At 40.6% G+C, this 72,089-nt stretch overlaps 1 protein-coding gene, 1 long non-coding RNA gene and 1 pseudogene across 2 annotated transcripts; 1 reads left to right on the top strand and 2 right to left on the bottom strand.

The window, feature by feature from the left end:
- Nucleotides 1-7,673: 7,673 nt before the first annotated feature.
- LOC101002165 lies at nt 7,674-8,929 on the bottom strand (annotated as a pseudogene).
- A 19,922-nt stretch (nt 8,930-28,851) lies between these two features.
- NBPF6 (NBPF member 6) lies at nt 28,852-48,982 on the bottom strand. The gene is given in 16 exon segments (XM_031651431.1): nt 28,852-29,091; nt 32,023-32,237; nt 34,307-34,531; nt 37,532-37,704; nt 38,440-38,491; nt 39,512-39,681; nt 40,497-40,548; nt 41,523-41,662; nt 42,531-42,582; nt 44,010-44,218; nt 45,070-45,142; nt 46,186-46,248; nt 46,251-46,399; nt 47,268-47,328; nt 47,331-47,366; nt 48,770-48,982. Coding segments are annotated over 16 exon segments (1,902 nt in total). The 5' UTR covers nt 48,948-48,982; the 3' UTR covers nt 28,852-29,037.
- Nucleotides 48,983-49,194: 212 nt separating this feature from the next.
- LOC110740578 lies at nt 49,195-52,947 on the top strand. The gene is made up of 3 exons (XR_002515399.2): nt 49,195-49,391; nt 50,124-50,190; nt 50,979-52,947. It is a non-coding gene; the product is annotated as an uncharacterized LOC110740578 (long non-coding RNA).
- The last annotated feature ends 19,142 nt before the right edge of the window (nt 52,948-72,089 follow it).

The raw sequence follows: 72,089 nt of genomic DNA, 5'->3' as shown, positions 1-72,089 counted from the left end.
ACAGTGTCAGACCCACTGTTTTCAGGATTAAAATCCTCAGAAGCCCAGTTGCTGGTCTACTCTCTACTACTATATCATTACCAGCAGGAGACTAGAGTCTCCTGAAGTAGACTACTGGAGACTAGAATATGCCAGGAAATGCTAATTAACCTGCCTGGGGCCCAAAAAATCAAACAGCACTAATTTTATCTATGCCAAACCGAGAAAATGGTTCATTCCTTTTTGATCTGGGTTTTAAGGAGAGTGCTGATCGTCAGAGAAACCAGGACATTCTACCCTGAAGCCCAAGAGAAGATACGACAGGCATTTCCCAGAGTTATAGATGGTGCAGGGGGCAACACAATCTGCCACAGTGAAGGGAAAAAGCTGTCTTGGTAAGCTTTGGTCTTCCATGGGACATGGAACCAGAGACGAGCAAGATCAGGGCCTGGATGACCAATCCTCATAAGAGCAGGACTTCCTCACATAAGGTACATAGGTCCCTGAGGAGAAGGGTCTAAACATCCTGAAACTGCAAGCAAAATTTTGAGTACATACATGTTTTTCTGGTGAACGGGTCCTTCATTCTCAAATCCTGAGCTTTTAGAGAAAAGGACTAAGCTAGTTGCAGCCTATGATACAAAAGCCAGCAGGTATACTAGATCCAGCCAGGTCTGAGCACTCTCAAAGACATCAGTGAAAAGTTGGAACATAGACTCACAAGAGACAACCCACCACTTGTTTTTGTGCCCGTCTTCCTAATTGTATTTCAAGTCTTTTCAAAACAAGGCCCTAGGAACTCTCAGATTCAATTATGTCCTTGGGCTTGGTCCACTGCTGCAGGAGTCTTAGGGGGCCTTGTGCAAATGTGACACAGCAGGACTCCTTTCATGACATGTGGTTATTTCAGAGGAGGCGGCAGCCAGTGTAGGAAACACTGGAATGTTTCCTTGGAGCTGGACTGTAATGAGAGGTGCCTGCCATGTACATAACTTGCTGTAGTTTCACTGACTCTTCTCTTCCAGTTTTTGAAGATAAAGCAGGAAATACTCTTCCCTCAAGATACAATTCCAGTTGTTATTTTTGATAACAATTCAAAAAAACAGAAACACATGCTTCCAATGCACCATGCATTCAGATATTCTGGGTCTAGTTCAGCTGGTGAATGAGCTGATTGATGCATTTACTCTGATAGCCAGGCGAGCCCATCTCCTGGAAGAACCTCACTCTATTCTTGGTAGCGTGATGGGCCACCAAGAGCTGGGAAGGGTGCAGGAACCATGAGATCTCCTGGAAATACTTCCTTGGGAAGGCAATATGAATGAAGTCTTCTAAGCAAATGACACCAAACTTCCTCAGGTGCTCCTAACTGTGTTGTCTGTTGGAGAGAGAGTCTTATTCTTGACCTTGGCTTATCCATGTTTGAAGATGAGTTTCAGATGGGCTTCAGATTTTGAAATCCCCAGGTCATATTAGATTCCAATATATACAACAGTTTTAGGCTCTGGAGGTGACTTTTACAAAGACACCACTAAAAATTTTCTTTAGGTGAACCATTTTCTTCTTGCAGTGGTTCTGTGCAGCAGTAAACTCATGCTATTAATTTTCAGGATGTGTACAACAAAGGCCAGGGAATGTTTATTTGGCAATTCCAAGGCATGAGGTTTCACTTCTAGTCGTCTGAGAGGCATCTTGTTGTGTTTCTGCCACCAGAAACCATGTAGGAATGCTTCCAGTTGCTTACACCTGAGGCCATTTCTTTTTTTTTTTTTTTTTCTAAAAGTGTATTCTTTGCCTGAGTGGCTTTGAGGATAATAATGCACTAAATAATATTTGCTTCTGTATCTTTTCAAACTTTCCAGTTGATCCTTATTTTCTTTATTCCTTTAAAGAAGTGATTGATACTTCAGAAATTTATCGATGCTCTCAAGTTAACAGGTATAAATATTTCTAAAAAAGAGGCAGAGAAGATTCTTGAAAGGTCAGCCCTTGTATATGTATGTATATATTAAACTTAATTTTTATTATTATTAATTTTATTATCTCTAAACCCTTTTTAGTGATAAAAGTGATGACTATGGAAATGTTAGAAAAATACGAATAAATGGCTTTTCATTTTTGAACATCTGTCTGCTAGCACTCTTCTAAGAATATTACATACATTATCTCATTTAATCCTCACAGGACTTTAGAGGCAAAGTCTAATATTTTTCACAGAAGAGGAAATTGTTGACAAGTGAGGTTAAGTAACTTGCCCAAGGTCACCATAATATAATCACCCAAATGTTAACCTGGTATCATTTTAGTGTATATATTTATTGCTTTTTATAAGATTATGTCCTTTATATTTATCAAGTTTGATCCTTTTTGCTGGGCATGTACTAGCGAATGAGGATGCAATGGTAGCCTGGCCCTTGTGCCTGTCCTTACAGAGCTGACAGTCCACTGTGTGTGTGCGTGCGTGTGTGTGTGTGTGTGCATGTGTGCTAACAGTGAACAGGCAGTTGCAATGTGGCAAGGATTGTGACAGAAATACATAGAAGAACAACAAAGAAAAGTATCTTATCGGGATAGTGCTGAATTTTATTAAACTATATAAATGTGTCATTTGATCTATTTACGTAATGAATTATAGTAATAGATTTTCTCATGTTAAACATTCCTGAAATAAAACTAACTTGTTAAGAACTATTTTATACAGAACAATAAAGAGAATAATATAACCAAAAACCATACCTACCACTGGGTTTGTAATATTTAACATTTTACATATTTGACTCAGATTTTTAAAAATAAAATATTATAGGCAGCAAACATTTTCAATGTATTATTCTCTAAACCCATTTCCTCCATTCCTGCCAGAAGTAGCTACTATTCTGAACTTATCATTCTCATATAGATTTTTATATTTGCGTACATTTTACTATAGATACACTCTTAAAATATAGGATATTGTTTCTTATGCCTTAAGCTTTTAAATGGTGACATACTGGATTTTTAATGACTATTTTCTAATCCTTCAATTTTTGGAGATTTATTTATGTCAATGCATATAGCTCTAGTTCAATCATTTTAACCACTGTATGGTTCCATTTAATAAATATAACTCAATTTACTTATGAATTCTGATGGTGGTTATTTAGGTTAAAAGTTTCTTTTTTTGCCAATATAATATAATATAATACTGCAATGGATATTCTTGTGTACATCTCCTTGTGTATTACTTGTGGTGGAATTGTTTGGTCATAGGCTTTACAGACATTTACCTTTCTTTTTTTTATTATACTTTAAGTTCTAGGGTACATGTGCACAACGTGCAGGTTTGTTACATATGTATACATGTGCCATGATGGTATGCTGCACCCATTAACTCATCATTTACATTAGGTATATCCCCTAATGCTATCCCTCCCCCCTCCCCCACCCCACGACAGGCCCCAGTGTGCGATGTTCCCCACCCTGTGTCCAAGTGTTCTCATTGTTCAGTTCCCACCTATGAGTGAGAACATGTGGTGTTTGGTTTTCTGTCCTTGTGATAGTTTGCTCAGAATGATGGCTTTCAGCTTCATCCATGTCCCTACAAAAGACATGAACTCATCCTTTTTATGACTGCATAGTATTCCATGGTGTATATGTGCCACATTTTCTTAATCCAGTCTGTCATTGATGGACATTTGCATTGGTTCCAAGTCTTTGCTATTGTGAATAGTGCCACAATAAACATACGTGTGCATGTGTCTTTATGGCAGCATGATTTATAATCCTTTGGGTATATACCCAGTAATGGGATGGCTGGGTCGAATGGTATTTCTAGTTCTAGATCCTTGAGGAATCGCCACACTGTCTTCCACAATGGTTGAACTAGTTTACACTCCCACCAACAGTGTAAAAGCATTCCTATTTCTCCACATCCTCTCCAGCACCTGTTGTTTCCTGCCTTTTTAATGATCACCATTCTAACTGGTGTGAGATGGTATCTCATTGTGGTTTTGATTTGCATTTCTCTGATGGCCAGTGATGATGAGCATTTTTTCATGTGTCTGTTGGCTGCATAAATGTACAGATATTTAACTTTAATTAAATATCCCAAATTGCTCTCCAAAGTAGTTGTACCACTTTATATTCCTACCAAAAATGTATTTCCATTCCAACACTTGGTACTGTAGTATTCTAATATTTTAATATTTTCCAAACCTATGGGTCAGAAATATTATCTCATTATTTTTAATGTAACTAAATGTAATTAATTATATTCTTATTACTAGTAAAACTAATTATCTCTTCATATATTTGCTGGCCATTTGGATATTCCTTTTCTGTGAATTACCTGTTCATTCCTTTTGTCAATTTTTCAGTGGGATTGGTTGTCTTTTTCTTAATAGCTTGTAGGTGTTCTTTCTAAATTCTGGATATTAATCCTACGTTAATATTATGCAATATGAATATCTTTTCCCAGTTTGTTGCTTATGTAAAAAATTTTTTTTCAGTGTTTTTTTTGTTGTGCAGACATTTTAAATTTCAATGTAGTTTTATTTGTCTCTTTTTCTTTTATGGTTGTGCTTTTGACATATTGAGAAATTCTTCCTTACCCTGGGGCATGAAGATATTCATCAATATCTTATTTAAATTTTTTGATATTTCATATTTAGTTCTTTAATTCACCTGTAATTGATGTTTGTGTGTGGTGTGAAATAAGGATTCAATTTCATTTTTTTCCTCTATAGTCAGTTGTCCTATCACCATGTATTGGTTAGTCCCATCCTTTTCCTACAGATTTGAAATGCTTACCTCTAGTCATATATTAAATTTTCATCTGTGTATGGATGTATTTCTGGTTTCCTTTTCCTGTTATATTAGTTGTTGTCTACTGTGTATCAATACCACATGTCTTAATTACTATCGCTGTATAATACCTCTTGATATCTGGACTTACATTCATCTCCAGTAGTGTCAATGCTATTTTTGACCCTTTCCTCTTCTATATGAATTTTAAAATCAGATTGTTTAGGTATATACATGTGCATACACATGCACACACACACACACACACACACACACATATATATGAGTTTTGGAATTTTGATGGCAATTTATTGAATTTATAGCTTAATATTGGCGAGAACTGACGTATTTATGATGTTCCATCCTCTATTTCTTGAACATTTTATGTGTCTTCATTTTTTAGATCTTTTCTTTTTTAAACAGAAAAGAACAGAAATAACATTATTGGAAAATATCCATTGGATCTGGCATTTGGGAGATTTCTGGGGATCTCAGTGAAAGGAGTTTGAGTAGGGTGGTAAAGGGTTAAGTCAGGTTGCATAGGGCTGTTGAGTGAGTGAGGGTAAGGATGTGAGGACTGTGGTTTAAGAGAAATGGTTAATGTGGGTATGTGGTTTAAGAGAAATTTAAATGATACGGAAAGACAAGTCTTTTTAAATTTTATTTTTATTATCATTTGGAGGATAGGAGAGATCTGAGAAGTAGCCATCAGAGAAGGACATGTTGGATCTGTTATAGAGACAGGAGATGACTGATAGGGAGAAAAGGGTTCCAACAGCTCAAGACAGAGAGTCCTTGAATAAGACTCAACATTTCAACCTCTGAGTGTAAAGCACAAGAGGTGGCGATGAAGAGTGGATTTATTTATTGTCTAACAAATATTTATTGAGTATCTGTGATACGCCTGTCATTTATCTAGGTGCTAAGGATGCAGTAGTGAAGGAAATAGGCCAAAATCTTCGCTCTCATAGAGCTCACCATAAACAAGAGGAGAAAAACAATTAACTAAATAAATAATTAAGCTATGTTAGATGATGAAAAGTGCTAAGGGGAAATAAAACAGAAGAGGGAGACTAGTGTGTGTGTGTGTGTGTGTGTGTGTGTGTTGGGGAAATGCAATTTAACTGTGGTGAGTAGGGAAGTCTTGAAAGTGACATTTGAGTAGAGATATGAAGGAAGTAAGAGAGGGAGCTATGATGATCTTTGGGGGAAGAGCTTTCCAGGCAAAGGAAATGGCAACAGCAAAGGGTGAAGTAGGCAGTGTCTCTGACAGGGTTAGGGCATTGAGAGGAGGCCAGTGTGTGCAGAATAGAGTGAATTAGGGAGAGCATGGTAGAAGATGAAATCTAGAGGTAATAGGAGGCCAGATCACATAAGGCTTGCAGGAAATTGTAAGAACTTTGGTTTTTACTCGGTTAAGTCATTGGGTGGTTTTAAACAGAGCTGTGACATGATCTAACTTAAGTTTTAACCATGTCATTCTGGCTGGTGTACTGAGAATAGTTTGTCGGGGCAAGGGTGAAACAGAGAGACCAATTAAGACAGTGCTGCAATAATAACAGACAAGATTTTAGGACGGCTTGCACCAGGATGGAGGAAGGTGAGAAGTGAGTGGATGCTGGATAGAGTTTGAAATTTTGACAAGATTTACTTCTGGATTATGTGTGGGGCATAAAAGAAAGTGAATAGTTAAGGATACTACCAAAGTTTTTGGTCTGAGCATCTAGGAGGCTGTAGCTGCCTTAATGTATTGAAATGAGTAAGACTGTGAGAGGAGCAGATTTAAGATGGAGTAGATCTCAGAGTCCTATTTTGTTCTCAAGTTTCAGATGCTAATCAGACCTCCAAGTAGAGATATCAAGTAGGTATCTTGAAATGAGTCTGGAGTTCAGATTTGGGAGTTACGGGCTTGTAGATGATGTTTGAAGCCATGAGAATGGCTGAGATGACCAGGGAGGGAGTACAGTATGCTGAGTCCTGGTATGCTCTAATGTTAATGTGGCAAGGGAAATGAGGAGAAACCAGGGAAGGAGAATAAGAGGAAAGAACCAGAGAGAAAGGAAGAAAACCAGGAGAATACTTTGTTCTGGAAGCCAAATAAAGAACACATTTGAGAGAGGAGACAGTTCTGTCTATCAAATGCTGATAGACTAAGTTGAGGACAGAGAATGGACCACTGGATTTAGTGCCATGGAGGCCACTGGTGGAGTAATGGTGGTGAGAGCCTGAGAGTGGGCTCAAGAGAGAATTACAAGAAGAAGGTGGACATGCAAGGGAAACAAGTCTTTAAGGGGTGTTGCTGCAAAGGCAAAGAGAGATAAAGGTGATAGTGGGGAAAGTGGGGTCAAGAGGTTTTTTGTTTTTGTTTCTTTAAAGATGAGATTGCTTGCACACTCATATTTCAGGGAGAAATAGGGAATGACATGGCCTAAAAGTGAGTATCAGGAATTCACTGGATGGCCTGAGGAGATGCATGAAGTTTAGCAATAGTTGCTGATGAAAGTGAGAAAGGGATTGACTGAGACAAGAACCTGGGAGGCAGAGGTTGCAGTGAGCCGAGATCACACCACTGCACTCCAGCCTGGGAAACAGAGCAAGACTCCGTCTCAGAAAAAAAAAAAAAAAAAAAAAAAGAAACAAACCCTTTTAATTTGTTTTAAATATTTTTAAGTTTTAAAAAGTGTTTAAAGTTCGTAATTCCTAGTAGGAAAGCATTATCTCCATGAATACCCTAATGGCAAACCACTGTAAAATGCTTTAGTTGCATTTGGGGTAGATGGGTAGGGATTATCTTCAAAGCACCCCAGCTGTCTTGATAAGGTCAGAGGTACACTGGTTTGCATTATTGCAGCATCCATTAGGTGATCTAGATTGCTTTTCCTTTAGCAAAGGCTTTATTTATCAGAAGGGCATTACGCTTGACCTCCAAATTTGGCTGACAATTTACAGATGAGATTCATAACCTTCAGGTTGCTCTGGCATTTTGATGTATTTTCTGGGTTCTGGGCCACATCCTGGAAGGCCACCATAATTTCTGAACACTGCATGGCTGTGAGAACCTCTGATCACTAAGAATTTTGAGTCCAGGCATTCCTGCCATTCCAGATATGTCCCCACCCATTCCAAGCATTTCTCTGAGAAAATTACCAGGCATTCTCCCAGAAAGCCACTTGGAAAAGAGCCTTACTGAGCTCCGGATCATCTTCTGGCTTCTTCCTCCCTCTGGGCTCTCTCATGCTTTTCTCAAGAGCCTTCTTAACCCTTTCTATTCTTTCTTTGATCTCTTGCTCTTCACGTTTTCACTCATACTTTCTCCAATGTTTTATAATTTTCTAGGCCCTAGGTTTGAACTTCTTTCAGCATTTTACTAGCATCTTCATCATAATCCAATTTCCAGGCAAGGGCAAGGGCATGGGCTGCTTCTTCCCAAAGACCCAGAAGTCTCTGTGTGTTTTCTCACCACTTGTAAGGCTGAAATGAATCAGGATTTATCTCAATAGCTCTGTCACGGTCTTGAATGGCAGCATTGGGCTTCTATAATTTGATGAAGACACTGGCTCTCTTGGCACACAGAATGGCCAAGTGAGGATTCAGCTTAATGGCATCTGTGAATGAGCCAATGGCTTTTTGCAGATCACCATCATTTACGGTTTCAGTGGCAACCACTTTCTTACCATTTGCTGATCCATCATCTCCTCTGTTTTCTCTGCATTTTTCATCTCCCATTTCTTGAGGGGCATCAGTATCTTGTTCAGTCACACCATCATTATCAATTTCTAGATCAGTTTTCTCACTTGACGGTTCATCTGTCTTTACGTTTTCTTTCTGTCTTCTTGCTCTCTGTTTTTCCTTCCTTGATATTTTCTTCTGATTTAGCTTTCTGAATATCAGGTGGTACTTTACCCCCCATGCTCTTCACCCATTCCCTCAGGAAGTGCATTTCCTTGGTGTGCAGAACACCCGGATCCTGCTTTCACAATTTCATGAAGGCCCCAGGCTTGCTCACTTGGTGGGGGTCCGTGGTCAAGAGGTGGAGGGCGAAGCTTGGGGACTGTGGCCCAATTCCAGGCACAGGAGCTGGCTCAGCATGACCATGCAGAAGGGCTTTCTTCAAATTCTTAACTGCATTCAGGGATTTGAGAAATTCTTCAATGAGAATTCCTAACATTCTTTTTTTTCCTTTTAAAAAATTTTTATTTTATTTTAAGTTCTGGGATACAGGTGCAGAACGTGCAGGTTTGTTACACAAGTATACATGTGTCATAGTGGTTTGCTGCACCTATCAACCTGTCATCTAGGTTTTAAGCCCTGCATGCATTAGGTATTTGTTCTAATGTTCTCCCTCCCCTTCTCCCACACCCCTTGAAAGGCCCCAGTGTGTGATATTCCCCTCCCTGTGTCCATGTGTTCTCATTGTTCAATTCCCACTTGTGAGTGAGAACACGCGGTCTTTGGTTTTCTCTTCCTATGTTAGTTTGCTGAGAATGATGGTTTCCAGCTTCCTCCATGTCCCTGCAAAGGACATGGACTCATTCTTTTTTATGGCTGCATAGCAGAGAATTCCTAAAATTTTTAAAATTGACTTGAGTCATGGACAGTGGCACTTGCCTGTGGATCCAGCTACTCAGAAGGTTGAGGTGGAAGCATAGCTTGAACTTGGAAGTTCAAGACTAGCCTGGGCAACATAGTAAGACCCTGTCTCAAAAAAAGTTGGCTTCAAAACTATTATTTCATATTAATGGGAATTATATTTCCATGGATATATGGACATCTTGATATTTTGGATACTGGATATTTTATAGCCATAGAAAATGTATATTGTCTTATAAGATCCATAACCAAAAAGGGTAATTGTCAACCATTCTTTGCTAGAGAACATACAAGAAGTTACAAAATGAGGTTATAAGACAGAAAGAAGGAGAAATGTTTAAGGAGAAATGTTTAAGAAGAAATACTAGAAAATTGGGATGCGGTACTACTGACTTACAAGTTCTGTAGTTCTTTGTAAACTTATTTAATAGTCTAATAGCTCTGGGTTATAGGAATTATTCTCACATAAACTGAAGTTCAGAGATGTTAAGTGGACTCTATATCATAAAAGTAACAACAGGAAGAACTCAACTATAACCTAACTTTTCTGACTTTAAGAATATGTCATTTCGATAATGTTTTTTGAAATATATGAATCATAATTTATATTTGAGCATATTCTTCTTAAATAATATACAGCATGGATATTGATGGGTCAATGACAGTGAATTGGGTTGAATGGAGGAAGTATTTTTTACTTAAACCTGCAAAAAAAGATGTTGAAGTTGCCCATTACCGGAATCATTTTACTGAAAGTGGTCTCTTTCTTACTATTGGTATATTTTATGCTATGCGTCATGGGCATTAAAATGTAATACATTATAAACTGTTAGATTTGCTAGTGAGATCTTGCTGATTAAACAAGTGATGCTATAGAATGTTGTTTCCTTAGAAATTTGTACAATGCCAAGAATTGGCATATAATATCTACTTCAACCAAAGTCTCAACTTGCAAAAAGCATCCATTTATTGAGAACAACTACATTCTTAAGAGTTGATTACTGCCAGGCACGGTGGCTCACGCCTGTAATCCCAGCACTTTGGGAAGCTGAGGCGGATGGATCACGAGGTCAGGAGATCGAGACCATCCTGGCTAAACCCCGTCTCTACTAAAAATACAAAAAATTAGCTGGGCGTAGTGGCGGGCACCTGTAGTTCCAGCTACTCAGAAGGCTGAGGCAAGAGAATGGCTTGAACCCGCGAGGCGGAGCTTGCAGTGAGCCGAAATCGCGCCACTGCACTGCAGCCTGGGCGACAGAGCAAGACTCTGTCTAAAAAAAAAAAAAAGTCAGTTACTCCTACTCAGCACACCATCACGCTGTATGATAGTTGCCTATTTACTTACCTGAAAGTAGGAATTGTGAATTGCAGATTTAGATAATGCTTTCCCAATATTTACTGGATGAATGTATAAACCATAACTGGAATTCTCTTGAAAGAATGGCAAGGCACATAGTCATATATATATAACATAGTCTGCATAGCATTTGTCTCCAAGTACTCTTAGAGATCTATGCTTCAAAATGTCTTAAAATTTGAGGCCGGGCATGGTGGCTCATGCCTGTAATCCTAGCATTTGGGAGGCTGAGGAGGGCAGATCACCTGAGGTCAGGAGTTCAAGACCAGCCTGACCAATATGGCGAAATGCCATCGCTACTAACCAAAATTAGCCTGGCTTGGTGGCACATGCCTGTAATCCCAGCTACTTGCGAGGCTGAGGCAGAATTGCTTTAACCTGGGAGACGGAGGTTGCACTGAGCCCAGATCACACCATTGCACTCCAGCCTGGGCAACAAGAGTGAAACTCTGTCTCAAAAAAAAAAAAAAAAAAAGTCTTAAAATTTAAAAGGTTTTAAAAAATTTCTTAAAAATATTGCTTGGTGATTCCCAGTTATAATCTACACTGTTCTTCTGTGTACTACAATATGCTTTTACAACTCTAAGGTAGGGATTATTATTCCTATGTTATAGATGAGGAAACCAAGGCAGAGAGAGGTTAAGTAACTGGCCTTTTCTTTTTTTAAATTTTTTTGAGACAGAGTTTCTCGCTCTGTTGCCCAGGCTGGAGTGTGGTGGCGTGATCTTGGCTTACTGCAACCTCCCAGATGCAAGCAATTCTCCTGCCTCAGCCTCCTGAGTAGCTGGGATTAGAGGCATGTACCACCATGCCCGGCTAAATTTTTTGTATTTTTAGTGGAGACAGGGTTTCACCATGTCTGACTGGTCTCGAACTCCTGACCTCAAGTGATCTGCTCGCCTCAGTCCCCCAAAATGCTGAGATTACAGGCATGAGCCACTGCACCCAAGTAACTGGCCTCTAAAGGTAAGGAGGCTAGTGTAACATTTAAGCTCATGAACTCTAGAATCATACTTCCGGAGTGTGCTTCTTAGTGCCCCTACTTAGTATCCCTGTGACCTTGGGGACATCATTTAACCTTTCTAAGTCTCGTTTTTTTGAACTATAGAGGTGATATTACCTACTCCATAGGGCTGGTGAGAGGATTCATGAGACAATCGTACTAAAATACTGAATACAGTGCCTTGTGAACAGGAAATAATTAATGCATGCTGGTCAGTGGTCAGGAGCAAGGACTCTGGAGCTAGCTTGCTTGAGTTCAGATCTTAGTTCCACCTTTACAAGCTGTGACCCCTCTTTACTTCAGTTTCCTAATGTTTGTAAAATGATCTATGGACAGTACCTACACCTTAAGTTGTTTTGAGGATTAAACTAGTTAATATAGGTAAAGCACTTACAACAGCAGCTGACACATGTTAAACACCGTAAGTATTAGTTATTATTATCAATTATTGGTAGGAAATAAAGAACCTTGAACTGAAACTTGTATTTCAAATCTGTGACATCTATTGTTTCTTTATGAAAACTATGTTTTTTTCTTTCATTTTTCTTTAACATTAGGACTTTCTTTTAATAGTCTATGTATTTAAGAAAAAGTTGCAATAAATACCAACCTGCCACCATCCTATTTTCTATAACTCCCCAAATCCCAAGATGCCCAAGTCAAGTATGTGAAAGCTAAGCCTAACTTAACTCCTTTTAACTGCCTTCTAAGGAAACTGAACTAAGTGAAAACAAGTTTTGCATGAAGCTCTATAGCTTTTCCTATATCTTTAGGAGATTGCTCTGAGAAAGAGAGATGATCAGTAGAATCACATTACTATTGACAAGTAGAAAAATCAAAGACATTCCACTATAGCCTTAGCTTGAATAGTGTGTTTTCTTAACTCTTACCACATTACTTACGACGCTCTTCAGTTACCAACATTATTTTAATTTAAAACATATGTAATCATTAGGCGAATATGTTATCTTTTTGGTACTTTTTCCTCTGTACTCTTAAAGATGATTAAAGGAAATTCAAGTCAATGAAAAAATACATTTGTTGTCTATGCCTACCATAGGATAAGTTTTCTGTTTGATAATGAAGATAAAAGGAAGATAAATACATGGGAAATAGCTATTTTGAAGATTCAATGACATATTGTCTGTGACAATCTAATAAAGAAATAGAAATTAAATTCAATAAACTGTTTTTTTAAGTGTAGTGCTAACAAAGGGTGCGTCATTTGTTCCGGGGCACCTTCACTGTTTGGCTTATAGTAATTTCATGAGAAACAAATAGGTTTGGCAGTATAGCTGTACAGCAAAGAAGTAGAAAACAGCCCGTTTTCAGGGTGGAATACAGAGTGCAGGCTCTGGATTCAGGCTGCTTTGGTTCAAATCCTGGCTCTGCCACTTACTGGGTGAATTGGGGTAAATTAGTTAATCTCTCTGGGCCTCAGTTTTCTTAACTCTAAAACTGGGATGATAATACTTCTCAGGGTTATTATGAAAATTAAAAATGACACATATAGCTTTAATATAGTACTGACTTTGCTCTGCAAATGTTAGTTTTTATATATGTAACAGATACTAACCTATTTTTTAGTCACATTATTGCTAATGACTATGCATAGCATAGGCACTGGACGCCCAAATGCCACCAAAGAGTCTGTGTTTTACAATTGATAATACCAGTAACTAACATTCACTTAGTCTCTTTTAGTGCGAAGCACTGTGATAAGTGCTTTATGTACTTTTAAGTCATTTAATCTTTAGAACTCAACAAAGTAGGTATTACTATTGTCTCCATTTTGCATTTGAGGAAATGGAGACCCAGAGAGATCATTCAATTAGGAATTCAGGAGGTCAGAATTTGAATTCTATCTGGCTCCTGAGCCCAGGTCCTTAATCATGACAAATGTTATCAAACTTCTGGGCCCTCAAAATATTCCTACTTTATGATATATGTGTAGCAGAGCTTACTATCTGCTTTGGGCATTACATAGAAAGACCTAATTTTTGTCACTTCCACCGTAGGTAAAGATGTAAAAGGAAACTGCTTTAAATGTGTGTTGTATATTTTATATCTGTTTCATTAAAAGTAAAGAGTCTGACTGAAGATATTAGGTTGGTGCAAAAGTAATTGTGGTTTCTACTATTACTTTCTTCTTTTTTGAGACGGAGCCTTGCTCTGTCACCCAGGATGGAGTACAGTGGCATGATCTTGGCTCACTGCAACCTCTATCTCCCAGGTTCAAGTGATTCTCCTTCCTCAGCCTCTGGAGTAGCTGGGATACAGGCGCATACCACTGCACTCAGCTAATTTTTGTAGTTTTAGTAGAGATGGGATTTCACCATGTTAGCTAGGCTGGTCTCAAACTCCTGACCTTAAGTGATCTGTCTGCCTTGGCCTCCAAAAGTGCTGGGAGTACAGGTGAGAGCCACCATGCCTGGCCTCTTTTCTTAATTTTTATTTTTATTTTAAGTTCCAGGGTGCATGTGCAGGATGTGCAGATTTGTTGCACAGATAAATGTGTGTGATGGTGATTTGCTATACCTGTCAACCCATCACCTAGGTATTAAGCCCAGCAAGCATTAGCTATTTTTCCTAATACTCTCCCTCCTCCCACCCACCTCCCGACAGGCCCCAGTGTGTGTTGTTCCCTTCCCTGTGTCCATGTGTTCTCATTGTTCAGCTCCCACTTATAAGTGATAACATGCAGTGTTTGGTTTTCTGTTCCTGTATTAGTTTGCTGAGGATAATGGCTTTCAGCTTCATCCATGTCCCTGCAAAGGACATGAACTCATTCCTTTTTATGACTGCATAGTATTCCATGGAATATATGTATCATATTTTCTTTATCCAGTCAATCATTGATGGGTATTTAGGTTGATTCCATGTCTTTGCTCTTGTGACATGTGTTTGCTGTAGTGCTGCAGTGAACATATGTATGCATGTATCTTTGTAATAGAAATATTTATATTCCTCTGCAATATAAATATTTATATTTATATTCCTCTATACCAAGTAATGGAATTTGAGTCAAATGGTATTTCTGGGTCTAGATCTTTGAGGAATCATCACACTGTCTTCTACAATGGGTGAACTAATTTATAGTCCTACTAACAGTATAAAAGTGTTCCTATTTCTCTGCAACCTCTCCAGCATCTGTTGTTTCTTGACTTTTTAATAATTGGCATTCTGATTGGCGTGAGTTGGTATCTCATTGCAGTTTTGACTTGCATTTCTCTAATGATCAGTGATGTCAAGCTTTGTTTTTTTTTAAATATGTTTGTTGACCACATGTATGTCTTCTTTTGAGCAGTATCTGTTCATGTCCTTTGCCCACTTTTTAATGGAGTCATTTGTTTTTTCTTGTCAATTTGTTTAAGTTCCTTGTAGATTCTGGATATTAGACCTTTGTCAGATGCATAGATTGCAATAATTTTTTCCCATTCTGTAGGTTGCCTGTTCACTGTGATGATAGTTTCTTTTGCTGTACAGCAAAGAAACTAGTTTAATTAGTTTAATTGGATCCCACTTGTCAATTTTTGCTTTTGTTGCAATTGCTTTTGGTGATTTCATCATGAAATCTTTTCCTGTGCCTATGTCCTGAATGGTATTGCCTATATTTTCTTCTAGGGTTTTTATAGTTTTGGGTTTTACATTTAAGTCTTTGATTGATCTTGAGTTAATTTTTGTATAAGAAGGGGCCCAGTTGCAATTTTTTGTGTATGGCTAGCCAGTTCTTCCAGCACCATTTATTAAATAGGGAATATTTTCACCATTGCTTGTTTTTGTTGGGTTTTTTGAAGATCAGATGGTTGTAGATGTGTGGTCTTATTTCTGAGTTCTCTATTCTGTTCCATTGGTCTATGTGTCTGTTTTTGTACCAGTACCTTGCTCTTTTCGTTACTGTAGCCTTGTAGTATAGTTTGAAGTCTGGTGGCATGATGACGCCTCCAGCTTTGTTCTTTTTGCTTAGGATTGTCTTGGCTATGTGAGCTCTTTTTTTTTTTTTTGGTTCCATATGAATTTTAAAATAGTTTATTTATTAATTTATAATTGACAGTACTTCAAGCTTATTTATGAGTTATTTTAAATCGTGCTAGTTAGTGAAGCCCAATATTCTTGGAGAGGATATTAATTTACTGTGGATCTGAGATATATAAAACATTATTTAGATCTTATAAGGAGATAAAATTTTTATTTGAGTTCATGTAATTATTATTATTACTTTTTTAAATAAGGAATTGATATGGGAGATAAATGGACTTTTTGTAATTTCATTGATGAAGGAAGAAAGTCTGGCCTGTTGTGGAAATATCTGTTGGCTGGAGGCATAGCTGGTACTTATGCTCAGACATGCACAATGCCATTAGATCATCTGAAAATTCTGCTGCAGGTATATTGCATAGTTCGTGTGTATGATTTTCAGTGATATGTATCGGGGGAACCAGTCCTCAGTATTTCAATGTAGGTTGTTTTCTATTTTCCCTAAGTGTCGGCCAGTCTGAGAAATAAAGAGAAAGAGTACAAAGAGAGAAATTTTACAGCTGGGCCGCGGAGGGTGACATCACATATCGGCGGTTTCTGTGATGCCCACCTGAGTCACAAAACCAGCAAGATTTTATTAAGGATTTCAAAAGGGGAGGGATATATGAATAGGGAGTCGGTCACAGGGATCACATGATTTCAGAGGGCAATAAAAGATCACATGGCAGAGGGTGAAATTAGAATTACTGATGAGGTTCCAGGTCCCACTGGGCATGCATTGTCTTGATAAACATCTTAACACGAAACAGGGTTTGAAAGCAGACAACCAGTCTGACTAGAATTTCCCAATCCTAGTAAGCCTGAGGGCACTGCAGGAGACCAGGGCGTATTTCATCCCTTATCTTCAACTGCATAAGACAGACACTCCCAGAGCGGCCATCCATAGACCTACCCCTGGGAATGCATTCCTTCCCCAGGGTTATTCCTTGCTGAGAACAGAAATCAGTGATATTTCTCCTACTTGCTTTCTGCAAGAAGAAAAATATGGCTCTATTCTGCCTGACCCTTCAGGCAGTCAGACCTTAAGGTTATCTTCCCTTGTTCCCTGAAGATTGCTGTTGTTCTGTTCTTTTTCAGGGTGCCCTGATTTCATATTGCTCAAACACACATGTTTTACAAACAATTTGTACAGTTAACACAGTCATCACAGGGTCCTGAGGTGGCATACATCCTCAGCTTATGAAAATGGTGGGATTAAGAGATTAAAGTAAAGACAGGCTTAGGAAATTATAAGAGTATTGATAAGGGAAGTGATAAATGGCCACAAAGTCTTCACAATTTATGTTCAGAGATTGCAGTAAAGATAGGCATAAGAAATTATAAAAGTACTAATTTTGGGAACTGATAAATGTCCATGAAATCTTCACCATTTATGTTCTTCTGCCGTGGCTTCAGCCAGTCCCTCTGTTCAGGGTCCCTGACTTCCTGCAACATTATGAATGTTTGATAATTTTTGAAAGAAGGATTTCAGAGGTGTTAATATTATTATCTGATGCTCTCATGTGCAAATGGCTTCATTACCAATAATCTACTAGACTAATTTCTTCAACAAGCTGCCAGGCACTGAACTCATCTTGACAGTACAAAAACCAAATATATATCATTCTCAACCATATGCATTTTGGAGTTTAGTGATGAAGACAGATCTTTAAAAAAAATAATTAAACATAGTCTAATAATGTAGCTCTAGTGTTCTAAGGAGGGACAAAATTAGAGAAGCCTCCTTTTTATGGGGAGGTATGTAGAGGTGGATCTAAACCATTCTGTGATTCTCTCTATGAGGTAGAAATTTTGACACCAAAAGACAGAGACTGGTCAAAAAGTTGTACTCACTCTGTGTTCCTTACCAAATGCAGGGTCATATAGATGGAATTCTTTAATTGTGTGAAAGGTTTTGGGTCCTAGAACTGTTCTGGTCTCTTTGAAGATAGGACAAGCAATGGAGAAACTCACTGTGCAACCAGGATAGGGGAGAAGGGTTTCCACCTTCTTCATTGCTCTACTCAAGGCAGAAATTATGGGCCTGTAACAGTCACTATCTCCTTTTACATTTTTTGGGCCATCAAGGAACACATTTCTTTCTAATTTTTATAGACACATACAAAGCAAGCAAGTATGCCTGGCTGCTGGGATTCTGGGTTCAAAGCAGAGAAAGAGGCAGAAGGCCTTCTATCCATCGTGCATATTTTTTTCACTGAATCCCTGTGTTTCCAGTCCTTACAGAATTATTGAATTCTGTATTCTTTATTCTTGAATCAAGAACTTCTTCATTTTCTCCAGAGAATAAAGCCTCCAGGGGTTTTTAAGGGCAAATCAACTTCTATGTGCATTCCCTTTTGTAGAATTTGTTGTAATTTTTATTCTGCTAAGTCAGTTATCACTTTTCCATTTGCTTTCCACCTCCTCCAAATCTGTTGAAATTGATAGTATTTTTTTTTATTTGTAGATTAGTTATAGGGTGACCATATAATTTTCATACAGACCAAGATCCTTTTGGAAGTGAAAGGGGACCGGGGTGGTGGCTCATGCCTGTAATCCCGGCACTTTGGGAGGTTAAGGTGGGTGGATCACCTGAGGTCAGGAGTTCGAGACCAGCCTAGCCAACATGGTGAAACCCTGTCTCTACTGGAAAAATACAAAAATCAGCCTGCTGTGGTGGTGGGCGCCTGTAATCCCAGGTACTCGGGAGGCTGAGGCAGGAGAAACGCTTAAACCCAGGAGGTGGAGGTTGCAGAGAGCCGAGATCTTGCCACTGCACTCCAGCCTGGGCGACAGAGCGAGATTCCGTCTAAAAACAAACAAACAAAAAAGTGAAAGGGAGTGCTTAATAATCACCAAGGGACAACACTTGGGCAAAGAAAGATATGTGTACCACCCTAGGTACTGCCTTCTTTATTACGTTATTGGTGTTTTTGTGTGGTTTTGGGAGGGAAAGAGAAAAATATGTGTGGTCAATGGCCATTTTTACTGAAAGTTAATTTCTTGCATGTCTAAAAATTATTTTATTTTGCTTTTTTCCTAGACTGGCAGTTTGGCTGAGTTTGAGCATCAAGTTCAAAAATGCTTTCCCTCAGAGCTGTTAAGGCATTAATTACCCTGTTAATTTTTAGCATCTAGTGTTATTTCTGAGAAGCCTGAACCACTCTGATTTTTCATATATGACCTGTTTTTCCTCTATGCAAGCTTTTAGTCATGCTTCTATCCTGGCTGTTATGAAATTTTACAATGTGAATTTAGGTAGGTTTTCTTTTCATTCACTATGCTTGACATTTAGTGGGCTCTTCCTAACTATAAATTTATTTTTTCTTAGCATTAGTGTATTCTATTATTTTTCTTAATTTTCTTCCTTTTCTTTTCTATCTCTAGAATTCTTATTACTTGGATGTCATACCTTCTGGGTTGACCTTGTGTGTTAGTCAGGGTTCTCTAGAGAAACAGAACAGATATATATATCATATATATGATATGATATATATATCTTTTATAGTTGTTTTGTTCAAGGCAACGCATCTGACTGAGGATAACATAGGGATCTACGAAGTCTTGAACACTGAAGACACTTTGTTGTTATTGCCAGTTAAATAGTTACTACCTCATCAGTTGTTTGTGTAGCCTGTGTTTCATCATAGCTAAAATTATTATTAGAATTTAGAAAATCATTCTTTTTGTATTCAGTCTTTGATAGATATTTCTATATCAGAAGTTTATTATGGGAATTGGCTCATGGGATTATTAGAAGGTGTGGAGTTCCACAATAGGCTCTCTGCAAGCTGGAGAACCAGGAAAGCTGGTGCTTTCCAATTCCAAGTCCAAAGGCCTGAGAACCAGGGGAGCTAATGGTGAAATTCCCAGTCTAAGGCCAAAGGCCTGGGAACTAGGATGGAGGGCAGGGCCATTGGGGTAAGTATCAGAGTCCTCAGGCCCAAGAACCAGGAGCTCTGATGTCTGACGGCAAGAGAAGATGGATATCCTAGCTCAAGAAAACAGAGAAACAGAGACACAGACAGAGACAGAGGGATTTTGCCTTTCTTCTGCTTTTTTGTTTTATGTGGGCTCTCAAATGACTGGATAATGTCCACCCACATTGGCGAGAGTGGATCTTCTTTACTCAGCATATGGATTGAAATGCTAATCTTTTTCTTAAACAGCTTCACAGTCATACTCAGAAATCGTATTTCACCAGCTGTCTGGAAATTCCTTAGTCTAGTCAAGCTGACACATAAAATTAACCATCTCACCCTCCGTGCATCTTATTTATTTATTTATTTTTGAGGCAGGGTCTCACTCTGTCACTCAGGATGGAGTACAGTGGCATCACCACAGTTCACTGCAGCCTCGACCTCTTGGGCTCAAGTGATCCTTCCACCTCAGCCTCCCAAGTAGCCAGGGCTATAAGTGTTCACCATCACACCTGCCTATTTATTTATTTATTTTTATTTATTTATTTTTTTGGAGACAAGGTCTCACTAAGTCGCACAGGCTGATCTCAAACTCCTGGGCTCAAGTGATCTGCCCTCTTCAACCTCCCAAAGTGCTGGGATTACAGGTGTGAGCCATTGCACCTAGCTGCATCTTATCTTTTCATAAATATTTTCTATCACTATGTCATTTTCTAGGACATTTCTTCAATCATATAGTTTATCCCTTCTATTGAACTCATGTCAACAATCACATCTTTACTTCCAAGAGCTCTTTTTATCCCTTTGATTGCATTTATCCCTTTTCATAGTTCCTTGCTTGGTAGTTTTTTTCTTAATTATCATCTTGATTCTTTTTGAGGATATTAAAGGTGCTTTATATAGTTTTGTTTTAGTTGACTGTAGTTTCCTGAATTGTTACTATTTTCTCTGGAATTAGTTACTGTGTTTATCTTAGTTTTAGATTTTTATGCTGCCATTCATGCCCCCAAACATGTGGTGATCCTTTGTTGTTGTTTCATGGTCTCTTATCAATTGGGCTGGCCCAAGGCAAAGTTTGTCCTGTAGAAAGATTCTTATCTATCATCTTGTGTATGCATAAAGCTGGCCTTGAAGTCACTTTTCTCGAAGTTAATTCATATAATGTTCTTTCATATACTCTGGCCTCAATATTCATCTGATTTGCATTTCAGACCCTTAACAGGACTTATAGAAGTAGAAATTAGAATAGAAAGGAGACGTTAGAATGATGTACCTTCTGATCTATACAGTTTTGAAGTCCTGCCCTCTGCACGTACTTTTGGAGTGATGTCCCTTTAGAATGTCATAAATGTCCTCCAGTTAATGTCAGCTCAAATGAATCCATGAGGTGAGGACACTGACAGTAGCAATGGGAACACAGCAGAGTTCAGAGAGCAAAGCAAAGATGCGTACAGAAGGGCCTGACAGGGTGGGAGCCCATGGAACATAGAGGTAAGACTGAACAGAGGTTATAGCAACTGCTGGAGAGAACAAATGAGGAACAGAAAAAGCAGTGGAAGAATGAGCTGTCATCATAGACAGAGAGAAATAATAAGTGAGTGCAGCTAAGAGCCATAAATGTCATTACCCCTGAGCCCTAAGCTTGCAGGCCAGGGAATCTGCATGCCAATCTCCACTTGCTGAATGGTAGTTTTTTTTTTTTTTTTTTAAATTATACTTTAAGTTCTAGGGTACATGTGCACAATGTGCAGGTTTGTTACATGTGTATACATGTGCTATGTTGGTGTGCTGCACCCATTAACTCGCCATTTTACATTAGGCATTTCTCCTAATGCTATCCCTCCCCTGCCCCTCATCTCACCTATTGTGGGCCTCCCCGTGTGATGTTCCCACCCTGTGTCCAGTGTTCTATTGTTCAATCCCCCACCTATGAGTGAGAACATGTGGTGTTGGAGCCTTCGTCCTTTGCAATAGTTTGCTCAGAATGATGGTTTCCAGCTGCATCCATGTCCCGCCAGTGACATGAACTCATCCTTTATGGCTGCATAGTATTCCATGGTGTATTTGTGCCACATTTTCTTAATCCAGTCTATCATTGATGGACATTTGAGTTGGTTCCAAGTCTTTGCTATTATGAATAGTGCCACAATAAACATATGTGTGCATGTGTCTCTTTATAGCTCCATGGTTTATAATCCTTTGGGTATATACTCAGTAATGGGATGGTTAGTCAAATAGTATTTCTAGTTCTAGATCCTGAGGAATCGCTTTTCACACACCGTCTTCTCCCACAATGGTTGGACTAGTTTACAGTCCCACCAACAGTGTAAAGTGTTCCTATTTCTCCACATCCTCTCCAGCACCTATTGTTTCCTGCCTTTTAATGATCGCCATTTCACTGGTGTGAAGGTATCTCATTGTGGTTTTGATTTGCATTTCTCTCGATGACCAGTGATGACATGAGCATTTTTCATGTGTCTGTTGGCTGCATAAATGTCTTCTTTGAGAAGTGTCTGTTCATATCCTTCGGGCCACTTGTTGATGGGATTGTTTTCTTCTGCAAATTTGTTTGAGTTCTTTGTAGATTCTTGATATTAACCCTTTTGTCAGATTTATAGATTGCAAAAAGTTTTCTTCCCATTCTGTAAGTTGCCTGTTCACTCTTGATGGTGTTTCGCTGTGCAGAAGCCTTTTAGTTTGATTAGATCCCATTTGTCAATTTCAAGCCATGCCAATGCATTTGTGTTTTAGTCATGAAGTCCTTGCCCGCGCTCTTGCAACTCTCAATGGTATTGCCTGGCTTTTTCTTCCTAGGATTTTATGGTTTTAGATCTAACATTTAAGTCTTTAATCCATCTTGAATTAATTTCTTTTTTGTATATGTGCTGAAGGCCAAGCCTTTCTACTTAAGGCTAGCCAGTTTTCCCAGCATCATTTGTTACACAGGAATCCTTTTCCCCATTTCTTTTGTTTTCGCTCAGGTTTGTCAAAGATCAGATGGTTGTGATGTGGTATTATTTCTGGAGGGCCTTGTTCTTGTTCCATAGGTCTATTATATCTTCTGTGTTTGCACCAGTACCATACTGTTTGGTTACTGTTGCCTTGTAGTATAGTTTGAAGTCAGCAGCGCGGATGCTCCAGCTTTGTTCTTTTGGTTTAGGATTGTCTTGGCAATGCAGGCTCTTTTTGGTTCCATATGAACTTTTAAAGTAGTTTTTCCAATTCTGTGAAGAAAGTCAGCTTGATGGGGATAACAATTAAATTGGCAATAACTCCAGCAGTATGGCCATTTTCACAATATTTATTCTTTCCATCCATGAGCTGGAATGTTCTTCCATTTGTTTGTGTCCCTTTTATTTCATTGAGCAGTGGTTTGTAGTTCTCCTTGAAGAGGTCCTTCACATCCCTTGAAAGTTGGATTCCTAGATATTTTATTATCTTTGTAGCTATTGTGAATGGGAGTTCACTCATGATTTGGCTCTCTGTTTGTCTGTTATTGGTGTATAGAAATACTTGTGATTTTTGCACACTGATTTTGTATCCCGAGTTGCTTATCAGCTTAAGGAGATTTTGGGCTGAGACAATGAGTTTTTCTAAGTATACAATCATGTCATCTGCAAACAGGTACAATTTGACTTCCTCTTTTCCTAATTGAATGCCATTTATTTCTTTCTCCTGTCTGATTGTCCTGTCTAGAACTTCCAACACTATGTTGAATAGGAGTGGTGAGAGAGGGCATCCCTGTCTTGTACAAGTTTTCGAAGGAAATGCTTTTAGTTTTTGCCCCTTCAGTATGATATTGGCTGGGGGTTTGTCATAAATAGCTCTTATTATTTTGAGATACATCCCATCAATACCTAGTTTATTGATAATTTTTTAGCCTGAAGGGCTGTAAATTTTGTTGAAGGCGTTTTCTGCATCTATTGAGATAACCATGTGGTTTTTGTCTTTGATTCTGTTTATGTGATAGATTACATTTATTGATTTGCGTATGTTGAATTAGCCTTGCATCCCAGGCATAAATACAACTTGATCGTGGTGGATAAGCTTTTTGATGTGCTGCTGGATTCAGTTTGCTAGTATTTTATTGAGGATTTTTGCATCAATGTTCATCAGAGATATTGGTCTAAAATTCTCATTTTTTTGTTGTGTCTCTTCTAGGCTTTGGTATCAGTATGACGCTGGCCTCATAAAATGAGTTAGGGAGGATTCCCTCTTTTTCTATTGATTGGAATAGTTTCAGAAGGAATGGTACCAGCTCCTCTTTGTACCTCTAGTAGAATTCGGCTGTGAATCCGTCTGGTCCTGGACTTTTTTTGGTTGGAAGGCTATTATTGCCTCAGTTTCAGAGCCTGTTATTGGTCTATTCAGGGATTCAGCTTCTTCCTGGTTTAGTCTTGGGAGGGTGTATGTGTCCAGGTCTTTTGCTATTTTTAAATGATCTTTGTAATTTCATTTCTGATTATGAAACTGGCACATATTTACCATATAGAAAAATATAGGAGACCACAGAGGAAAAAATGCTCATGATTTCACTTTCCAGAGATTTAAGTGTATAAGTTGAGTATCCCTAATCTGAAAATCTGAAATACAATTTATTGTTAAGTAGTGATCTCATGTCCTATAACCCTGATGAACTTATTAATTCTAGTAGTATTTTAGTACATTCCTTGAGGTTTTCTCCATATGAGAACATATAATCTTCAAATAGAGGTAGTTTCACTTCTTCTGTTCCAATCTGGATACTTTTATTTCATGCTCTTACCTAATTGTCCTGGCTACTATCTCTAGTACAACATTGAATAGAAGTGGTGAGAGTGAATGTCTTTGTATTATTCCTAATCTAAAGGTTAAAACATTTGGTCTTTCACCACTAAACATGATGTTAGCTGAAGATTTCTCACAGATGTCCTCTCTCAGGTTGTGGAAGTTTGCTTCTATTCCTTGTTTGTTGAAAGAATACTGAATTTTGTCATATGTCTTTCCCACATCTATTGAGATGATCACATTAATTTTGGTTTATTTTCTACTGATACTACATTAATTGGTTTTCAGATGTTAAACTAACCTACTATCCCTGGGATAAATCCCACTTGGTCATCATGTATAATTTATGCAGATGTTATTGGATTCAGTTTGCTAATATTTTGTTGAGGATTTTGTGTCTATATTTAAAGACTATATTCATTTGTAGTTTTCTTGTGATGTCTTAGAGTGTTGGGGTAATACTGGCCTCATAGAATAAGCTGGGAAGTGTTCTGTCTTCTATTTTTGGAAGAGTTTGTGAAAAATTGATATTAACTCTTCTTTAGATATTTGGTAGGATTTAGCAGTGAATCCGTCTGGGCCCAGGCTTTTCTTGGCATGTATTTTTTTTTTTTTTTCAGTATTTAAAGCTATTGCAGACTTCTAGTATGTAGTGGTTCTGATAAGAAATCGAATGTCATCCCTACATTTAGTCCTCTGTATATAATGTGCTTTTTCTCCTTTTATTCCTCTTAGGATTTTCTGTTCATCACTGGTTTTGATCAATTTGAGTATGGTGTTCCTTGGTGTAGTTTTCTTCATGTTTCTTGTCTTTAGGATACACTATGTTTCTGGGATATTTGGAGTTTATGGTTTTCATTGCCCATCCATGATAGACTGGATAAAGAAAATGTGGTACATATATACCATGGAATATTAAGCAGCCATAAAAAGGAATGAGATCATGTCTTTTGCAGGGACATGGTTGAAGTTAGAAGCCATTATTCTCAGCAAACAAATGCAAGAACAGAAAATCAAACACCACATGTTCTCACTTATAGGTTGTAGCTGAATGATGAGAACACATGGACACATGGGGGAAACAACACACACTGGGGCCTGTCAGAAGTGAGGGGTGAGGGTTGGGGGGAGAGAGAGCATCGGGAATAGTAGCTAATAGATGTTGTGGTTAATAGTTAGGTGATGAGATGATCTGTGCAGCAAACCACATGGCACATGTTTACCTATGCAACAAACCTGCACATCTTGCACATGTACCCCTGAACTTAAAATAAAAGTTGAAGGAAAAAACTAAAAAAGATTTTAAAAATCCACTTAAATCTCCATACTGGCATCACAATTAAATCAAAATTAATTACAGTACTAAATGTAAACTGCAAAACTAGAGAACTTACAGTAGAAAACATAAGAGAAAATCTTCATGATGTGGAGTTAGGCTAAGTATTCTTAGTTATCACATCAACAAAACGATTAAAGAAAATATGATCAATTCAACTTTATACTAATTAAAAATTCTTGGTCAGCACAAGACACTATTCATAGAATAAAAAGACCTGCTACAGATTGGGAGAAAAATATGAAAATCACTAATATGACAAAGAACTTGTGTGATAGTTAATTGTGTGTGTCACTGTGACCGAGCCCCAGGGTGCCACGACATTTGTTCCTATGTTATTCTGTGTGTGTACTGGAGGCGGGATCTGGATGACATTAACACTGGAATAGGCAGTCTATGTGAAGCAGATTGCCTTCCCTGAGTGGGCCTCATCCAATCAACCAAAGGCCAGAGGAGAAGTAAAAGGCCCAATAAGAAGGAAATACTTCCTTGGGTATCTGCCTTTCCGTCTTGGGAATTTCAGCCTCCAGAATCTCATGACCAAACTGTGTGTATATAGATACACACGAACACAAACACAAACACAGACACACAAAACACACACAGACGTATATGCCATATACATATACATGCATATATAAATATATATGTACACACACACACACACACACACACACTTCCTAGGTAAGTAGGAAGGATTGCATTTTGTAAAGCTCAGCCATTCAACGATAATTGTTGAAGTCGGCCAGTGATTATGGGGATGTTCTAGTATAGGATTCTGTCTCCTTTTTTATACTATTGAAGTTCTGCATTTGGAGAAGTAGGATAGAATAATAGCTGAATTTCTCCACATACATGTCGAAGCCCTGGGGATTAACACAGAGTCCTAAATACCACCCATAATCCTGCCCCCAACCAGGGCTAGAGAACTCTGGGGACCCCAGGTGATTTTATTTAGCCAGATCTGGGAGCCACATAACAGCAGAGGGAGAGGAAGCACCAGGCAAATAGAGGCCAGCACAGCAGTGAGGGCCTGTTAATGACAAAACACAGGTAAAACCTTCCTCGGAAAGCGAGTGTGGAGAAACACAGATGAGGCCTGAGACCTGGTGGATCAGAACCCTGCTACTGGGGTATTGAAAGGCAGGGGCTTCACAGTGCAGAGGACCAGAGGGGCCAGTCTTCGAAGGGCAGAATTGCTGGGAGACGGCAAGGCCTGGACAAAGGAAGCATCCTCTGGAGACTTGTGAGGAGAATGAATGAAGTAACTGGCAGAAATTAAAGGTCCTGCTTGAACAAAATACAATCCCAGAATGAGAGCACACATGCCTGTTCTCCAAAGCCAGACAATATTTCCTAAAATCCCAAGAAAAAATCATTTTTGCCAAGGACCTTATATCCAGTGATGCAATCCATGTATCAAGACATTGGGAAAAAGAAGTTTATTATTAGGCATGAAAGTCAGTGGAACCTGATTCCCTCATGAGGACTCTGTTAAGGATGAAATTCACTCGCGGTAGCAGGACAACACACTTTTGAATAGCTCATGTGCATCAACATATTTAAATGTAGATCTCAACCAAAAACCAAGGTGTCACATGGGCTGTCACTTTATGTTTGGGTTAAAATAACAAATAAGAAATGGCAGGTAAAGAGGTTAGAGAAGAGGAAAATAATGTCTTTGATTGTCATAGTGGTAAAAATTTGAAGTTGAAAGAAATAATTTAAAATTTATAAACCAAATAGTAGAAATGTGTCATGTTAAAAGGGGATTAGTGACATCAAAACCTGTTCAGTGCATTGTTAAATGGGAGCTATACAACTCTTCCTAAATAACAAACAAAAAGCACACACACATACACAAACAAAAAAGAAAACAAATAACATCAACAAAGAAATCCAGTAAAACAATCTACCACATATAGTAAACATAGACTAAAACATGGAAGAGTTTAGAATATAAACAGGAAGCAGATAACATTAATCTAAATTCATATCCACCAAAATCAATCATAATAATAAAAGCTTAAAACATTATACGTAAAAAATCCAATAGTCCAGAGTGAGAGGCAAAATGTTTTAATGAAACAGATTTAAAACTTAAACATTTTTAACTGATTGACTAAAATTAATTTTGGATGCAAGTTAAAATTGGGGCAGAGAATATTGTTTTTCACAACAGAATGCCAGTGAAAAGAAATTAAAATTAATTTTGGATGAAAGTTAAAATTTGGGTAGGGAATATTCTATATTATGAAGAATGACAGCAAAGCAAGGATAAAGTAAGATTTTGAGATAGAAAATTTTCAATGTACAAACATAAATATAGTAACTGACACAGGCAGGGGTGATTAATTGGTGATAAAATAGTCAGAGGAAGATTGTTAGAATACAGGATGTTTATACTATTTCAAACCACTTTCCAAATTAATTATAAACAAGGTGTCTTTACAAGGGACAGAGCTCCTAGACCCCTCCTTTACCAAGTGACCATCCCTCTGGAAAAGGTATCTGTGGGGATGGACACACTGGAAGCCTCTGCCTACCTTAGATGGACTGAGTGGGAAATACATGGACTCTGCAGAGTTCCTGGCAAAATGTTTACAGCTGAATTTAATCATGGGGACATTTTCAGATAACTTCAGAATGTAGACCATTGAGCCACACAGCTGACCTGTCCTCTACAAACAAGTCCATGTCACCATCCTCAATGACAACAACAAAAAGATGAGGAGATGTTTTGGGTTCAAAATGACTAAAAAGCACAAGCTACACCGTCTTTTTACTCTTTTTGAGCCCAAAATGTCTCTTCTCCTTTTTGTTGTGTTCTTGGTGGTGACATGGACTGTTTGAAGGGGACAGGTCAGTTGTCCTGTTCAATGTTCTACATTCTGCAGTTGTCTGAGGGTTACCTCCTATGAAACTCAGGCTAAGCATTTTCAACAGGAACATGGCATTGTTCATACTCTGCCCTGGCAGAGTCCCGGCTGACATGCTGTCTCCTGCCAGCAGCTCCTGACTCCTGTTCTCTACACGATGGGAATTGAGAGGAGCAGGGCTAAGGCCTGTGAATGCTGTTTGTCCATCTGGGCATTGGTCTCCCTAGGTATTGATCACAGTTGGAGGGGGATGGACTGTGGCTTCTCAAATCAAAGGAGCATAGTGGGTTGAAATCATCAAGAGTATTCTGTGTCTAAAATTCAATCCTCAGTGAAGGACCCCTGCAGTATTGTGTTTGGACTTGAACTTGCTTTGCTGTTTTAGTTGTTTTCATCAAGTGGAAAAGCTACTTTTTGTGACATCCTTTCACCCTTTTCATCCTTCCAGCAGTATTTGGTATCTGTAGGGGAGAGAAAGAAAAAATCAAATGAGCATTTTTTGTCAGGTCCTCCTGGTGGCTGAGTCTGGAGGGATTGCTAAGTAGTGATATATCAGGGGCAAAAGGATCACCTGCCAGGAGGATGAGCTGAAGCGTGGGCCGTGGGTTGGCTGAAGGGGGAAGCGCCATCCACAAGTGAGAAGAAAACATTCCTGAACTTCCCTGAACTTCCAGTCAGCCTGGGGTGCAGGATATAAGGACCCCACCTATGCCCAACCAGCAGTGGGGAACATCAGCCCCTTTCCTCCTGATCCCCTCTGTCTGGAGCAGAGTTATGACTTTTCCTCCCAGTGAGGATGTGCTCAACATCCATCCTGCCTGCCAAGAAGCAGAGAGGAGCAGAAGGAGAGGACCTTTTGCAGAGAAATCCACCCCCTTACAACTCCATGTCCTAGTTTTCTAGGGAGGAACGGGAGGGCCATGGGAAGAACCCTGGATGTGAGAAGCAGCAGGAACCTCAGACAACATACACGTCCAGGTCCATCTTTTACAACAGAGGAGTAGTGATGCCACAGGGGTAAGACTGAACTAAGGGCACATGACTTGCTATTGACAACCCAAGAATTAGAATCTATCCACTAAGGCCGTTTCAATAAAGATTGGAGAAAGCGAGAGGAAAGGCTCCAATCTGGAGGTCTCAACAGTCATGAGAGGCGGTTGGGTCACCTTGGCTAGGACAGGAATAAGGTTTTAAAAATAAATATGATGTTGCTGCGCTTCTTTGGTTGGTTAAAAAAATAAAATATATATATAATTATAAGTATTTGTCCAAAGGGGATCAGGAAAAAAAGGGAATTTAAAAAAAGAGACTCAAAATGGAGTTAGTAAAGAGAGAGCGGGGACTGTAACCACGGCCCAACTTATTTTCCCTAATGCCCTGAAGTTGATTCCACATCTGGTTCCACCTTAAGGCATTTCTAGAAATATTCTCAATATCTAGACCAAGAAAACTCTGAAGCAGAAAGAGAAAAGGGTTAGTTTGTGTTTTACTACAGTCTCCCATCCTATTTATTGTTTTCCCCAAGTACATTTTGGGAAAGGTTTGTTTTTAATATTTTATGCCAGTGTGAAGAGAGGCATGAAGAAGTATTCATACACAATCTCCTGCAGAATTTCAGTCTTACTTTGTTATTGTATTCTCTTCAGGAAAGTGAGACCAATGAGTTCTCTTTGGGGATTTCGTGGAAGGTTAATAATTGACCAAAAGTAAAATTTTCACATTGCAGTGGTGAGCCCATGAGTGGGCTATAAAATGGTGTGGGGAAATGTAAACTGGAAGTTTTCTTTTAAAATGCAAAAGAAAATACTAAATTCCAGTATATGTAATGTGGGAGGTATTATTTCTGTACATTAGGTGTTAATATAATGACTATTTCTTATCTTTTATTCAAAATTGAGCAAGTGTGCTTCAAGCAGATGCTAAAAGTCTAATCTATTAATTTTCTTGTTTTTCTTGTTGTATTTTTTTCGATGCTTTACAAACAGCACTACTGAGAGCAGAATACAGATCCCATCAAAGGCTGATAGATACTCAGCCTTTTCTGTGGAATAGCCACACGTATGCGACACTTCCATGTTGCTAACCTGAGGTCACAGTAGGCCAGGGGTCCTTCTCATCTTTAGCCACATATTAGAGTCACATGGGAGCATTTTAAAACTACAGATGCTCAAACCACACCCCAGGCCATGTAAGTGAGAATCTCGAGGTGTGAGTTCAAGGCATTCATCTTAATGGAAACCTCAGCAGGTGCTTATTACATGGAAGCAGGATTTAGAGATATTAAATGGACCAGCCCAGTTTCTCATCATTTGCTTTCCTTTCCCCATTTCTCTCATGATTGGCTTTGTTCCCCGTGGTTCTATGTATTGTAGCCTTCTCCCTGACAATTTCAGTTCAATCTCTCTCTTATCAACTGGGCTGGGCCAAAGCAAAGATTGTCCTATAGATAGATTTTTGTCTGTCATCTTGTGTATGCATTAAGCTGGTCCTGGAGTCACTTTTCTCAAAGTTAATTCATAAAATGCTCTCTCATATACTCTGGCCTCAAGATTCATCTGACTTGCATTTTAGACCCTTCACTGGACTTGTAGAAGTGGAAATGAGAATAAAAAGGAGAGAGGTTGGAACGATGAACCTCATGATGGTTTTGAAGTCCTGCCCTGTGCATGTACTTTTGGAGTGATGTCCCTTTAGTATGTCATAAATGTTCTCCAGTTAACATAAGCTCAAATGAGTCCATGAGGTGAGAACACTGAGACTCTGGCAACCCCATCCACGTTGGCACTAGGCTGCACATCTTGGGCTGAAGACAAACCTGACTCCAGGCCAGTGGGGAACTCCCGCCTGTTACCCCAGTTCTAATTTAATTTCCTAAGTGGGGCTCTTTGTGCTTAGTTTTAACACTGCTCATTCAGAAGAACAAGTGATGATTAAGAGTTGACTGAGTTGGGTTGCTCAAAAGAAGACTCAAGAGGAAAATCGATGTGTAAATGATGTATTAAAGCAATGATTTCTGCAGAAAGAGGCAATGGAGTTGGGATGCAGAGAGGAAAGGTAAATTTCCCGAGAGAGTGTGATTCCAGGCAAATATTCCTGTGTTCAGCAGCTTAAACTATGCACTTGGATGAGGACAAGGAGGCCTGGCTCTCCTGTGGCCATGAGAGGGGCTGTCAAGACACTAGAAGAAGGAATAGAGCAGAGTTCAGAGAGCAAAGAGGACATGGGGACAGAAAGGGCATGTCAGGGTGGGAGCCCATGGGACACAGAGTTAACACCAGACAGAGGTTACAGCAGCTGTTAGAACAAATGGAAGAGAAAAAGCAGTAGGAGAATGAGCTGTCAATAATAGACAAAGAAATAGGAGTGCAGCTATCAGCCATAGATGTGATTACCTCTGCACCCTAAGCTTGCAGGCCAGGGAATCTGCATGCCAGTCTCCACTTGCTGAGCGGGAGTTTTCTTTTGATGATCTTCGGTTTCAGGACACTGGAGGCATGAATCTGGCCATTGACTTGACGCCCTTGTGTGTTGTCTGCTGAGCCTTCGAGTGCATCATCTCCCAGCTGGGGAGGGTTCTTCATCCCCAGGGAGGGCTCTAAAACCAGCTCTGAAAATAAAACCACAGCCAATGGGATCCACTGGCACCCACGATCTTACTGTGACTTTCTCTTCCACCCAGTGGACATCAAATCAGGAAAGTGGCCTTGGAGAAGAAAGTCCAAAGGGTGAGGGGAAGCCAATAGAGTCACTTTAATATTTTCTTTTTTCTTGATCTTTCCTACATTACTGAGCAATGGTAAGATTGCCAGGAGCCAAAGGCACTGCCAATTCACAAAAATATTCAAGAAACATAGGATTAAGAAACACAAGTAGCTTCCAGGTAGATAAGGCAAAGGCAAGGAAATAACACTGTATGTAGGCTATGCTTTGGGGAGAGCATAGATTACAAAAATCAAAGTTAAATCAGAGCTGGGTTCAAACAGGAGATGGGAATGGAAGGGTCTGGCAGGGTGGCAGCCCATGTGGCACAGAGGTGAGACCAGACAGAGGTGACAGCAGCTGGTGAGAGAAGAACTAGGAAGACTAAACCTAGAGAATTTACAAAAGATGTATCATTATATGATTTACTGCATATATATATGCACCGTAGATAGCATACACACCAGATATACATAGTCACACATAATAGGACAAATGAGTATAAATCTGTACATGTTAATTTAAAGAAATGCATGTATCTGTACATGTTAATTTAAAGAATAAATGTTATATAGGGATTTTGGAGAGATTGAATGTAACAGTGTCATCACTATTCTGGTCCATTCAAATTGGAAAAAAAATTAGAGACATGAGAAGAATGAGAAAGAAAAGGTGTGAGAGAAACAAATGACCTGGTGAACAGCAAGGAGAAATCACCAGGTGAAGGAAAATATTAATGAAGAAACAAGGCATTCACTCTTTCTTCTTACCTGGGACCTGGTTCAGGCTCTGGACTCCAGGGAAAGTGAGCAACAGGGAGTGTGTCTGAGCCAGTGGGAGTGAAAGATCTTGGCTGGGGAGTGTGAGGAGAATCATAGAGAAGCAAGGAGAGAGTCAGTGGGGAAAATCGAAGTTTAAATAAGTCATCCCGGCATGTGTCAGGGGACTGCGTATCCCCGACACTCCCTGGCCTTCATGTGTCCTCTCCACCCCGGGCCCAGATGGTGCTGGGTCCCATCTCCACATAACCCTCCCTCCTCCTGAGGACAGGGGTCCCCCTCATTCTCAGCGAGGCCATCGCCCTGACAGATGAGCACCAGGCAGCCCCAGGGCTCAGGAGAGGAATACTGAGTGGGGCGGAGAGTGAGAATGAACATGACCCAGGGTTTTAAGGAAATCTGAGCAGAAGTGGATCCCTGTGAGACAGAAACTGAGGACATGGCCGTGGACATGAGTGGAGGTAAAACTAAGTAGATTTCATAAAAAACACTGATGTAGACACTTTCCGTGTGAAAGTTTAACCTTTTATTTCAAAAAGCGGGAAAAAGGAGGCTGGACATGTCAGGAGAGTGAGTGTGGGTGGGATTTGCCTGTTACTCAATGTGCCTCATGGGTTGTTACTGAAGTGCCTGATAGGGAAAATTGGCTTCATGAGGGATGGGGAAGGAGAGGAAGAAAACTGGCAGAGGAGTCTGTGTGAGAAAGGAAAGGAAGAGGGGCCCTAGAAAGCAGAGATCTTCATAACTGCTCTACCTCAGAGGAGACATCATCCGTGAAGTCACTTTCTAAGTGTAAATTTAGCTGAAAGATCTTAAAAGGATTAGATAACACCCATTCTTAAGTTTATTGGGTAATTCTTATGGAATCAAGCCCTTTGGAAATTATCATAATTAATATTCCCAACAATGATTGCAGGTAGATATAATTTTTCAGGTATCTCAGATGAGGGAACAGAGATGTAAATAGCAAAAAGACAAAAACCTTGGCCAAAGTCAACAAGCAGAAAGTGGCAAACCCAGAACCTGACAGCAGATTTGGTTCTAAGTTCCAGGCCTTTGCTCATCTCACTGGGTTGTAGCATCGTGAATTTCAGCTTGACCCTGAGGAAGCGTGGGAGGCCCCATTCTCTCCTCCACCCACAGCACTGTGACCACCAACACCTGGATTAGAGCTTCATGACTCCGTTTCCTTCCCTACCTTGGAAGTTCCGTTGGTTCCCAGAATCAGTGTTGGCTGTGAAACTGCAGGTGGTGGAGGAAAGGCCCCGCCTGGCCAAGCCATTCCCTTGATCCAGCTGTAGTCGCAGACAACTGGGCACCAGGGTGCTTGGCTCCAGCTGTGCCTGTGCAACCTGCACCTCTGACAGGTGGTGGCTCAAGTCTCCACTCCAAGTCCCTTGGGGACAGGCCGTCTTGGTGGGAGCTGAAAGGAGAAGGCGCTTCAGTAGGAATAATCTGAGTTTTCCCTTTGTTAAGCACGCCCAGAGCACCCATCCCCGATGTCTCTGCTGTCCGTAAAGCCACCCAGTGACCCACGCCACACAGACAGACATCATGTCAGTGCAGGCGACGTCACCTTTCCTGTCTGTGCCTGGGGACGCTGACATGGCAGGGTCCCAGGCTGGGGTGTCCCTGAAATGAAAAACCTTTGCTTCAGCCCAGAGGGCTTTGGATTGTCTAACAAGACCATCACGATTATTCTGTTATTATTCAATTCTTTCTTGTGACAAGAGGGAAAGTTCTAGAGAGGCCTCAGAGCACAGGAGAGGAGGAGCTGTTTTTCTTCACACACAGGGTTGTAAGAACAGGCCAAGAATTAGAGCTGCGAGGCTTTGAGAAAGAACGACGAGAAAGGGGGTTGGGAGGCTACAGACCAAACACTAACTGAGGCAAACTTTTATGGGTTCTGGGACACTTTGAATTTCCCGTTGACTATAATGGTTTGACCCTCAACCCACACATATCCATCCTATTGTCATATAGTGGGTGTCAGCAGACAGAGGCAATGTAGGAGAGGGACCAGTCCCTTCCCGGAAATTCAGGGGCCACAAGAGCCACAGATCAGCACGTGCGGTTCCTTAGGAAGGTAACAGAGGACACAATCCTCACATTACCCACTGCTCCAGTGGGGTTCGGGTGGCACCCCTTAAACAGATTCTTTCCATTTCCCCAGGGAGAGGAATACACATTCTGAGTGGACTAAGACTTCCAATGACTTCACGCCAGTCCAGGTTGGGCTCAGGATGGGGACGGGGCCTGCAGGGCCAGATCCATGTTGCTGTGGGGCTCCTCTCTCTCCTCCCCTCTCCACATCCTTGTTCTCTGCAAGGTTTTCTAAGTTTTCTTAAAAACGCCTCAGTGCCCTCAGCTCTAATATGCAAATGCCACTGCCCACTTGGGAGTGTCCTTTGAGCCCGGAACAGGTTATAGCAGGACAGAGCTTGCTTGCAAAGGGGCAGGACATACAGCAGGTGCAAGGACAGTGTGTATTTTAATTGTTTCATGAATCACTGTGATTCTAGAAAGGCATTTGCTGTTTTGAAACTCAGGGAGAAATGCAAAATGGGAATGGGGATGGTCCCAGTATGAAAGGCACTTACTGACCAAAATAGAATAGAGGCCAACATCTTTGTTGCTAGTTTCTTTCTTTTTGTGTGTGTGCGTGTGTGTGTGAGTGTCAGTGTGTGTGACACAGGGTCTCACTTTGTTGCTCAGGCTGGAGTGCAGTGGTGCAATCGTGGCTCACTGCAGCCTCAACTAACCAGGCTCAGGTGATCCTTCCACCTCAGCCTCCCGAGAAGCTGGGACTACAGGTGTGTACCACCACGCCCTGCCAATTTTTTTGTAGAGACAGGGTTTCACCACGTTACCCATGCTGGTCTCAAACTCCTGAGCTCAGGCGATCCATCTCCTTGGCCTCCCAACATTCTGGAATTAAAGATGTGAATCACCACACCTGGCATTTTTGCTAATTTCATTACAACTTAATCCAATATACTGAGGGACATCACAGAGTTACTTGCTCTTACTAGAAGATAATGTAATGGGTAAAATCCCCAACAATCCACATCAAATTCCCAGAACTGAAGTTATAAAAAAGAGAATGAGCAAGAAGAAATGAAAATTGGATTTTGTTTTTACACGTCCTGTGGAGCTGCTATCTCAAGGGGCACTTGCTCAGAGGAAGGGTTTTCTGGACGTCATGGGGACAGGAACCACTCTGCTTTGCTCATCGGTTATGCCAGAACCTCATGAGGGACACTAGTTGTCGATGGTTTTCATGAGAACATAGCACTGAGCCCAAAACTTGATTGAAACTAAAACCCACACATGGAGAAAACCACTGGAGCTCTGCAGAGGATGCAAGCCTGACACGCATAGAGGAAGGGACGCTGGACTGCGTCAGTGGAGGGAAGACCCCTCGGAGGAAGTAGAGCCGCAGTCCCCAACCTTTTTAGCACCAGGGTCTGGTTTCATGGAAGACAGTTTTTCAGGGACCAGGTTAGGGGGAATGGTTTTGGGATGATTCAGGCACATTACATTTACTGTGCACTTTATTTCTACAAATACTACATTGTAATATATAATGAAACAATTATACAACTCACCGTAATGTAGGATCAGTGGGAGCCCTAAGCTCATTTTCCTGCAACTAGATGGTCTCATCTGGGGGTGACAGTCACTGGGAGACAGTGACAGATCATCAGGCATTAGATTCTCATAAGGGAAAGCACAATCCAGATTCCTGGCATGTGCACTTCACAATAGGGTTCGAGCTCATGTGAGAATCTAATGCCCCTGCTGATCTGACAGGAGGTGGAATCCAGGCTGAAAAGCTCTCCCAACGCTCACCTCCTGCTCTGCGGCCCAGTTCCTAACAGGTCATGGACCCATAATGACCCATGGCCTCAGGGCTGGGGATCCCTGAAGAAGAGAATCTAGCTTGGGACACAGGAATCATGAAACAGGCCTCCAAATAATCGGGAAAAACTCCCAGCATATCTGGATGGCCAGAGAAGAGATAAGGGCATGTAGTTAGCAACATAATTTCAGGAAAGACCGTTTCCCTATCTTAAAGAAGGAGGTCTGTTATATAAATTTCTTCAGCTAAGCTACTGTGGCCAAGACTTTGCAATAAGTCCTTACCACACCCCTCTCAGGCCTGTTTTGATAGCCACAGCCTACTCTTGTGAGAAGGAGCCAGGTGACAGAGGAGGCACTTGGGACAGGAGAAGAGGAAGTTCTACCCAGTGGATGTCTGTGCTGAAAACTGGACCCAAGAGCCAGATTCAAAACAGGCTCAGTGTATACGGCCTGCCTGCAGAGGTGGTCTCTCTGAGCTGCACAAGTTGCAGAAACAAAACATACAGAGGCTGCCTGGGATGACAGTGGATCTTTGTGACCTCCAGGATGGAGTACTCACAGGCTATATCCAAAGCAGAGCAGGCAAGTTGATCCTCCAATGAGGACAAGGTGCTGCTATAAGGCTGGTGGCAGTCAGACAGGTCACGATGAACTAAAGGAGTCAAGTAAACTTCATCCACAGAGTCCTCTGGGATTTCCTGCTCCTTCACCTCTGGAAGCTCCTGGCTGAGCCTGGGGTAAAGAAGACAGAAGATAAACGCCAGAGAGAACCAACACCACTGCGCCCAGCTGGTTCTATAGGGAGGGCCTCAGGGAGGCCCAGAGGAAGCAAAGTACAGTCTCCTCAGGGAGATACAATCATCCTTCCCTGTCTCGAGAAGGAGACAGAGCGTGAGAGGCTTTGAGTGCACTGGGCAGGCAATGATCTGGGGAGGAAGGAAATGGAGTGATCCCTGTGGGAAACTGTTGCATACATTTTCTTGAAATTAGCATCATTGGCCAAATGAATACAGACTCTTGAGTCTTCACAGAGTTCCTGTATCCTCAACATCTCTTGTTCTCAACATTGTAGCATGACATGCATTATTTTCATTAACTTTCCTGCTGTCAAATACTTGTAAACATGGCACTGTCTAATACTTGTAAACATGGTAATGCCAAAGAGGCAGACATCAAGTGTGCAACTCCCCTTTAATCAAAAAGGACAGAAAAGGGGACTGCAGAAAATGTCTGTGACTGATCAGTTCAACAGAGTCAACTGAATGCACATTAGTAGAATTGAAAAAAATTAATAAGAAGGAAATACAAATATAGGTGTACAATGAAAAGAGTCAACCTTATGAATACGGCTATTTCATGGTTGGCTGAACAGATGGAACAGGTATATTCTGCATGCTCTGATTTTCCCTGCATCCGAGACTCCAGATATCTACAGTGAATTAACTGTCCATGATTCCTCAGAGTTACCTGGGGCACGGTGGGTCTTGATCTTCTAGCTCCTCTTGATCCTTTTCAATTTCTGCAAATAAATTCAGACAGAGACAGACACATTAAGCAGGTTCTCCTACACACACAAACAATCCACTGTGCAGTCCTAACATAGGAACATCAGTTTCCTCAGTGGGAGATCAGGACAGTGTGAGAGAAATATTCAGGAGGCCTGAGGTCCTGTCATGAGAGAGATGCCTTGGTTTTCTTCCCTGAGCCTAGGAATGAAATCTCCCTGTTCTGGTAGATCATTATCCCAACATCAACTGTCCTGATTTTGTGCAAATAGTTATGCAATTTTTTCACACCAATTCAAGGCAAACACCTCAATTGCTTTCTAGAAGGAAAACTGCAATATTCAGCCTTCAGTCATCAAATACCCACATTGTTCATGGTGGCAAGGAGTTTATACACTGAAATTAGAATGAAGGAGAGAATATACAGACCCTCGAATCAAAATGAATCTTTGGTACTACAAAGAGACATTAGCATTTCGTGATATCTAGGAGTGACAAGGCCCAGTCTTGTTTCTAGACACATAACAAAAGCAAATGTACTGCTCACCTAAAACAGGCCAACATCAAGGACACAGAGAATGAGGCTAGGTTCTTTAAAACCTAGGTAATATCTTTAACGAAAAGTAGACAAAGATGCCACTGGCCTTGGGCTGGCATAGAATCTCAAAGGACATGGCTGGGGAAAGAAACTTGTAAGGAACATAATAGCTGGCAAGACGAATCTTATTCAGATTAAGAGGCCTGACAGATACCTGTTGGGCATGTGCTGCGTAGATTGGTGTGAATTTGTCAATGTCGTGACAGTGGGCCAGGGTGACACAGGCCTGGTCTGAGATGAGGAAGAGAGCAGAGCTCACTGACCCACCCCATGTCTGTGCTTCCAACTTGATTTTTGATTCTGATGCAAATCATCCTGTGTCTCTGAGTCATGCCCACCCCAATGACACGTCTCAGTCCAGCCAGGGGTGCAAGGATTACGGAGTCTACCTGAGACACCATTTGGAGATTTATCGTGTTCACAATGGAGTACTCACTGTCTACAAGAGCCAAGCTGACTTGCTTGTCTTCAAAACAGTATGAAGTGCTCCCATAAGGGCGATTGGAGTGAGGTAGGTCAGGAAGGATGGAAGGAGTAAAGCAACATCCATCCAGTGACTCCTGGGGGACTTCATGCTTGTCCACCCTCAGCGGTCCCCTGCTGAGCCTGTAAGGTAGGAAGGAGTAAGGATTAATCCAAGGAGTTTCAGCGCCCAGCTGGCTTCACGTGAGGCAGGAGGCAGTGATGGCAGAAATCAAATGGGGCAGCCCATTAAAGAGTTCAATATTCTCCTCTTCTTGGTGGGTCACAGTGTGGTTGCCATGGGGTGGGTTGCAATACAGAGAGAGGGAAAGAGAGATGAGAGAGAGAGAGAAGCATCAGAAGCTCAGCGAAGTGGCCAGATCACGATTTTCTGAGGAAGGAGACTGAGTCTCTCTGTATGGTGCAGTCGTGACTTACTGAATATCCTGTTCCATAACGGTGGCTTCATTCCTTTCTTTTAAATGGTGTTAAATTTCATGTGTAGTGACCAATTAAACATAGCTTTTGAGGCATAATAATATGCCCGAAATCTCATGCCATCAAGTCCTTCTTCTCTCATTACTATGTGTGGTATAATAATAATCTTTTTCTACCTAATTTCCTTACCTTGAAATGCTTAGCACTGTGTTAATGCAAAACAGCAGAAAGCAGATATGAATCTCAGGCTGGTTGAAAACATAAGAAGAGATAGCTGCTTTACAGAAATCTCTGGGACTGATTAGTTGTTCACAAGATCAACTGGTTTTATGTACTGAACCTGAGAAGTTAATACAAAATGGCCAACAATGCAAGTATCACAATGAAAATGTAAAACATGGTTAGAAAGGATCATTTCTGGTTGGCTGAAGGGATGAATTAGGTATATTCAGGACTTTCTGGTTTTCTGGGGATATGAGTTCCACAGGTGTCACCCTGAATAGAGCCCGATTTTTAATTACCTGGGATCAACTGTTTCTTTTCCTTTCACCTCTTCAGGATTATTTTGCTTTTCTGCAAGTAAATTAAGAGAAGACCAGTCACATGAACTTGATTCCATTCATACATGCACAACCTTGTCCAAATCTACCTAGGGGTCATAAATATACTCGGTGTGATAACAGGTGTGAGAGAAATTTTCTAGGAGGCCTCAGGGTGAGCATTGTGAGAAGTCACTAGGTTTGCTTTCCTGAGCCATGGAGCAAATCTCCCTGATATGACAGGTCATCATCACAGTCCTTCTGTCTGAGTCACAGCAAAATGTGGCTGTATCCCTGTTACTAACAGATCCTGGAGATCTACTTAAATGCTTCCTAGCAGGTTACTGCAGTATTCAGCATGTTTCCTTCAGATAAGCTGTTTTTCGGTGTTTTTGTAGAATGTACATTTCGAGGGACAGATTAAATCAAATGAATCTCTAACGCTACATGGATACATTGGCCTTTCATGTGGCAGGGAGTTCCAGGGCCCAGCCTCCTTTCAGAAACATACAAAATCTAATAGTGGTGTCATGTTCTGGTACTCAGAGACCTCTTAGCTAAGACAAGCTTGCTAAAAGGGGAGGGAGTCTAGCCTGAGAGAAGTGAGGCAGCGGGTATTATTGGCTCAAGGATATAGATAAGGCTGCCAGCTGGCCTTGGACAGGCAGAGAAACTCAGGTTGTTTGGGAGGGAAAATTAAAAGTTTTCATGTGAGATGACAGATTAAATCTAAATCAGGAGGACTAGTGGTTACATCCTGCACCCAGGCTGCAGAGGTGGGTATGAATTTGTCAGGTCAACTTTGGGTACAGTGATTTGACAATGGGGCAAAGATGATGGACAATGTGTGGTTTTGGAGGAGGATGGAGCACAACTCTGACTCCTAGGAAGCCTTCCTTCAAAATCCTAAAGCCTGGTTCTAACCAGTGTATAAGCATAGTGTCTTCCTGAAGGTATGACATCTTTCATTATGGACAGATTGTGGGATGCAAAGAATAGGGAGCCTACCTAGGAAGCCAAGTGGGGTTTCATCCCATTTGGAATTGGAGTAATCCCTGGCAACATCCTGAACAGAGCAAACTTTCTCTTCATCCAGTGCCAAGAAAGTGACTTCATGATGCAGGTAAGAGTTGGACATGTCATGGTGTCTAGAATGAGAAAAAACACATTCCTCTGGTAAGTCCTTGAGGACTCCCTTCTCTTCAGAATCCTGCAGCTTCCTGATGAGCCAGGTAGGATAGGAACGATAGCCGATTAGATCAAGACAGACTCAGCACCACAGCATGTCATGTGATTTGATGGGACACAAAGGGAGTGGTCACAGAAAGCAAAGGGGTCATCTCCTCCAAGAGAGAAAACCCATCCTTCTAAATGTGGGGTGGATATGACTGCCCTGGGGACAAACAGCGGAGACAGCAGATTAACTCAGTGCACTTGCCACAAACGAGCTGCTGCAGGAGACCGAGACTTTCCCTGTAAACTAGCAGCATGACTTGCAGCAGAGAGATCTAACACGGGGCTTCACTTCCTTCATACAAATGGCGTTGATATTTACATGCAGCATCCAAGTGAACAGAGCTCTTGGGGCATTCCAGACACACAGATGCTGTTTTAAAGGTCCCCTTTTTCAATATTTTGATATGCATTATGAAATTTTTTTTTTAAATTTTTTCTGTCTTGCAAACTAAGTAGTTGCCAACATGCTGACACAAAACACTCAGAAAGCAGATATGCATCTTACTCTGGATTAACCACATGGGAGACCACAGGTGAGATCAGGATATCCCTGAGTTTAGTCAGTTCACCTGGCTCAACTGATTGTCGGTTCCCATGCTTGAGAGGTGTTAAGAAATGAAAGCTATTCAAGTGCCATAATAAAGAAGACAACATTGTTAAGGGGGTAATTTGCAGTTGGATGAATGGATGAGACAATTCTATTCGTCACTCCCTATTTTCCCTGGATCCGTGGTGTCCAGGTGTCACTACTGAACTAACAGCCCACAAATCCACAGTTACCTGGGGAGCACTGGTGCTTTCCCCTCTTCTTCCTCATGATCATTTTGATTTTCTGTAAACAAATTCAGAAGAGCAGGTCACAGTAAGGAAATCACACTTCACACAAGACGAAATCAGTGCCCAGTCATGGCGCAAGACATAAATATCCTCAGTGTAAGAATGTGACATTTTGACAGGAAGGTTCTAAGGCGCCGTACATTAAGTCTTGTCAGAAGTAGATGAGCCTCCTTTCCAGACCTGTGGAACAAAATCTCCCTCATCTGGTAGATCATAATCACCTCTCCTTGGACCTAAGTCTGCGCCAACAGTTAAAGAAAACTTTTCTCACAAGAATTCAAGAATTGCCCTAACTACTCTCCAGAAGTGTTGTTGCAATACCGATTTATCTCATCAAATATCATAGTCAATGAATGGTTAGAGAAATTTATATAGAAGACTGAACTGATGGATAAATTCTAACAACCCTTGTGTAAAAAAGGATCTGTGGTGCTACACAGATACATTGGCCACTCATGGGGTGAAGAAGGCAGAGCCCAGCCTTGTTTAGGGAAACTTATAAGCAAGATAAAGGTAGAAGTGTTTATGTCCTGCTTTCAAGGTGACTGCTTAGCTGGGACAAGCTGACCTAAAGGAGACCAAGGCTGGGGCTGAGAACAGTGAATCCAGAGAAACAACATCTCCAAATACACAGGCGAGACTGTCAGTGGCCTGTGACAGGCATAGAAACTCCATGGACATTGTTCAGGGACACTAATCATTATTGCATGTGACAAGAGACATAGGAACCGAGCCAGGAGGCCTGACAGCTACCTCCTATACACAGATGGCTATGACTTTGTCACACCTGCCTGTGGTCCAACATGCTGACACTGGGGCCAGGAAGACAAAGTGATGCCATGGGCCAAGGAGGAGAGGAAAGTTCTCTGACCCTTGGATAAATGTGTGCAATATTCCCTCATAGTTTCTTTTCTTGCTTTCTGTGTGCAATATCCCATCACAGTTTCTTTTCTTTTCTTTCCCTTCCCTTCCTTTCTCTTTCTCTTTCTCTCTTTCTCTCTCTCTCTCTCTCTCTGTCTTTTTCTTTTTTTTTGAGACACGGACTCTGACTGTCACTCAGGCTGGAGTGCAGTGGTGCAATTATGACTCACTGCAGCCTCTACCTCCTTGGTTCAGATGACTCCCCCCATCAGCCGCCCGGGTAGTTGCGATGACAGGCACGCACCACCATGCCTGGCTAATTTTTCATATTCTGTGTAAAGATTGGTTTCACCACATTTCCCAAGCTGGTCTTGAACTCCTGAACTTAAGTGACCCACCCACCTAAGCCTCGCAAAGTGCTGGGATTACAGGTATGAGCCACTGCACCCAGCTCTGTCTTAGTATGTAAATCAAACCAATATGTATGTATGCAGCCTGTCCTCAGAATTGATCTTCCTCAGCCTAGACAGAGGCAGGAGGGACAAAGAATAGAGAGGCTACCTGGGAGAATGTTTAGAGCCTTCTCTTCATCATGAGAGGGTTCATTCTCTACAACCAGAGCAGAGTCGACTTTGTCTTCCTCAGATGTGATTTTGGTGCTCCTGTGAGGCTGGTTGGAGTCAGATGGGTCGTGACTATTTGAACAAGTGACAGCACATTCCTCCAGTGAGTCCTGAGGGACTTCCTTTCCTTCAGCCATCTGCACCTCCCTGATGAGCCTGGTGGGATAGAAATGACAGAAGATTAAACCAAAAGGCATTGGACCCCAGGAAGTCCTACTGGTTTTGACAGGAGGCATAAGAGAGTGGTCTCAGAAAGCAAAGGGGAGTTTCCCTTTAAGAAGGAACAGACAATCCTCTCCTCTCTGCAACAGAGCAGAGAAAACCAGAGAGGAAACAGTAGCTGGTGATCATTGCACTGGGTAGATAGGAGTTGAGGACGGAGACTCAGCTGTCTCTGTATGGTACAGTCTTGAGAGCACACACAGAGACTAAAAACAGCTGCCACACGGTGTGTCTAAGCTGGGTTGTAGTTAACCTACTGTGGCCACAGGAATACAGGCCTTTGAGCCATTGTAGACTCCAGAGATGGTGTGCCTTCTAAATTTATTTTTACTTTAATATTGTGACATGAAATGTAAATTCTTTGTCTAGGTACTTTTCTTTGTGTTCAACTTTGCTAGGTACTTCCTAATTCCTCTGCTTGTTGCCTCTCTGCTATTTATCTTTCCTTTAAAGAACATAAAGACAACCGTGTAGAAAGCAGCTTTGCACCTCCTCCTGGCTTTCACTGCAGGGGAGAACAGGTCTCCTCTGTGTGTGCAGGAAGTCCCTTGGGCTGTGAGTTCATCTGGGGTCATGCTTACGCGTACCATGAAGACAATGGACAAGCATGTTAACAGGGCTATTTCCTTGCTGGGTGAGTGCATGAAATCAGTGGACTCTGCAGGTTTCTTATCCTGCATCTGGAATCTGTAACTACCTTCACCCGCCTTGTGTTCTTTCTGAGACCCTTTTCATATTTTACCACCCATTACCCGCTCCTGATTATTCAGTGTTACCTGGGAGCAGGTGATTCCTGTACTTTCTCAATCTCCTCATCTTTCTCATCTTCATCCTCATCTTCATCATTCTCTGCAAATACAGAAGAGTCCATTGAGATATTTCCCACTTCACCTATGCAAGCACAGTGAGCCCTATGTGCACGGATACACAAACATCTATATGTATGAGACCAGACGGTACAAGAGCTCTCATGTTTTATCTTTAACAAAATGCCCTGGAATGGTTTCCTGATCCATGAGGCAACGCATTTCTGATCTGCAGGGTCACCATCAAGATGTGGCCAAATATTGAAAAGACTTTTTCCTCTTCATATCACTGCAGGCTCGTCCAGGTTCTCTGAACTTCAGCAGCTGTCTCCCCAATCCTGCCACAGATCTGATTCCCAGGCACAGGCTCTGTGTCCTGTCACAGCTCACATTTAGAACCTGTATCTTTCTCTTAGAACAGGACAAACAGCCTTGTCCCACAATACTCCATACATCAGGGACTTCATGGGCCTCCAAGTGGCTTCGATTGTGTTATCCAGGGACACTGTCTCCATGGGGAGTGCTCCAGCCTCAACCACTTCCTACCACCAAATGCCAGCACTTCAAGAGCCTTCTCCAACAGCACACAGCAAGGGGCTTTATCTCATGTGAAATAGAGTCATAAGTGTTCCCACATTTGAATGCCAGAGACAATTTGTTTGCCTTTACAGATTTAGAGACAGAAACCCAGGAAGGATAAATTAATCAGTTGGGCACAGTTGCTAAAGACATTGCTGAAGATAGAGCCTGGGAACCTTCACTCTTAGTCTGGGTCTCTTTTCACTCTAACAAGCTGCCTCCTGTCACAGCCTCCTCCCAGTCCTTTAAAACTGGACGAATGCTGCCTCTTGCTCCAAAGACCACGTTCCATCAAGAAAGGAGGAGACCTTTGCAATACTGTGACCTCCAGCCCCATGGGTTTCCCATCTCTGTTTTTACCTAGGAAGTTCTGGTCATGTCACGCCCACAGATGTTTACTGGAAAGATACACTACCCATAAAATTGTCATTGTGGAGGTTTGGAGGTCTGAGGACTTTCATAAGCCTGGAGCTGTAAGTGCGTCATCAGGGCCCATGGCCACCTCACCTGGGCTCAGCTTCTGGAGAAGGCGCTCTGCCAGCCTGCGCCCCTCAGCCAACTGCACTCGAAATCCTGACCCTGGGACTTTTCAAGGTCATCAGGAGTGAGGAGGGCCTTGAAATGCTGATTCAGTGAGCGGGAGGCATCTCTCCCTTCCTGTAACTTCTCCCGTAACTGGGTCAGCTCTCGTGCCTGAGAGTGAACCAGGGCTTTATATTGCCTAAGGTGAGATAGTAGAGAACATTTAATAATGGAAAGGGATGAGTGATCAGTTCTAACACTGCAACAGAGGTTTCTGTGAGAATGTCCTCAAGGAGCTTTCCAAGCAGAAGGTCAGCACATATTTGGGAAATGCCTTTGGCCAAGAGAAAAAAAAAAATATAAAAATATATATCTTTAAGCTATAATGTGATGTATATATTTTAAAGGGTTCCTCTATATAAAAGAGTGCTCCTGTAAGATCCTCGATAATGTTCCATAGATCTTTCTTTTCTGTAAACAAAAGCCTGTGTCTTCCTAGATCAGTTCCAAATGGATATCCTTGCAGTTCCTCACTTTGGCCATGGACATTTCTATATGGAATTTCACACAGTGCATCTTGCAGTGACTCGAACTAAAGCCATGCACAGAAATGTGACCAGGTGCAAATGGGGTGGATTTGAAAGATGTAGGAAGAAAAAAAGGACAGGGTCAAGAAGGCAACATTGCTTGAACGAATGACATGCAGCAGTCAGCAGGAGGTGATTCTAAGAGTAAATGGGGTGGTGATCACACACCATTTTGAATGTGCTAAATGCCGCTGCGGTTCACTCTCTTTAATTCTCAATCCCTTTTGGTTATGCAAATTTCACCTCAAGAATTCCTTGTTTTAAAAGAGAAAACAAGGTTCAAGAAAAAACTGCAACCCATAACTTACTAAGATGACTGTTCTGTTTTATAAATGTTTGTATGGCATGTGCCTGCCATGTAAATGCCTGCCCTTGTCCTGGCCTTAGCTTGCTCTGTCTCCTCCTGCAGCTGAGTTGCTGCACTTCCTGCGAGATCTGCTTCACCCCGTCTCCCCTGCCCCCAACAGGGCCTTACTTCACCCGAGCTCCTCAGCTTGCCTGAGCTTCTCTGCCAGCTTCTCCACGAACTGCAGTTCATCCTCAGCACAGAGTCTATGATGTCTTTGTACTCTTCACACTCTGAGAAAAGACAGACACACCTGCCTCAGTGCAAGGCTGAACATGCTGCTGGGATCACTGACTGACAGGGCAGGCAGCAGCATCCATCCCAAGGATGAAAGCAGCCCCAGTATCAGGCTCTGAAGTACATTTCTGCATCTTTAGTTACCAACTTCCCAACTTTCTGGCATCTGATACTCATCAACTTAGAGATGGGGAGAAAAAAACTCTAGTGCACATCGGGCAACTTTGACACGATGATTCACCTGGAACAAGGCAGAAAGCCAGAATTCACAGCCCCTGAGGTTCGATTCTGAATCTTGGGGACACTTTCCCGCCCTGCAGCCTCTCCTGTAAAACACTGGGTGCTGGGGCATGAGGTAATAATATCCTGCACAGCCGAAAGACCCTTAGCACTATGGGATCCTTTACTTCTGTTTCCTGGTGGTCCACGGTACGCCAAAACAGCGTTCATCTATCTTAGCCCATGTTCCGCCATATATACCATAACGAGGCTTTAGTAGAAAATTACGCCCAGTCACGCCGGTCAAACTTTTGAATTGCTGGTTCAGAATGGAGAACCACGAGAGAGTGTTCTTTCCTGCCCACGAACTCAACAGGAGTTTGAAATGACCGCGAAGCCACAGGCATCCTTTCTGGCGTTTACGAGGCAGCAAACCCGGCGAAACAAGTCCCCAGCGCCCGAGCGACGCGAAACCCCAGTCCCCGCGGAGCCCAGGAGCCTGTGGGGTCCTTGCCTGCACACTCCATTGACTGCTACCCCCACAATGCGCCCTATGTGCCGCTTTCTTCCTCTTTTTAGGAATAAGAGCCTGTGTCCCAGGAAGCTATGGGACTTCCTCCTCACCATGGTAATTCTTTTGCTCTTGACGCTGTCACTTCATGGCTGCCGCAGTTACTATTAGGAGTAGTCTCCTCTTTAAACTCCTTAGTGCGGGTGCTGTGTACTGTCACTATGTTTCCCCCAGGGTGCCCAGAATAGAGCTTTGCCTACTGGGCCTCAAAGAAGTTTGAAGTGAATGGAAGTTCATTAGTCCCAGACATTTAGACCAACAGACTAGATGTTACCTGTCTGCAGCATCTTACATGGTACAGAGAGGATTCTCATAAACATGATTTAGCCTCTTGCTGAGAAGAACAGGTGGTTCTGTGCCTGTGTCAGCAGTCAATATGTTGGATTTTAACTCTCCTCTCACCTCACACCAGACTGCAAATGTGGAAAAGTTGCTAAATACTTTGTGCCTCTGTTTTCCATCCTTAACACCATGAAGTTAAAACCCATTTCTATTTTCCTAGAAGTATGGGAAGGATGACAATTTTGATGAAGAGACCGTTCAGTTTCTCGAGAGAAGACAGGTGGTCATTCATCACTTTCGTTGTGATGGTGAATCTATAGAACTTACTGTATTTCTTCAGCTGGTTGGCCAGGGAGTAGGCAGTAGCTTGAGTTATAAGGAATTTCTCTTTGAGGTCTCGGAACTGCTGATTGCTCTCTGCCAGCTGGGAGCGCAATTCCTTGTTGATTTCTAGGATGTTCATCTCTGCCCTCTCGCCGGACAAAGGGTCGGCAGATACCACCATGCTGACGTTTGTGGCAGAAGAGGTAGAGCCAGGGACTGGGGAGAAGAAACCCAAACACATGATGTGTCAAAAACTAGTGAAATCAGTTAGGTTTAATCAGGACTGAGAGATGACAATAACTGGAATTGTTAACTTACGGTTGAGAAAAACTTGATCAACACCCACAACACTTTAGAGTCTTTAACCGCAAAAACAGGGTCCAGGATGCCTGAGCTCAGAGTTGAAGGCACTACCTAAAAGCCCGACTCTGACAAGAGTGAGGGAGGTAGCAGCCAGCGTGCCAGGTAACGGTCTGCAGTTGCAATAACAGAATTAGAAGGTGGGTGTGTCATGGAATCTTAGGAGCCCTGCATTCCAATTGCCCAGCCTGTGCTGAAACACTAGGGCCCTGGTCTCACCTGATGGTCACTGATGGGGACCATTTCTTCAGCAGTCACTCTCAGTGTTAGGCCCACCTCTTTCCCAATACATCTAAGCATATTCCTCATTGCTCATCCCTTGTGTGTATAAAATCGTCAAGGTAGAGGTAGTTTCCCAAAAGCTTATATTTTCTTAGTGGTCGTCACAAAATCAGTCCACCTTCTCTAAGTTGAATCAGATCTTAAGGCTTTTCCACATGTGAAAGATATCAGACTTTTAGACTGTGATATCCTCTGGGTCTTCTGCATTTTTTTTCTGTAGCTACTGAAAAGTGAATGCATAATTCATTTTTGAAAATATTTTCTCTCCTGGATCAGTATTCCTCTTGCTGCATCCCATTGTTATGTTGATTTCTTTTCTCTTACTGGGGCAGCATCTTGGCTTTTTATTACACTTAAGACCAGTTTCACATCCCTATGTCCATAGCTCTTCCTCTATGTGTAGGTTGATTTGTTTTTTAGTGTCACTGAACACTCGTTTCATACTTGTCACTTACAAATATCATTCTGGTCCCACAAGAGCTCTTTTCAAGGTATTAAGTGATCAAAATCATTTGTACATATCCCCTGAAAACATGTATGACCATGTATCTTGGGAAATCTTGTAAACCCGAGGCTATTTTGTTGTTTTTGGTTTTCCCATATATTGAAAAGAACACGGCCTTGAATGCTTCTCAGAGAATATTATTGGATATATACATATGTATATATTGAGTTGCTCTAACAGTGTTGATGTGTGGTTGCATTCCACTAACAGAACCTGGCAAGATCAAGCTCATGGTCAGGGGTGGTTGGTGATCCTCAGTGTTCCTGTGCAGCAGAAGGTGAGTTTGAGATGAGAGGGACGAGTAGGGGAGCGTGCTCCCCCGAACCACCTCCTCACTTTCTCAGCTTCCATCCTCAACTAGGTTTTTTGAGGCTAGGACTTGGGAATTTGCCCTGTAGCCCAGATCTCCTAAGTGTGGCTGCTGGACTTGCCTGAGTTGAGGGCGTGATAAGTGTGACCATGGGCTACCCAACATTCATGTGGAAGTGAAGGGAGGAGGACTGGATTAATCCCATTGGAAAGCATGCCTCGTAGCAGCCTGCACCATCCTCCAACTACACTGTGTAATGACAGTGGTTTGAGATGTATTAAAGGCTGTGAATTTATCTATTCTCTGGTGTCTCAGAGACCTGACATTCTGTGTCAGAGTGAAAATCTGTCTAGTTTCTTCATTTTAAAAATGATGAAACTGCAGGTTCACAACGTTACATGGTTTACTTGAGGTCATACAGGGATGAATTTTGAGCACTGCCAAAAAAAGGAATCACAAAAGCCATTCAGTAATTATTTATAGAATCCATGTAATTCAGTAAAAAGTCACGTAATTATTTATTCACCAATTCATACTAGGCATTTTGTTCAAAACTGTACACATACTTGGATATCATATTTTCATCATAATCCTTAAGGCAATGTTATTTTCCGTAAGACACAGGTAAGAAACCTGAAGAAGAGGGATAGCAAATCATGTATTTGGCCGTATTCCTATTTTTTGGTTTCTGTGATGCTGGAATAATGACCAGAATGAGTCATGGGAAGAGCATTCATCCCTGTATCATTTTCCAGGACAGAGGTGTGCCCTCCTTCAGCACTGGGACAAAAATCAGAAGTGTCTGCAATCTTGCTTTCACAACGTGGGAAATAACCTCTATTACCTGGAATTTCACTGGAACTTTGGAATATACAAGAGAAGTATGACACCTGCGTCTTCCCATGGCTGCAATTAATTCACTCTTCTTTTGAGTACCAATAATTCTCATTAAGACTTTTGCCTTGTTATAACCACAATATATATTTTATGGAGAAGATTTTACTCTTAGCTCTATTTAGAATGAATAAATATAAGCTATGATTTAGGTTTTATGCCCTGGACTTAATATTTTTTCTGATTTCTGTTTTGAGATTAAATTCTCATGTAAATAGAAAAATGCTTCTTATTACTTATAAGAGTAAATTAGTTATTGGTTTGAGTTTCTGAAGTCGAAGCACAAACTTTTGTTTTTCATCTTTGTCTGTTCCCATCAGTGCCACTCATTGTCTCTCAGTATGACCTGGCCGTGCTCCTGCACTTACCCTCGTCCTGCTGAACCATCTCCAAGCACTGTACAATTCCATCAGTGATTCAGGCTCTTCTCAAGCTCCCTGAAATGGATCCAGGTCCCAGGATGTCAGACACCTTCTAGACACAAAAGCAACACATACTGTAGAGAGTGCAGCAGGGTTCCCACCTCCCTGAAGTTGGCAGGGATGTCCTAGGGCAGGAAGGAATGCTTTCCCTTTTTAGGGGGTCTTTTCTTCATGTCTCAGTGCCTCTGATCTTGTGACCACAACTGTCTTGAATGTGAAAGAATTGCAAAATTTATGGTTTCTTTTCAGTTGGCTAGAACAGATTTATAAGACTGACTTACCCATGTCTGCTGAAGTTTGAGTTCTTGGTAGTATGATTTTTGTTGTTTTCCTTGTAAGGTGAGCGGCTTGCAGAAGACTGGCCTTGTTGCTGTACAAAAAGACGTAAACTTAATTTCTACTCAAAGCAAGTTTGAATTTGAAACTAGGGCTTCTGTTGTTCCAAAGTTGGACTGTCACTGCCTCAGGCATGTGTCCTGAAGGGCTTGTGTCTCTGCCGTACTCAGGGTAAAGTTAAGATGGAGAGCAGCAAGGCGGGTCTCCTTCAATTCTAGGTTCCCCCAAGAATTTTCTCCACTTTAAGAGACTGCATTGAATATATTCTTGTTCTGCTTTTGTGTTTGGGCTTTGGAATGATGTGATGAGGCTCAATGATTCCCACCCCCAAGTTGACCAGAGAAAGAAACACTTGGGAAGGTCAGTGCAAATACAAGTCCAGTGTCCTCCTTGCAGGGATTCTGATTCAGTGCCCTCAGGTGGGGCCTGGAATGTGTTTGTTAACATGACTCAGATGTGCAGTCCGTTTGGGGACCCTCTGATACCATGGACCTTACAGTTGATGGGATGATTCTGTTTTGCTGATGAAGAAACCAAGGCACAGAGAGTCTGTAACTCACCCAAGTTCCCTTTGCTGTAAGTACTGGAGCCGGATCTCAGGTAGAGTCCCCCTCCCACAAGCCCCATTCCATGTTTTCCAATTCAGTTGTGTGGTTTCTTTACAAGTAAGTGTTTCTCTCCCCTGTACCTCATTTCTGCATCCCCGCCTCAAAAAAATTTTTTAATTTAATTTGTTTCATCTAATACATTTCCTCTCAACATGCTGTCAGCAACCTATTCTGAAAACTCACTATGTGACATGCCTCTTTTTGAGACAGGGTCTCATTCTGTTACTCAGGCTGAAGTGCAATGGTCTGTACTGCTCACTGCTACCTCAGACTCTTGGGCTCAAGTGATCCTCCTGTCTGAACTTCCCAATTAGCTGGAACTCTAGGCACACATCACCATTCTGGCTAATTTTTTAAAATTTTTTGTAGAGATGAGGTCTTGCTATGTTGCTCAGGCTGCTCTCCAACTTCTGGCCTCAAACAATTCTCCCACCTAGGCCTCCAAAAGTGCTGGGATTACAGGAGTGAGCCATTGATCCTGGCCCTAAAAAGCTTTAAAAAAAAAAAAAAAAAAAAAAGCAGGGCATGGAGATGTGGAAAGATACCTCTTTGTATTACTGTTGTTATTATTATTACTTCTAAAGTAGAATTCATATATCACAAAATTCTCCATTTTTATGCATACCATTCAGCGTCTTTTACTATATACCCAAGGTTTTGCAGCCATCACCACTGCCTAATTTCAGAATATTTTCGTAATGCCGGAAAGCATGCCTGTACTTACTGACAGTCATTCTCCAATTCCCCCGTTTTTGCCGTCCCTGTCAAACACTAATCTACCTTCTCTGTATATAGATATACTTGTTCTGGGCATTTCCTGTATATGGAATAATGCAACATCACCTTTTGCATCTGCATCTCTTACTTACCACAGTGTTCTCAAGGTTCATCCTTGCTGTAGCATGCATCAGTACTTCAATCCTTTTTGTGGCCAAATGATATTCCATTTTATAGTTATACCACATTTTGTTTACCTGTTCATCAACTGATGGTGGTTTGGAACATTTCCACTTTTTCACTATTATGAATAATGCTGCTATGAACATTTTTGTACATGTTTTTTAGTGAACATCTGATTTTAATTTTCTTGGTTATATACCTAGGAGTGCAACTGCTGTATCATATATGACTTTATGTTTAAGTTTTTGAGGAACTGACGGACTGTTTTCCAATCTCAGTGGCTACAGCATTTTACATTCCCACTAATAGTATATGAGAATTCCATTTCCACTATAACTTTCCAAACATATGTTGTGTTTTTTTAAAGTCACCCTTGTGGGTCTCATGTGGTATCTCATTTTGATTTAAGTTTACATTTTCCTAATGAGGAAAAACATTGAACATCTCTGCATGTGCTTGTTGGCCATTTGTATGTATCTTTTACAGAAATGTCTTTTGAAACATTTTTCCCATTTTTAAATTGGGTCATTTGTCTTTTTGCTCACTTATGTGAGTTCTTTGTATACTCTAGATACTAGACCCTTGTTAGGTATATGATTTGCAAATAGTTCTCCCATTATATGGATTATATTTTCACTTAGAAATGTGTAATCTAGAGTCACAAAGATTTGTACCTATGTTTTCTTCAAGACATCGCTTTTGGAATGAGAACTCTCCTGGGTTTTAGTGGAGGACGGACATTGTTTATTTATGCCTCTTGTCTGTTACAGATATTTGTCTTGATTGGTATTCATACGACCACCACCCCTCCATGGAGCATCCAATGGCTTGGAACAGAGCTCTGGGGACTGGCATCCTTCCACTGACTTTGACACTGATGAGAGCCCTGAACATATGATTCTGTTGGCCTTAACCTGACCCACATGCATGTATTCCTCAGACATCTAGAGCTGAAGTTGAGAGCCTCTGTGGGAACACTTGGCAGCCCATGCTATTCTAAGGCTGGAGCAGACTTTATTAGTCTATTCCAGGCAGACAGGACTGCAGGGGGTCCAGCCCCTACAAGCCCCTCTGTCTGGAATAGACTGAGTTCGTCTCTGGTGTTAGAAAGCAGACCTGTTTCAGGGGTTGGGGAAGGTTGTTCGGTGTGAAGTGGGTCCTCTCTAATTATTTTTACTGTATGTGTGACTTCTTCCTAGAAAGAATGGAAGAATATTTATGTTAGAACATTTTATCAGTTCTTTGTCAATTGTTGTTTGTCTGCAATTTTAGAGTAGATAAAGGAGAGCTCAATGTAAATATACTCTTAATACTTAATTATGGTTGATGTCCACTGCCTGAGATCATACTTACTTCTATATACTATCTATTACTTAGGAATTGTCCTGCTCCTGATGAGAAAACAGACTCAGAAAGATTACAAAATTACTAGGCCACAAATGTTGTGAGGAGAAGAATAAGAATTAGAAACTAGTTTCTTTTGGCCTTCGAAGCTAACCTTATACCATTAGATCGAACTGAATGACAGTACTTTTGCTAAAGCAAGACTCAGAGTTTGTGGTTCTGCATTGTTTTTCCAAGGAAACAGTGTGTCGCTTTAATATTATTTCAGACTTTTAAATGTCAAATTCTATTTTTTAATAAAACTTTTTTTGTGTTTGTTCTCTTTCATTGTTTTTGTTTTGTTTTTTTTCTCAAGGGGATGATCCCTATTATTTATCTGCTCAATATTTGTTACCTATCTTCTGTCAATTTTTACTTTTTTGAGTGTTTCTTATCTGTCACTTTGTTTTATGCTACTAGCTATTCGCTAAGGTGTAATTTGCATTGAATAAACTACAAAATCCTAAGGGTACAGATTAATGACTTTAATATAATTGTACATTGTATAATAACATCCAGATCAAGAGAGGCAACACTTCTATTGTATGCCAGGGAGTTCTGACATGCTCCTTGCCAGTCAATACTCATCCTCAAATGAAGAATATATTCTAAATCTTGTTACTATCTTAGTCCCTTTGTCCCTTTGTGTTGCTATAAAGGAATACCAGAGGCTGGGTCATTTATAAAGAAAAAAGAGGTATTTCGCTCATAGTTCTGTAGGCTGCACAAGAATAATGGTACCAACAACTGTTCCTCATGAGGGCCTGAGGCTGATTTCCCCTGCAGCAGAAGATGAAAGGGAACCAGTGTGTGCAAGGATCATATGGTGAGAGAGGAAGCAAAGAGAGAGGAAAAGCGCAAGGCTCTTTTTAATAACCAGCTCTTGTGGGAACTAATAGAGTGAGAATTCACTCACTACCTTCTCCCAGGGAGGGGGTTAATCTATTCATGGGGGATCCACTCCCATGACCCAAACACCTCCCATTAAGCCCCACCTCCAACATTGGGGATCCAATTTCAACATGAGATTGGGAGGGGACAAATATCGAAACTATGGCAGCCACATCGGATTAATTTTGCTGATTTTTTTGCTTCATAACAATGAAATCATTTCAGTATCTGCTCTTATTTTGACTTCTCTTAATCAGTTGGATATATATGCTACTAATTTGTTTTTTTCTTTCATTTCATTTTGTTTTGGCCTAGAAATATCCTATTTAATGTATAATTATCACACAGTTTGATATCCACTTTTGTGATGGTAGACAGGTTTACTTGTTGGCTACTATGCATAAGTAACTGAAAATATTCTTGTACACTTCTTTCTGTGAAGATACATACTCGTTTTTCCTGGGTATTGATAGCTAGGGATGGAATTGCTTGGTGAAAGGCTGAAAATGGACACAGAGTTTTGCAAAAAAGTTATATTATTTTACATTTCTATGACAAATATAGGCTATTTCCAGTTGCTTTACATTCCCACACACTTAATATTTTCAGTCTTTTAAGTTTTAGCCATTCTACCAGGTGTGTATTGATATCATCTATTTTGGTTTTCACATGCCTATTGATCATTAAGACATCTTATGTAAAGCACATTTTCAAATTTTTCCACTCATTGATATACTGGGCTGTTTGTTGTTTTCTTTGTGATCTATTGGAGTTATTTACACATTTTGAAAGAGTCCATTGTTTCATTTATGTATATGTGAAGCATTGAAGTTGAGAGCCTCTCTGAGAATGCTTGGCAGCCCATGCTGTTCTAAGGCCAGAATGGACTTCCTCAGCCCACGCCAGAGAGGGGACCATAGGGGTTGGACCTAGTCAAGACTAATTTTGTGTGTGTGTGTGTGTGTGTGTGTATATATATATATATATATATGAAATATATATTTATTTGCAACATGCATATATGTTGCAAATCATTATTCTTGGCCACCAGATAGCTTTTGTCTTATTAAACACTAACCTATAATAAGCAGAAGCTTTTCAAAAATGAAGTACATTTAATTGATTTATTATTGTGGTCAGTGCTACAGTTTAAGAAATATTTTCTGTTCTAAGAAATACTTTCCTATGTCAAGTTCACGAAAATATTTTGTATTTTTTCCTTTAGAAAGTTTCTAATTCTAACTTTCACATCTTAGGTTAATTTCAATGTATGGTAAAAAGTGGTGGTTACTATTAACTTTTTAAAACAACAAATATTATTTCACTCAGAAACTTTCTATTGAAAAGTCATTTCCCCAGTGAAGGGCATTGGTGTCTTTGTTTCTAAAAAGTTTAAATAACTGTACATAGGGAGCATACTGTTTGAATCTGTACTCTTCTACTTTGATATATTTATGAATAGTTACACATTTCCCATAGCTTTTAAATCATTGTAGCTCTAAAATGAGTTCTGAAATCTAGCAGAGTAATTTCTCCAACTTTTTCAAGACCAACTTGCCTATTCCAGATTATTTGATTTTGATATACATTTTAAAATTAGCATTTACATTTCTCTAAAACTTCTACTAGAATTCTTAATCAGAATTATGTTGATGTGATATATTCACAAAATTGAGTCTTCCAGTCCATGAACATGATACATATTTCTCTATTTAGTCTTCTTTAATTTCTATCACCAATAGCTTTTAGGGGCTTTGTATCTGCTTCATTATATGTATTCTTAAGCATGTAATTATTTTCTATATTAATCTCCATTATGTTTTATTGAATTTCATTTTCTATCTGGTAAGTGCTAGTATGGAGAAATTAAGATGATTAAATCAATGTTATAAAGGTATAAATTAAGTACAATAGACTACAACACTTTAAAACATATAATTAAATGCATATTTACAAATGTATACACAAATGGGACAACTGCTATAATCATGATATGGGAATTTCCATAAGTCCAAAGTTTCTTGTAACCCTTTGCAGTTCATCACTCTTTCAACCCTCAGCCCCAAGGAGCCAGTGTCACTTTAGGTCAGTTTGCGTTTTTAACCATTTTATGTAATGAAATTATACTTGTGTTCTTTTGTGTCTGCCTTCTTTCATGAATCATGTTAATTTTAAAATCCATCCATATGAGTATTTTCATCAACAGTTAATACACTGTAATTGCTGAGTAGTATTCCTTTGTGTGGCTACACCATGTTTGATTATACATTCACTTGTTATTTGACATTTGTGTCATTCCAGGTTTGGGCTATTATGAATAAAGTATCATAAGCATCCACATACAAATCATTGTGCAGACATAGTATGTAAATTCCTAGGAATGGAACTGAGAGACAGGACTAGCTGGATTTCCTAGGCCGACTAAGAACCCCGAAGTCTAGTTGGGAAGGTGACCACATCCATCTTTAAACACGGGGCTTGCAACTTAGCTCATGCCCTGCCAATCAGGTAGTAGAGAGCGCTCACTAAAGTTCTAATTAGGCAAAAACAGGAGGTAATCATCTATTGCCTGAGAGCACAGTGGGAAGGACAGTGATCGGGATATAAACCCAGGCATTTGAGCCAGCAACAGCTACCCACTTTGGATCCCCTCTCTTTGTAGGGAGCTCTGTTTTCACTCTATTAAATCTTGCAACTGCACAATCTCCTTGGCCGTGTTTGTTACAGCTGGAGCTGAGCTTTCGCTTGCCATCCACCACTGATGTTTGCCACCATCACAGACCCACCGCCAACTTCCATCCCTCCGGATCTGGCAGGGTGTCCGCTTTGCTCCTGATCCAGGGAGGAGCCTATTGCCGCTCCCTATCAGGCTAAAGGCTTGCCATTGTTCCTGCATGGCTAAGGGCCAGGGTTCATTCATCCTAATCGAGCTGAACACTAGTCACTGGGTTCCATAGTTCTCTTCCATGACCTATACTTCTAGTAGAGCTATAACACTCACCGCATCCATTCCTTGGAATCCGTGAGGCCAAGAACCCCAGGTCAGAGAACACAAGGTTTGCCAGCATCTTAGAAGCAGCCCGCCACCATCTTGGGAGCTCTGGGAGCAAGGACCCCCGCAAATGTGCCAGGTGCCATAACAGAAAGACTGTCCATCTGATTTGTATGTGTTTAAACTGAGAAGAAACTGTTAGCCAGATTTTCAAAGGAGTCGGACCATTTTTCATTCCCACAAGTATAAGACTTCCAAGTGCTTTAGATCCTCACCAATATGTTGTATTTTCAGCCTTTTTATCGTTCTCGTGGATATGTAATGGTATCTCAGCACTGTATTGATTGATCTCCCAGATGACTAAAGAGTTGAGCATCTTTTCCTGTGCTAATTGACCATTCATGTATCTTCTTTTCTGAAGTATCTGTTCAAGCCTTTTGCCAAATCGTTCCTTTGTGCTGTTTATCTTATCAGACTGCATTGGATATATACCATTAAAAAAAATCCTTTGTTGCAGATAAATATAGTATCTCCTATATTGTGGCTTCTTTTTAAGTTCTCTTAATGTTCCTTATTTTGGAGGTAAAGATAGATAATCATCAAAAAGGTGATTATATATACACATATAACTATATTTATGTCTAAGAATCATTAGTCTAACATATATGAAAGGATCTATTTCTGAATTCTCTCTTCTCTTCCATTGATATATGTTCTATTTTTTTCAATAATACACTTGATCTTTATTTCCATAGCTGGATAGTAAATCTGGAAATAGGTATTGAATTCATTCACCATTGTTCTTTTATAATGTTCCTTTTTTATTATACCTGATCATTGACATTTCCATATAAACGGTAGCATCAGATTGTAAATTTCTACCAAAATGCCTGTGGAATTTTTACTAGAATTGCATTGGATTCCGAAGACCAAATTTGGGAAAAATTGACTTTTTAACTACAACAACTCTGCTGATCCTTGACAACATTTACATCCCAACTAATTTAGTTCTTTTATAATTTCTTAAAGCAATGTTTTGTAGTTTTCAGCATACTGGCCTTACATCAATTTTGTTGAATTTATTTCTAAGCACATCCTGTATGTAGATGTTACTTTAAATGAAATTGTATTTTTATTTCACTTTCCAAATGCTCATTGGTTATATACAAAAATACAACATTTATATTGAACTTATATTCTGCAACATTGCAAACTCATTTATTAATTTTTATAGATTTTTATAGATTTCTAGGGTTGTGTACATACACAATTATTATCTGTTAATACAGACAGATTCAGTTCTTCCTTTTCAACCTTTTCAATGTTTTATTTACTTTTTCTTACTTCATTGCATTGGTTAAGATCACTAATCTAATGCTGAAAAAGGAATGCCTGTAATCTCAGAACTTTGGCAGGTCAAGGAGGCAGATTCCTTGAACTCAGGACTTCAAGACCAGCATGGGAAACATGGTGAAACCCCATCTCTAAAAAAACAAAAAAATTAGCCATGCATGGCAACATGTGCCTGTAGTCTGTTACTTGGGAGGCTGAGTTACAAGGATGGTTTGAGCCCAGGAGACAGAGGTTGAAGTTAGCCGAGATTTTGCCTCTGCACTCTAGTCTGGGTGACAGTACCGGACCCTGTCTCAAAAAAAAAAAAAAAAAAAAAGATAGTGAATATATCTACCTACTTCCAAAGTGTCCTTGTGTACCTAGTAATTCCTCCCTCATCTTTCTCCCCCCACCTCAGACAACCATTGGTTGACTTTCTGTTATAATAGATCAATTTAAATGTTCCCAAGTTTTCTCTAAATAGAATCATATACTATGTATCCATATTTGGTTTATACATTTATATATTTTGGTATTTTTGTATATCTTTTTCACTCAGAATAATTATTTTGATTTGTAGCCATGTTTTCATGTGTATTAATAGATCACTCCACTATACTGCTGAGTAATGTAATATTCCATGTGATGGATATATCACGATTTATTTTACTCATTCATCTGTTAATGGGTTTGGATGGCTTCTGGTTTTAAAACTAAAGCTTCTATCAACAAAGTTGTATGGAGATAGCTTTTCTTTTCATTTGGGTGAAATAGCAGTATCATATGGTAGGTACACGTTGACTATTTTAAGATGCTGCCACACTGTTTATAATGTGCTTGTAACATTTCACAACCTCATCAGCAGTGCATGAGTGTTTTAGTTCCCGTACATCTTTGCCAACACTTGGAATGGTGATTCTTTCAACTTTAGCCATTTTACTTGGTTTACATTTGCATTTCCTAATGACTAATGATGATGAATACCTTGTCATGCTGTTATGTGCCTTCCATATATCTTCTTTGCTGAAGTACCTTTACAAATATTTTATTCATTTGAAAATCTGATTGTTTGTCTCTTTATTAATAAACTTTGAGAGTTCCCTTATTGTTGTACACAGAGGTCCTTTATCAGATATGCGATTTCCAAATATTTTCTCCCTAAGTGTGTCTTGTCTTTTCATTCTCTTACCAACGTCTTTGAAGAGCAATTTTAAAAGCGTTGTTTAAGTGTAATTTATTGTTTTGTTCTTTTACCAGTTCTTAGGCTGAATGCTTCCAGCTCTTGCCCATTCAGTATGATGCTGACTGCGGGTTGGTCATAAATAGTTCTTATTATTTTGAGATATGTTCCTTTAGTGCCTAGTGTGTTGGGAGTTTTCACATGAAGTGATGTTGAATTTTATCAAAGGCCTTTTCTGCATCTATTGAGAGAATCATGTTGTTTTTGGTTTTAGTTCTCTTTATATAATGAATCACATAACATATAATTTACCTGTTGCATCTGGTAACTCTCCATATCTGCCCACTTTGTGGGAGGGGCCCTTTGGAGCAACAAACGAGGAGGATTCAATGTTAGAGACACAGAGACTCGTGGACTGAAAGCCCTGGACCCCGAGAGTGAGCAGTACCCTGGTGTACACCAAGAACTCTCAGCACCAAGGCTCCAGACACTCATGAGGATGTAAGGGTCAATCTCTTGGTGAGCGGCTAGGTCCCTGGAATTCTCACCTAGGTCTCAATGGGCATATGGGCAGCTTTTCTTTGGACAGGCCCTAGCCAGGTGACCCAGGTGCTGGCTGCATCCTAGGTAATCCACTGAGGACCATAGGATTGCACCAATACTAATGCTGGTCTCTTTGGTTATTTTAAGTGTTGCTTTTACTTCCCAATATGGCTTCAGTGGCAGAATCCTCATAGGAAGCAAAGACCAATGGAAAAGATGAAAAGGCCACAACAGAGTAGGTGAGTCTGGGGCCGCATTAACCTTCCACTCTGAACATTCAGCTAGGTCTAAATGGAGAAGCTGGGTAGTTTGCTTAGAACCTGCCCTGGCCTGAGCCCCCTGCTACCCCCAGCTCCTAGGACGATGGGGATCCTTGTCCACTTGCCCCCTCCCCACTCCAAGGGGACACAAGAAAGTAGCATGGTCCTTCCCCTTGGAACTCCCTTGCAGAGGAGCAGGGCACCTGAAATATTCAAGTTCCTGGGAGACTGGGGGCCAGTTGTTAGCCAGGGACCAAAAGTACTGGTGCTTCCTTCCTATTGGTCACATTATACCCGAGCTTGACCTAACGCTTGTGCTGCCCTGGCCTCAGGGTTTGTCTGTGGAGGCTCCACCCTACAGCTGGAACCATCTTGCTTGGTCTCCTCAAATCAGGTCGTGACAACGCAGAAATGTAATTGTGATTCTCCTGCTGGCATAAAACATTCCTTCAGCTTCTGTGTGTGTGAAAGGAAGAGGAGGTGACAGGGCATGGGGGAGGGGGAGCAGAAAGAGGAGGGGGAGTGGTGACAAACAGCCTGAAGGACAGAATGAGGAGGAGGGAAGGAGTGGGGAGGCAGGATGAGGAGGACCAGGAGAGGAAGAGGACCAGAGCCTGAATACCAAGGAATCCATATTCTCAGCCCCAGAAAGGCAACCCTGTCTCTCTGGAACTCCACTAACCTCATCCTGGGCGCACACACACACACACACACACACACACACACACAGAGTTCTTTGGTCCTCCAGCCTCCTTTCTTCCTATAAGATCAGCCTCTCACACTTCCTCCCATTCCTCATCCTAGGGATTCTTCTTTTTGCCACTGGGTCTTCCAGGGCTTTTCAGGTTCTTCACCTGCAGCCAAACCCTTGCCTTGTGGCTCTAGAGAGTCCAGAGCAGTGAAAGCTCTCAGGAAAAGAAAGTGCAGGGCACGTGAGGTCACAGGGTCACCCTGCAGAATCTAAGTGCCATTGTCCAAGGTCAGATGTCAAACTTTTCCCAAAGAAAATCAAAGAAGATCCTTGGTTCAGGTCATTTTTTCTTGTGGACAGTTAAGCTATGAAACGATTATGACCAATTCTCTTTCTAAAGCCAAAGGTCAGCCTTAACCAGGGTAGAGTAGGTGCGGATGCAGATTACAGAAACTGAGCTCTGAGCAAACTTGGGCAGCTCCCACAAAGGCCCAGGGAGGAGCTGTCTAGGCCAGGGTCTAAGAACCCTTCTGTATTAGTGAGCTTAGGCCGCCATCACAAAATACCATCAACAGGGTGGTTCAAAAAGCAGAAATGTACTGTTTCACAGTTCTGGATTCTAAATGTTCAAGATCAAGATTGGATTCCAGTGAGAGCTCTCTTCCCAGCTTGCAGATGCACACAGACTCTCTGTGTCCCCACATGGCCTTCTCTCGCTGTGTGTGATTTGTGGGAGGAGGAGTGGGGTGAACAAGCTCCCTGAGTTTCCTCCTAGAAGGACACTAATCCTATCAGATCAATGCCCCATGTTTATGACCTCATTAATCTTAATCACTTCCTTAAAGGCCTTGGCACTATATAAGTCCCACTGAGGTTAGGGCTTCAACATGTACATTTTGGAAGGCTGTAAACCTTCAGTTCTGGCTTCTCCTCAGCCTGCTCCCCACATTTAGATTTCAGCAGCTCCCAGCTCTAAGGGAGCCTCCAGTGGGCACTGGATACTCAGGTTCTTCTTCTCCCCCACAGTTTCTCCTCCTCTCTGTGATTCAGATCCCTCTGCAGTGGCACTTGCGTGGTCTTTCTTTATAGTTTCCCCCTTCCTTGCATTCTCTTCTTTCTGTTTTCTTTCTAGGTAGTTCTATACATGTAACATTAGGCATTTGTCAAATGAAGAGACCACCTCATAATTTCTGCATTAATAAACAAGCCTGAATTTATTTCTTCTTAAAGGGAGAGAGCTATGCTGATCATTCAGTCTCTTTGAGCAGAGTAGACTTAGAATTTGTGGAAAGTGTGGGGTTCAGAGACTGGTTGAGGGCACAGACCTCAGTGAGCTGGTGTTGACTGGTTGGCACTCAGAGCTGCTCATTGGACAGAGTTGCTTTCAACTGGCTTACTTTCAGAAGTCAGGGGCAAGCACTGAGTGAGGGGCTTGCAGAAATATGTTCACTGAGGTGAGTGGCTGTCGTAGGCAGAATAAACTCCCCTAAATGGTTGCTGCAACCTCTATAATTAAGAGAAATTGGATTTCACTCTCCTACCTGGTAAAATAAAGAAAAAAATAAAACAGACAAAATACATGAAAAGAACATTTTCAAAATTGTGGACATCGGGCAAAACAGGACAGGACTGTAATCCCTAAAGAAGGGCCCCAAACAAGTGAGCCCTATAATTGCTCCAACTTACTACCTTTAGAGGGTTTCCAAGTTAGGCACAGGAAGGGCAAAGTGAAGAGGAGCTCAGTGAGCCTTTTGAGTCGTGGACGCTGAGCTGAGAGTCCAGGGAAGCCAAGATAGCATAAAGTCCATAGAGAGAGTAGCAGGGTGCAGCGAACTGTGGAAAGTAAATCAGAAAGAACTGCGGAACATGACCCAGCATGCAGCACAGTGCTGATCCATATGAGGATGCCACTCAGGTTCAGAGGAAAAATCATTTCAAAAGATTAGAGAGAACAGTGCCTGGAACTCATACGGAGCTAGAATCATGCCTATTTCCCAAAGATGACTGAAAAAAAGGCCTCATAATTCACAAGGCATAGAGTAGAGATCTCAGGAAGGTTTTGTCTCAGTAGTAAGAACTAATTACCCCTAGACTGAGCACTGCTGTGGACCTCTTGAAACAAATCATAAAAGCAAGACCTGAAATGATCAAACTGTTTGACAGCAACTTGACTGCCTCCCTGAACAAAACTCAAAGTTATAGGGACACAAAAGTATGCAGCAACCAACAAAGTAAAATTCGCAGTGTTTGGTTTTCTATCAAACTTTTGAGCCACACTAAAACAGGGAAATGACCACAATGAAGGGACAAATCAATCATATTAAACTGACTCAGAGCTGACACAGGTGTTAGAATTACCAGAAAAGATCATTAAATCAGTTTTTATAACTGTATTCCATACATCCCCCAAATTAAGTAGATGAAAAAAAAAAGGTATAAAAAGATTCAAGCTAACATTAAGAAATAAAAACTGAGGCTTGGTGCTGTGGCTCATGCTTGCAATTCCATCACTTTGGGAGGCCTATGCAGGAGGATCACTTGAGCCCAGGAGTTCAAGAGCAGCCTGGGAAACGAAGTAAGACCCCATCTCTACAAAAGCTAAAAAGAAGTAAAGAAATAAAAACTGTGATATCTGAGAGGAAGTGTCCTGCCAGGGATTAACAGGAAATTAGAAAATGAAGAAAAAATATTGTAAATGTTAAGGCATAGCAAAGAAAAGTAAAAAGAAATACTGAGAAAAAAAATAAAGGGAAAAGCATCAATGAGTTGTGGAGCAATTCAGCTGACCTCATACAAAGGTGACTAGAGTCCATCAAAGGCAAACACAGTGATGGCAGAAAAACTCTTGAAAGAAATAATAATCCAAAACTCACCAAGCGAGGTAAGGTGTGGTGGCACAGGCCTGTGGTCCCAGCTATTCAAAAGGTTGAGGCAGGAGGATCAGGTAAGCCCACGAGTTTGAGAACAGCCTGGGCAAGGTAGCAAGATCCTGTCCCAAAGGGGGAGACAACCCCCCAAAAAACAAAAATCTAATCTTACCAAATGTAATAAGAACTATAAATCCACAGATCCACAAAGTCAACATACTCAAGCACTAGAAATATGAAGAAATGACACCAAGGCATATCATAAATTGTTCAATGATGATTAAAAAACTCTTAAAAGAAGCCAGAGGAAAAACACACCTTATCTACACTGGAACAAAGATATAAGGATGACATCAGATCTGTCACCAGCAACAATGCACATAAGAACACAGAGGAGTCACAGCTTTAAACACTCAAAGGCTAAAATTGCCCACATAGAATTCTATACATTGCAAAATTAGCTTTCAAAAAAACAAAGGTGAAATAAAGGTACATTCAAAAATATAAAATGTGAAAATTCATCACCAGCAGACCTGTGCTCCAAAAATGTTAAAGGACATCCTTCCTACAGAAGGAAAAAGGTATGAGATGGAAATCTGGGTGTCCACAAAACAATGTCAAGCAGTAGAAATGGTAACACATGAACAAATATACGCATTTCATTTTCTTATTAGTTAAAACTCTTTAAAAGAAAATTGAGGCCCTGTGCAGTGACTCATGCTGATAATCCCAGCACTTTGGGAGCCTGAAGCAGGTGGCTTGCTTGAGGACAGTAATTCGAGACCAGCCTGGGCAACATGGCGAAACCCTGTCTCTACTAAAAATACAAAAATTACACTGACATGGTGGTGTGCACCTGTAGTTCCAGATACTTGGATGAGGTACAAGAATCATTTGAACCCAGGAGCCAGAGGTTGCAGTGAGTTGAGATTGCACCACTGCACTCCATTCTGGGAAACAGAGCAAGACTCATCAAAAAAAAAAAAAAAAAAAAAAGGAAAAGAAAAAGAAAATCGATTGTATAAACAATAATAGCAATAGATTGTGCAATTTTTTAATTTTTAAAAAATTTTTATTTTTTTATTTCAATAGGTTTTTGGGGAACAGATGATGTTTGGTTAAATGGACAAGTTCTTTAATAATTACTTCCAAGCTTGTGGTGCACTCATAAACTGAGCAGTGTACAGTGTATCCAATGTGCAATCTTTTATCCCTCACCACTTCTCATCCTTTCCTCCGAGTACCCAAAGTCTATTATATCATTATTTTGCCTTTCTGTCCTCATAGCGTAGCTCCCACTTATAAGTGGGAACATGCTATATTTGGTTTTCCATTCCTGAGTTACTTCACTCAGAAAAAATGCCTCCAACCTCATCACTCAGAAAAAATGCCTCCAACCCCATCCAGGTTGCTGCAAATGCCTTTATTTCATTCCTTTTGTGGCTGAGTAGTAGTCCATGGTGTGTGTGTGTGTGTGTGTGTGTGTGTGTATCACATTTTCTTTATCCACTCATTGATTGATGGACATTTGGACTGGTTCCATATCTTTGCAATAAGCAAATTATGCCACTATAAACGTGCATGTGCAAGTGTCTTTTTTATATAATGACTTCTTTTCCTCTGGGCAGATACTGAGTAGTGGGATTCCTGGATCAAATGATAGATCTACTTTTAATTCATTAAAGAATCTCCATACTGTTTTCCCTACTGGCTGAACTAGTTTACATTCCCACTAACAGTGTAAAAGTGTTCCCTTTTCACCACATCCAGGCCAACATCCATTACTTTTTGACTTTTTAATTGTGGCCATGCTTGCAGGAGTAAGGTGGTATTGCATTGTGGTTTTGATTTGCATTTTCCTGATATTTAGTGATGTTGAGAAATTTTCACATTTGTTACCTATTTGTACACATATTTTGAGAATTGTCTATTCATGTCCTTAGTCCACTTTTTGATGGGATTGTTTTTTTTTTTCTTGCTGATTTGAGTTCCTTGTAGAGTCCTAAAATTCATATGGAGCCATACAGAGCCCACCTAGCCAAAGCAAGATGAAGCAAAACAAAAACAAATCAGGCATTACATTATCTGACTTCAAACTACACTAAAAGGTCTTAGTCACCAAAACATCATGGTACTGGTATAAATATAGGCACATAGTCCAATGAAACAGAATAGAGAACTCAGAAACAAAGCCAAATACTTATAGCAACTGACCTTTGACAAAACAAACAAAAACATAAAATGGGGAAAAGACACCGTATTCAACAAGTGGTGCTGAGAAAATTGGCAAGCCACATGTAGAAGAATAAAACTGGATCCTCATCTCTCACCTTACACAAAAATCAGCTCAAGATGGATAAAAGACTTAAATCTAAGACCTAAAACCATAAAAGTTCTATAATATCAGAAAAACCCTTCTAGACAATGGCTTAGGCAAAGACTTCATGACCAAGGACCCAAAAGCAAATGCCACAGAACCAAAGATAAATAGATGGGATTTAATTAAACTAAAAAGCTTCTGCACAGCAAAATAAACAGCAGAGTAAAGAGACAACTCACAAAGTGGGAGAAAATCTTCACAAACTATGCATCTGACAAAGGACTAACAACCAGAATCTACAAGGAACTCAAACAAATCAGCAAGAAAAAAACAAATAATTCCATCGGAAAGTGGGCTAAGCAACATTCAAATTCAGGAAATACAGGTAACATCACTAAGATACTCCTCAAGAAGTGCAACCCTAAGACACATAATCATCAGATTCTCCAAGGTTGAAATGAAGGAAAAAATATCAAGTGCAGCCAGAGAGAAAGGTCGGGTTACCCACAAAGGAAAGCCCACCAAACTAACAGTGGATCTCTTTGCAGAAACCCTACAAGCCAGAGGAGAGTGGGGGCCAATATTCAACATTCTTAGAGAAAAGGATTTTCAACCCAGAAGTTCATATCCAGCCAAGCTAAGCTTCATAAGTGAAGAAATAAAATCCTTTCCCAACAAGTAAATGCTGAGGGATTTTGTCACCATCAGGCCTGCCTTACAAGAGCTCCTGAAGGAAGCCCTAAATATGGAAAGGAGAAACCATTACCAGCCACTGTGAAAACACACCAAAATATAAAGACCAATGACACTATGAAGAAACTGCATCAACTAATGTGCAAAATAACCAGCTAGCATCATGATGACAGAATCAAATTCACACATAACAATATTAACCTTAAATGTAAATGGGCTAAATGCCCCAATTAAAAGATGCAGATTGGCAAATCAGATAAAGAGTCAAGACCCATCGGTGTGCTGTATTCAGGAGACCCATTCCATGTGCAAAGACACCCATAGGCTCAAAACAAAAAAAAAGGGGGTGGGGGGATGGAAGAATATTTACAAAGCAAATGGAAAGCAAAAGAAAGCAGAGGTTGAAATTCTAGTCTCTGATAAAACAGACTTTAAACGAACAAAGATCAAAAAAGAAAAAGAAGGGCATTACATAATGGTAAAGGGATCTATTCAACAGGAAGAGCTAACTATCCTAAATATATATGCATCCAATACAGGAGCACCCAGATTCAAAAAACAAGTTCTTAGAGATCTACAAAGAGACTTAGACTCCCACACAATAATAGTGAGAGAATTTAACACCCCACTGTCAATATTAGACAGATCAATGAGACAGAAAATGAATAAGGATATTCAGCACTTGAACTCAGCTCTGGACTAAGTGGATCCAATAGACATCTACAGAACTCTCCACCCCAAAACCACAGAATATACATTCTTCTCAGCAGCACATAGCACTTATTCTAAAATTGACCATATAATTGGAAGTAAAACACTCCTCAGCAAATGCAACAGAACAGTAATCATAAAAGTCTCTCAGACCACAGTGCAATCAAATTAGAACTCAAGATTAAGAAGCCCACTCAAAACAGCAAAACCACATAGAAACTGAACAACCTGCTCCTGAATGACTACCAGGTAAATAACAAAATTTAAGACAAAAATAGTGTTCTTTGAAACCAATGAGAACAAAGAGACAATGTACCAGAATCTCTGAAACACAGTTAAAGCAGTGTTTAGTGGGAAATTTATAGCACTAAATGCCCACACAAGACAGCAGAAAAGATCTAAAATCGATGCCCTAACATCACAATTAAAAGAACTTGAGAAGAGCAAACAAATTTAAAAGCTAGCAGAAGACAAGAAATAATTAAGACCAGAGCAGAACTGAAGAAGATAGAGACACGAAAGGCCCTTCAAAAAATCAGTGAATCCAGGAGCTATTTTTTTGAGATTAACAAAATAGACTGCTAGCCAGACTAATAAAGAAAATAGAGAAGATTCAAATAGACATAATAAAAAATGGTAAAGGGGATATCACCACTGATCCCACATGAAATACAAACTACTATCAGAGAATACTATAAACACCTCTATGCAAATAAACCAGAAAGTCTAGAAGAAATGGATAAATTTCTGGATACATACACACCCCCCTCAAGACTAAACCAGGAAGAAGTCAAATCCCTGAATAGACGAATAACAAGTTCTCAAATTGAGGCATAATAGCCTACCAACAAAAAAAAGTCCAGGACCAGACAGACTCATGCCAAATACTACCAGAGGTACAAAGAGGAGCTGGTACTATTCCTTCTGAAACTATTCCATACAATAGAAAAAGAGGGACTCCTCCCTAACTCATTTTATGAGGCCAGCATCATCTTGATAGCAAAACCTGGCAGAGACACAACCAAAAAAGAAAATTTCAGGCCAATATCCCTGATGAACATCCATGCAAAATTCCTCAATAAAATACTGGCAAACCAAATCCAGCAGCACATAAATAAGCTTATCCACCACGATCAAATCAGCTTCATCCTGGGATGCAAGGCTGGTTCAACATAGGCAAATCAATAAATGTAATCCTTCACATAAACAGAACCAATGACAAAAGCTGCATTGCTACATTATCTCAATAGATGCAGAAAAGGCCTTCAATAAAATTCAACACCCCTTCATGCTAAAAACTCTCAATAGACTAGGTATTGATGGAACCTATCTCAAAATAATATCATACTGAGTGGGCAAAAGCTGGAAACATTCCATTTGGCTCAGCACAAGACAAGGGTACCTTCTCTCCGCATTCTATTCAACATAGTATTGGAAGTTCTGGGCAGGGCAATCAGGCAAGAGAAAGAAATAAAGGGTATTCGAATAGGAGAGAGAAGACAGGAAGTCAAGTTGTCTGTTTGCAAATGACATGATTGTATATTTAGAAAACTGCATCATCTCAGCCCCAAAACTCCTTAAGCTGATAGGCAACTTCAACAAAGTCTTGGGATAAAAAATCAATGTGCAAAAATCACAAGCATTCTTATACACCAATAGTAGACAAACAGAGAGCCAAATCATGCATGAACTCTCATTCACAATTGCTACAAAGAAAATAAAATGTCTAAGAATACAACTTATAAGGGACTTGAAGGACCTCTTCAAGGAGAACTACAAACCACTGCTCAAGGAAATAAGAGAGGACACAAACAAATGGGAAAACATTCCAGGTTCATGGATAGGAAGAATCAATGTTATGAACATGGTCACACTGCCCAAAGTAATTTATAGATTCAATGCTATTCCCATCAAGCTACCATTGACTTTCTTCACATAATTAGAAAAAACGACTTTAAATTTTATATGGAACCAAAAAAAGAGCCCGTATAGCCAAGACAATCCTAAGCAAAAAGAACAAAGCTGGAGGTATCACGCTACGTGACTTCACACAAGGGTACAATAAGCAAAACAGCATGGTACTAGTACCAAAACAGACGTATAGACCAATGGAACAGAATAGAGGCCTCAGAAATGACACCATACATATACAACCATCTGATCTTCGACAAACCTGACAAAACAAGCAATGAGGAAAGGATTCACTATTTAATAAATGGTACTGGGAAAACTGGCTAGCCATATGCAGAAAACAGAAACTGGACCCTTTCCTTACATCTCATACAAAAATTAACTCAAGATTGATTAAATACTTCAACCTGAAACCTAAAACCATAAAAACCCTAAAAGAAAACCTACACAACACCATTTAGGACATTGGCATGGGCAAAGTCCTAATGACTAAAACACCAAAAGCAATGGCAACAAAAGCCAAAATTGACAAATGGGATATAATTAAACTTAAAAGCTTCTGTTCAGCAAACAAACAAACAAACAAAAACTATCATCAGAGTGAATAGGCAACCTACAGAATGTGAGAAAATTTTTGCAATCCATCCGGATGCAAGGTCTAATATCCAGAATCTACAAGGAACTTAAAGAAATTCCTTATTAAGAAAAACAAACAACCCCATCAAAAGCAGCCAAAAGCATATATAAACAGACATTTAATAAAAGAAGACATTTTATACGGCCAACAAACATGAAAAAAAAAGCTCATCACCACTTGTTATTAAAGAAATTTAAATCAGGCCGGGCGCCGGTGGCTCAAGCCTGTATCCCAGCACTTGGGAGGCCGAAAGACGGTGGATCACGAGGTCAGAGATCGATCATCCTACAATAGC

This window comes from Papio anubis, chromosome 1 (assembly GCF_008728515.1).
Source record: "Papio anubis isolate 15944 chromosome 1, Panubis1.0, whole genome shotgun sequence".
In the NCBI taxonomy this organism is placed as follows: Eukaryota; Metazoa; Chordata; class Mammalia; order Primates; family Cercopithecidae; genus Papio; species Papio anubis.
Note: the sequence above shows the minus strand (reverse complement) of the source record. Positions and strands in the feature narration are given on the sequence as shown.